The sequence below is a fragment of the Dendropsophus ebraccatus genome, chromosome 8 (genome assembly GCF_027789765.1).
Source record: "Dendropsophus ebraccatus isolate aDenEbr1 chromosome 8, aDenEbr1.pat, whole genome shotgun sequence".
NCBI lineage: Eukaryota > Metazoa > Chordata > Amphibia > Anura > Hylidae > Dendropsophus > Dendropsophus ebraccatus.
The window spans coordinates 26,899,987-26,972,075 of NC_091461.1; the positions used below are offsets into that span (position 1 = coordinate 26,899,987).

Genomic DNA, 72,089 nt, shown 5'->3' on the forward strand with positions numbered 1-72,089 from the left:
TCTAGTGGAAGTGGTGTTACAGCATTGTCAGGTTTGTCTAGTGGAAGTGGTGTTACAGTGTGGGCAGGTTTGTCTAGTGGCGGGGGGTGTTACAGCATTGGCAGGGTTGTCTAGTGGCGGGGGTGTTACAGCATTGGCAGGATTGTCTAGTGGCGGGGGGGTGTTACAGCATTGGCAGGGTTGTCTAGTGGCGGGGGTGTTACAGCATTGGCAGGATTGTCTAGTGGCGGGGGGTGTTACAGCATTGGCAGGTTTGTCTAGTGGCGGGGGGTGTTACAGCATTGGCAGGTTTGTCTAGTGGCGGGGGGTGTTACAGCATTGGCAGGTTTGTCTAGTGGCGGAGGTGTTACAGCATTGGGGCAGGTTTCTCTAGTGGAGGTGGTGTTACAACATTGGCAGGATTGTCTAGTGGCGGGGGTGTTACAACATTGGCAGGATTGTCTAGTGGCGGGGGGGTGTTACAGCATTGGCAGGTTTTTCTAGTGGCGGAGGTGTTACAGCATTGGCAGGATGGTCTAGTGGAGGTGGTGTTACAGTGTGAGCAGGTTTTCTAGTGGCGGGGGTGTTACAGTGTGGGCAGGTTTGTCTAGTGGCGGGGGTGTTACAGTGTGAGCAGGTTTTCTAGTGGAGGTGGTGTTACAGTGTGGGCAGGTTTGTCTAGTGGCGGAGGTGTTACAGCATTGGCAGGATTGTCTAGTGGAGGTGGTGTTACAGTGTGGGCAGGTTTGTCTAGTGGCGGGGGTGTTACAGCATTGGCAGGTTTGTCTAGTGGCGGGGGTGTTACAGCATTGGCAGGTTTGTCTAGTGGTGGGGGTGTTATAGCATTGGCAGGTTTGTCTAGTGGCGGGGGTGTTACAGCATTGGCAGGTTTGTCTAGTGGTGGGGGTGTTACAGCATTGGCAGGTTTGTCTAGTAATGGGGGTGTTATAGCATTGGCAGGTTTGTCTAGTGGCGGAGGTGTTACAGCATTGGCAGGTTTGTCTAGTGGTGGGGGTGTTACAGCATTGGCAGGTTTGTCTAGTGGTGGGGGTGTTACAGCATTGGCAGGTTTGTCTAGTGGTGGGGGTGTTACAGCATTGGCAGGTTTGTCTAGTGGTGGGGGTGTTACAGTGTACAGGGCAGTTGTGTCCGGTGGTGATTTTACAGTGTGGGCAGGTGTGTCGCCGAGGGTAGTGCAGGGGCCGTGTAGGGGCCCTTGTCTATTTAGTGCAGTACTCTGCCGAGATTGTAGTGTAGATACCTGAAAGGAGAACTTCTTGTACTTCTTGTAGGCTTTGCATATATGACTGCCTTCTGCCCCAGCAGCTCCGAGACCACCAGGTAGGGTAGTACGAGTCCTAAGTCTTTGTCTCTGGGTCGAGCTCCCGCTGAAGATTAGTCCAAGTAAACGAACGTTGTCAGATACGTCGGCACTCAGGGCCGGTTTTAGACAAAATGTGGCCCTGGGCAAAGTTGAAGGTGGGGCCCCAAATGCTAAAACATTGTAGCAGCAATTTAAGGTCCCGATACTTTTTTGTCAGCGGTTGGCGCGCTGCTCGAGGTGGGGTGATCTTCTGTGACCTTAAATAAGACCCCTCTGTGCCCTATATAGTAGATAGGTCCCTCTGTGCCTCCATAGTACATATAGTCGGTATCCCTCTGTAGGTAATTCTTCTGGTAGTTACCTCCACCACCCAGTATGTAGTATCCACCAATATAGGAGACATCTCACTGTAGGTTTTACACCTGTTAGCTAGCCCCCTGATAGTTGCCCCCTCAGCAGATAGCAGCTCCCCTGATAGTTACCCCCCCCCCCAGCACATAGCATCTCCCCTGTTCCCCCCCCCCCCAGCACATAGCATCTCCACTGATAGTTGCCCCCTCAGCAGATAGCATCTCCACTGATAGTTAAATGCCCCCCCGCCCCCAGCACATAGCATCTCCTAGGGCTGGGGTGATGTGGGCAAAAAATAAAATCTCGTTTTTTCTTTTCTCGATTTTTTTTATTTATTTTTTGATGGGTGTAGTAGTATAGGCATAGTGGATAAGGGGTGTAGCAATAGTAGAAGCATATAAGATGAGGGGTGTAGTAGTAGATAAGGGGAGTAGCAGTTTTGGGAGTAGTAGTAGTATCAGGAGTGGAGGTAATAATAGCAATGGTAGTAGAGCAGTATTGGGGGTAGTAGTAGAGCAGTATTGGGGGTAGTAGTAGAGCAGTATTAGGGGTAGTAGTAGAGTAGTATTGGGAGTAGTAGTAGTAGAGCAGTATTGGGGGTAGTAGAAGAGCAGTATTGGGGTAGTAGTAGAGCAGTATTAGGAGTAGTATTGGGGGTAGTAGTAGGGCAGTATGGGGGTAGTAGTATAGCAGTATTGGGGGTAGTAGTAGAGCAGTATTGGGGTAGTAGTAGAGCAGTATTAGGAGTAGTATTGGGGGTAGTAGTAGGGCAGTATGGGGGTAGTAGTAGAGCAGTATTGGGGGTAGTAGTAGAGCAGTATTAGGAGTAGTAGTAGGACAGTATTGGGAGTAGTAGTAGAGCAGTATTAGGAGTAGTATTGGGGTAGTAGTAGGGCAGTATTTGTGGTAGTAGTAGAGCAGTATTGGGAGTAGTATTGGGGGTAGTAGTACTGCAGTATTGGGGGTAGTAGAGCAGTATTTGGAGTAGTATTGGGGGTAATAGTAGGGCACTATTGGGGGTAGTAGTAGAGCAGTATTAGGAGTAGTATTGATGGTGGTAGTAGTAGGGCACTATTGGGGGTAATAGTAGGGCAGTATTAGGAGTAGTATTGAGGGTAGTAGTAGAGCAGTATTAGGAGTAGTATTGGGGGTAATAGTAGGGCACTACTGGGGGTAGTAGTAGGGCAGTATTAGGAGTAGTATTGGGGTAGTAGTAAGGCACTATTGGGGGTAGTAGTAGAGCAGTATTAGGAGTAGTATTGATGGTGGTAGTAGTAGGGCACTATTGGGGGTAGTAGAGCAGTATTAGGAGTAGTATTGGGGGTAGTAGTAGGGCAGTATTAGGAGTAGTATTGGGGTAGTAGTAGGGCACTATTGGGGGTAATAGTAGGGCAGTATTAGGAGTAGTATTGGGGGTAATAGTAGGGCACTACTGGGGGTAGTAGTAGGGCAGTATTAGGAGTAGTATTGGGGTAGTAGTAAGGCACTATTGGGGGTAGTAGTAGAGCAGTATTAGCAGTAGTATTGATGTTGGTAGTAGTAGGGCACTATTTTGGGTAGTAGAGCAGTATTAGGAGTAGTATTGGGGGTAGTAGTAGGGCAGTATTAGGAGTAGTATTGGGGTAGTAGTAGGGCACTATTGGGGGTAATAGTAGGGCAGTATTAGGAGTAGTATTGGGGGTAATAGTAGAGCAGTATTAGGAGTAGTATTGGGGGTAGTAGTAGAGCAGAGGAGAGATATGGGGGTACTTTATCATACAGGATACTGTGTGATTCAGCACCCACCTCCATCATGTACTGCTCAGGGCCTGGTGGCCATAGATACAGAGGGAGGAGGGCACTGAACAGTATATGGTGGAAGGGGGGACTGCATCATACAAGATCCCCTGACCCCTTCCTGTATACTGTTCGCTAGGCTAGTATATGGGGAGGGGGTTACTGTTTTATAAAGACACCCGAGGCTCCGCCCACTCGCGTCCGTAAGCACCGCCCCCTGGCCGCAAGTCCCGCCCCCAGTCTCCGTGACCCTCTAACCCCCCCCCCCCCCGCGCCTCCCCAACACCCCCCCCCCTCTATTTCTTTACCTGGGCTTGCCGTTCCTCCTCTTCTGTAGGGCACAGGCAGCTCTGCAGGAGGGGCGCTCCGTCCTCACAGCTCAGCTCCTTCGTTCATTAGTGGAGCAGGGGAGCTGCTTGTGCTGCTCTGCTTCCTGCTCCACTAATGAAGGAAGGAGCTAGGGGGGCCCTGGGGGATGGGGGCCCTGGGCAAGTGCCTACTTTGCCCCCCCCTAACGCCGGCCCTGTCGGCACTTAGCAGCTTTGTCTTACTGGGGATCAGTCCCTCTGCCTTTCCTTTAGGGGGTGACTGTCCTGATGTTCAAGAAGGATCCCAGGCGTAGACAAGGGTTTACCCAGCCCATGGTTACCCCACTTCTAAAGCTTAGCACTGCATACTAGTGGCCTCAGTCTCTCTCAAGGGAAAAACAGGTCCTCTCTCCTGACTGGACCTCCACTGGCTGCACAGGAAACCCCTATCTTCCCTTATATCTGTACAAAAGGTGTGGAGTGTAAAGTGTCTTGCACCTGTGATCTGCTAAACACACACATAGCTAAACCTTAAAGTGACTGTACCACCAGGCCCAGGCTGAAGCACTGGAGGCGGGCCAACCCACCCCCCAGTGGGAAGAAACCCCAGCCCCTCCATGACGTGACTCCATTAGAATCAATGGAACCCTATCATAGAGGGGCTAGGGTTTCCTCCCACTAAGGGTAGCTTCACACGGGCGGGCTCGCAGCGAGATTCTCGCTGCGAGCCCGGCAGGTCCTGGCAGTTCCCATAAACTACATACTTGCTGCGGACCGCAGCGAGTATGTAATTGTTCCGCGCTTAACTCCTTCTACTCCCGGCCGGCTCCCCCGCTGTAAGCAGCATACATTACCTGTCCTTGCTGCTCGGGTCCGGCGTCCTGCTCTCCCGTCCGGCCAATTAGTGTGTTGCCCAGCCGCAGCCACTGATTGGCCGGGCGGGAGAGCAGGACGCCGGACCCGTGCAGCAAGGACAGGTAATGTATGCTGCTTACAGCGGGGGAGCCGGCGGGAGTAGAAGGGGTTAAGCGCGGTACAATTACATACTCGCTGCGGTCCGCAGCAAGTATGTAGTTTATGGAAACTGACAGGACCTGCCGGGCTCGCAGCGAGAATCTCGCAGCGAGCCCGCCCGTGTGAAGCTACCCTAAGGGTGGGTCGGCCCGCCTCCAGTGCTTCAGCCTGGGCCTGGTGGTACAGTCACTTTAACACTGCAGCTGTGCACAGGGGAGAGTGAGACACCTAGTGGCTGTAGCATAAAATCCTCTTGGTAAGGCACCTGAGTTACTTTCAGACGGACGGTAAACAAGTTAGTGATCCCCGTACTGGGACACTACAATAAGACTTTTCAACCGTACGAGACATCATTGTCAAGCTGTAAGTGATGCTCAAGGGCACATGACAAGTTATTGAGACAGTGACATGTTGGCGTATAGCCACCACCGGAGTTGAATGATAAAACACAACTGGAGTGGGAACTTTTTAAAGTGTCACTGTCATTATAACTTTCAAAATCTAAATCACCAGTGGATGTGATATAAAGCAAGTTTGTAATATACAGTACATTCATTATTTTTGTTGTTGTTATCATACTGTAAAACAAAGCTGTACTTACCAGAAATCCAGGTCATCTCCTGAAGGCAGCTATATAACGGCTATACTTACCAGAAATCCAGGTCCAGTCTCCTTAAGAAAGATTTCCTGACTTGTGCGGGTTGATAAAAACAGACTAAGCACAGGAATTCCGGCCAGTACTGAGAGTCGCACCTCAATGTGTCCATCATTCACATGACTGCCTTCTCTCTTAAAGGGGTAGTGCACCCAAAAAATTTTTCTTTCAAATCAACTCCGGCCATGAAGTGCCAGAGATTTGTAATTTACTTCTATTAAAAAATCTCAAGCCTTCCAGTACTTATCAGCTGTTGTATGCCCAGCAGGAAGTGGTATTATTTCCAGTCTGGAGAGCAGGAGAGGTTTTCTATGGGGATTTGCTCCTTCTCTGGACAGTTCCTGACATGGACAGAGGAGGCAACAGAGAGCACTGTGTCAGACAGGAAGGAAAACACCACTTCCTGCTGGACACACAGCAGCTGATAAGTACTGGAAGGCTTGAGATTTTTTAATAGAAGTAAATTACAAATCTCTGGCACTTCATGGCAGCAGTTGATTTGAAAGAATTTTTTTGGTGCACTACCCCTTTAAAGCGACTCTGTACCCACAATCTGACCCCCCCAAACCACTTGTATCTTTGGATAGCTGCTTTTAATCCAAGATCTGTCCTGGGGTCCGTTCGGCAGGTGATGCAGTTATTGTCTTAAAAAACAACTTTGAAACTTTTAAATTAGGAATGCTCCAGGCAGATTGCTTCCTATTCCCCACCTGTGTGTATAATGAACATGGACTGGATTGTTAAGACACCTGTGCAAAGCTCAAACAGCAGTAAATGTTCCTGGATCATTCCTAATGATGAGGAGGGTGGGGAGGAAGGACGGAGAGGTGGTGCCAGTCTAGTGCATATACAAATGTAAGCCCCGGCCGTTAGACACAGCACTGTAGGATTAAAAGTTGTCTTTTAGGACAATAACTGCATCACCTGCTGAACGGACCCCAGGACAGATTTTGGATTAAAAGCAGCTATCCAAAGGTACAAGTGGTTTGGGGGGGACAGATTGTGGGTACAGAGTTGCTTTAAAGTTATAACGACAGGTAAACTTTAAAGAGGATGTACCACCAGGTACATCCTCTTTAATCTGACCCACGTATCGAACTGCGCCGCCACGGGGAAGCCGGTGCCGCGGTCCGAAAAATGTGGCTCCATTAGAATGAATGGAGCCGCATCATAGAGGGGAGAGAATTCCCTCCCACTGGGGGCAGCTCGGGCGGCCTCCAGTGCTTGAGCACCGGCCGACTCCGCTGCATAGAACGGCGCTGTCCGAAAAACGGACCTCGGCACCGGCTTCCCCGTGACGGCGCCGTTCGATCTGTGGGTTCAGATTAAAGAGGATGTACCTGGTGGTACATCCTCTTTAAGTTTTCCAACTAGAGACAGGGATGCAGAGCTACCTAAATCTATGTCATTTACTGGTAGAAACAGGACTGTCTGCGATTCCATAGCAATGCTATCTGTGCATAACTCAGGTAGAGCTAGGGATGTAGTACCATCTGTTCCCACTTAATTTACAGGGAGAATCTGGGGTACTGCAGCGTGGCAGTGTCTCCATTATATGCCGGGAGATTTAGGACCGCAGTACCATCTGTGCCCACATCATTTACACCGATTGTCAGGAAGTTGATCTTGTGTCCTTCCAGGAACTATAAGGGTTCGTTCACATGAACAAATCTGTCACCCCCTGACCGCCTACCAAGCTGCCTGCACCACTGGATATATAGCAGTACTGCCATTTAGAATAAATCTTTGTTACCTGTTTCTGTGTTTTTTCAGAAAAAAATCCTTTATTAGGGAAAGAAAAAGCATCAAGGGGGCGGAGCCTAGGGTTCCCTCACTGTGTTGTATGCCCGCCCCTTCTGCATAATCAGTGACGTTCCCTAATGACATAGGAGCTTAGGCTGGGATCCATTTTTAGATGGTAACTTTTAACATACGCTAGAAAAAAAAAACATGTTTTATTTTTATTATAGAAGTCAATAGAATAATGGATCCAGACAGATGCACACAACTGGATAAGCGGATATGTTAAACGGACTGCAACAACACAGTGTGGACCCAGCCTAATGGTGCGTTTACACAGAGAGATTTATCTGACAGATTTTGGAAGCCAAAGCCAGGAATGAATTTGAAAAGAGGAGAAATCTTAGTCTTCTTAGTAGTTTATGACCTGTGTGGTGGTTGCTTGGCTGGTGATGTTATTTGTTGTAATGCCAGTGCTTGGTCAGGTGCGGTGGTGTGTGTATAGGTGCAGACAGAGGAAGCAGAGTCCTGTGCGTTTTGTATAAAAATATAACAATTTACTGTAGAACTTTGGCAAATAAACAGTACACGCTCTGCAATCTTGACACAGATTCAAGTGCTTTAAAAGAAATAAAGAATAAAGCTTTGGTAGAAGTAGTAGTAGTGCTTTGCAGAGGTAGAGAGGAGTTTGCCAGAGGAGCCCTTGCCCAGTGTAGATCCTGTAGTCCGCCGCAACTGTAGTGTAGATACATAAGTAGTGAAGTAATCCTCATATTCACGCCTTCTGCCCTGCAGTTGTGAGCTACTCGTCCTGCTCAGGTAGTGCGAGTCCTAGTCGTCCGTTATCTGGGTGTAGCAAGGTGCCCAAGTTTTCCCAGTCGTCCTGCACTGCGCAGTAGGATACGTAGACCTTTTAGATACCGGTAGCTTTGTCCTACTGGGGTCAGCATCTCTTGGTTCAAGAGTCTGCCCTGCACTTTTTCAAGAGGTTCCTGGTGTAGGCTAGGGTATTCCTTGGTGGCTGCTCTCCCCTACTGTAGCTTAGCACTGCATAGTAAAAGTAGTGGTTTGCATAGAAGGAATCTCTAACTGAGCTGGTCTCTTACACGTGTCCTCATGGACCTCTAACGACTAACTCTCTGCACTTGCTCACACACGCAGCTAACTCCTTCTATAGGGGGGTGAGTGTTTGTAATATAGAGGGAGAAGAGGATAGTACAGACAAGAAAGAGCACCTGTGAGTGGTCAGTACATAACACATGGTACAAAAACACTTGACCCATGACCTTCAGCTCTGCAGGAGAAATACTACATAAATACACAGTAGCGACACCTAGTGGGGGAATACCATACTTCATCCACCACTAAACCTGAGTGCAAACCTACAGGTGCACAAAAGTAACACCAGTGGTGGGATACCACAACCTATTCTCTGTTTATAGTCTGTACCTGGCTTTGGCTTTCAAAATCTGTCAGATAAATCCCTGTGTGTAAAAGCATCATTACAATCCAAGATGAATGGTGTAAATGATACTCAATCAGGGTCTTAGGGTGCCTTTACACAGAGAGATTTATCTGACATATTTTTGAAGCCAAAGCCGGGAAAGGATTTGAAAAGAGAAGAAATCTCAGTCTTTTCTTTATGGTCTGTTGTCTGTTTATAGTCTCTGTGTAAAGGCAGCCTTAGCAGTAGTGTGGATTTGCAATTCAGTTCCCAGGGGGGAAAAATTTAAGGGGTACTCCGGCAAAAAACAACAACAAATCTTTCAAATCAACTGTTGTCATAAAAATAAAACAGATTTGTAATTTGCTTCTATTTAAAAATCTCATGTCTTCCCATATGTCCTGTATGTTTTTTTTTTAGTCCCATTAGGCAACTTAAAGGGGTACTCCAGAGACATAAAATAGTTTTTAAATCAACTGATGTCAGAAAGTTATACAAATGTGTAAGTTACGTGTATTAAAAAATAAATATTCCAATACTTATCAGCTGCTGTATGTCCTACAGAAGTGGTGTATTCTTTCCAGTCTGACACAGTGCTCTCTGCTGCCACCTCTTTCCATGACAGGAACTGTCTAGAGCAGGAGCAAATCCCCATAGCAAACCTTTACTGCTTTGCAGTTTCTGTCACAGACAGAGAAGGCAGCCGATTTGAAAGAAGGAGTAGCCCTTTAATCTTTTTTCCCCTGAGAACTGAATTGCAAATCCACGCTACTGCTAGGAGCCTGATTGAATATCATTTACACCATTCATCTTGAATCGTAAGGCTGGGTCCACACTGCATTGTTGCTGTTCATTTAACATATCTGTGCTCAGCGATGTGTGACTTTGTAATACAACTTTATTAAAGAAGATGTATTTTTCTTCACTTTTTTAAATTTTCATATTGAATAGGCACAGTATGGGGCAACACAACCCCTCTGCCACCATAGTCTACCTCAGGAACTGCAGGGCTGCTCAAGCCCTGGTCCTGGCAGTTAGGCCTTATTTACACGTTCAGAGATTTTTCAGGTCTGCATTTACTCCGTGATCCGTGACATATGGTCCGTAATTGCCTCTGTATCCGCATAAAATGTTGAACTGGTAAAAAAAAAATGTAACTAGTTTACTTAGATCCATGTTTTTCACAGACATCATGGATGAGACATCATGGATCCCATAGTCTTCTATTAGCTAACTGGTGCTGTGGTCATGACGTTATGACGTTATGAGTTATGACGTCCTATTTTTTCGCGGCACGGCTCCTCTGAATAGACTCATAGGTTGAGATTTATCAAACATGGTGTAAAGTGAAACTGGCTCAGTTGCCCCTAGCAACCAATTAGATTCCACCTTTCATTCCTCACAGCCTCTTTGGAAAATGAAAGGTGGAATCTGATTGGTTGCTAGGGGCAACTGAGCCAGTTTCACTTTACACCATGTTTGATAAAAATCCCCATAGGATTAAATGGCCCTAAAATTAGTCATGGTTGCGGATCTACAATCACGGACAATTTCACGGAACGTGTGACTAAGTCTTTACATATCCTCTTACATACACTGAGCTGCCCTGGTGTCTATTCTAATACCTGTTAGCATGCCTGTATAACTAGCTGTCTACATGACTAGCACCCTAAATGCGCCAATATGCAGCAAAGCGAGCAGGCACAATCACTGCTCACTCTGCTACATGGTACGGTGCGACAATGCTAGTGACACTGGCTGCCTCACCAACTCTCATGTCTGTTCTACTGTTATGTGTTAGAATAGATAATTAGGGAGGTCGGGACCAATGCTTGAGCAGCCCTGCAGTTCCTGATGCAGCCATTGGAGGCAGCGGAGGGGCCTTGTTACCTTGTACTGCTACAGTATAAAGTGACACCTCTAATGCTGCGTTTACATGAAACGATAATTGGCCCGGTCGTACGATTAACGATGTCGGAGTAACGATTTTTTTTTTTTTTCTTAACGATCAGCGTTTAAACGGAACAATATATCGTTTGGAAAATTCATTTTGCGATCGTTTAGCCTATCTCACACATTGGTTAAATCGGTGAACGACTGTTCACACGGAACGATCTGCGAATTTTTTGCGAACGATCAACGACGATTTGAGAACATGTTCAAAGATCAAAATGAACGATTTCTCGCTCGTCGTTTGATCGTTCACTGCGTTTACACCTACGATCATCGTTTGAATTCGATCGTTATTGCGCAAATTTGCACGATAATCGTTACGTGTAAACGCAGCATAAGAAACACCTTTAAGAAATGCAAATTGTCCAGGAAAAAACAAGCGCAGAAATACCCTGGCCTTGCTGGTCCAGCGGCAGCGCTCCGGTCCGGCCTGCCGCCTGTGGTTACTTACCCTGGTGATATGGTTGCCGGTCTGTGACATTACAAAGAATCTTTACTTACAACTATGCAGCACTCAGTCTCTGTTATTCCTTCTGGAATTATAACTTGACAGGTTTACAATATAAAGGAATTTATGTATAAGTTTTACTAAATTTTACAGCTTTTCATTGCTTTACGTTATTCTTGCTGCTTAGACCTGTAAAGCTCAGGTGTCAAACTCACAGCTGTTTAAAAACTACAATTCCCATCATGCCCGGACAGGCAAAGCTAAAGCTTTGGCTGTCCGGGCATGATGGGAATTGTAGTTTTACCTCAGCTGGCGCATCAGCAGTGTCCGCTCCTCTATACACGCACAGCTGATCGGGATCTCTGCGCTCGGCCGCTCAGGTCTGGGCTGCGGAGGAGGCGCGCGCCGCTCGGGCACATGTGATACAGTCAGACGCTTCTAGTGGCGCATCGATAGCTCGGCGCTCCGGTGTCCTGTAGTTCCCGGCAACATGGCGGCGGTGCTAGAAGCCGGCTCTGTGGGGCATTTTGAGGAGCTGTTACAGAAGAGCGATAAGTATGTGTGTGACTGACGGGGGTGCGTTATAGAGAACGCACCGTGTGTATGGCGTGATGCGGCAACCATGCGGTGTCCCCTCCGTGACTGCGGGAGCCGTGACATCCCAGCTGCCGCCTATAGAGGCCCCGGGCAGGGGGTCAGGTGTCTGGAGGGTGTGTGACCATTGACCTCAGTGTGGTGGAGGTCACAGCATAGGTCATCAGTCTGCATCATGTATATAGTGTATGTGATCCTAATATCGGGGTAACCCTGTATACTACTACTGTATACTGCACCTCATATACTGTATACTGCACCTCATATACTGTATACTGCACCTCATATACTGCACCCCATATACTGCGCCCTATACACTGTATACTGCACCCAAAATACTGTATACTGCACCCCATACACTGTATACTGCACCCCATATACTGCGCCCCATACACTGTATACCGCACCCCATACACTGTATACCGCACCCCATATACTTTATACTGCACCTCATATACTGTATACTACTACTGTATACTGCACCCCATATACTGTACCTCATATACTGTATACTGCACCCTATATACTGTATACTGCGCCCCATATACTGTATACTGCACCTCATATACTGTATACTACTACTGTATACTGCACCCCATATACTGTACCTCATATACTGTATACTGCACCCTATATACTGTATACTGCACCCTATATACTGTATACTGCGCCCCATACACTGTATACTGCACCCCATATACTGTATACTGCACCCCATATACTGTATACCGCGCCCCATACACTGTATACTGCACCCCATATACTGTATACTGCACCCCATATACTGTATACCGCACCCCATATACTGTATACCGCATCCCATATACTGTATACTGCACCCCATATACTGCACACCATACTCTGTATACTGCACCCCATACACTGTATACTGCACCCCATACTGTATACTGCACCTCATATACTGTATACTGCACCTCATATGCTGTATACTGCACCCCATACGCTGTATACTGCACTCCATATACTGTATACTGCACCCCATATACTGTATACTGCACCCCATATACTGTATACTGCACCTCATATACTGCACCCCATACTGTATACTGCTTCTCATATACTGTATACTGCACCTCATATACTGCACCCCATATACTGTATACCGCACCCCATACACTGTATACTGCACCCCATATACTGCGCCCTATACACTGTATACTGCACCCAATATACTGTATACTGCACCTCATATACTGTATACTGCACCCCATATACTGCGCCCCATACACTGTATACCGCACCCCATATACTGTATACTGCACCTCATATACTGCACCTCATACACTGTATACCACACCCCATATACTGTATACCGCACCCCATATACTGTATATTGCACCCATATACTGTACCTCATATACTGCACCCCATATACTGTATACTGCACCCCATATACTGTATACTGCACCCCATACTCTGTATACTGCACCCCATACTGTATACTGCACCCCATACTGTATACTGCACCTCATATGCTGTATACTGCGCCCCATACACTGTATACTGCACCCCATACATTGTATACTGCACCCCATACGCTTTATACTGCACCCCATACGCTGTATACAGCACCCCATACGCTGTATACTGCACCCCATATGCTGTATACTGCACCCCATATACTGTATACTGCACCCCATATGCTATATACTGCACCCCATACTGTATATTGTGCCTCACACACTGTATACTGCACCTCATATACTGTATACTACTACTGTATACTGCACCCCAAACTGTATACTGCACCTCATATACTGTATACTGCACCCCATACTGTATACTGCTTCTCATATACTGTATACTACTACTATATACTGCGCCCCATACACTGTATACTGCACCCCATACTGTATACTGCACCTCATATACTGTATACTACTACTGTATACTGCACCCCATATACTGTATACTGCACCTCATATACTGTATACCGCACCCCATACACTGTATGCCGCACCCCATACACTGTATGCCGCACCCCATACACTGTATGCCGCACCCCATACACTGTATGCCGCACCCCATACACTGTATGCCGCACCCCATACACTGTATGCCGCACCCCATACACTGTATGCCGCACCCCATACACTGTATGCCGCACCCCATACACTGTATGCCGCACCCCATACACTGTATGCCGCACCCCATACACTGTATGCCGCACCCCATACACTGTATGCCGCACCCCATACACTGTATCCCATATACTGTATACTGCACCCCACACACTGTATACTGCACCTCATACACTGTGTACTGTGCCCCTATATACCAGGTATAACACCATACTGTATACTGTGCCCCCATATACCAGGTATAACACCATACTGTGTACTCTATCCCTATATACTAGGTATAACACCATACTGTGTACTCTATCCCTATATACTAGGTATAACACCATACTGTGTACTCTATCCCTATATACCAGGTATAACACCATACAGTATACTGTATCCCTATATACCTACCAGGTATAACACCATACTGTATACTGTGCCCCTATATACCAGGTATAACACCATACTGTATACTGTATCCCTATATACCAGGTATAACACCATACAGTATACTGTATCCCTATATACCAGGTATAACACCATACAGTATACTGTATCCTAGGGCTGGGCGATATGGGCAAAAAATAAAATCTCGATTTTTTTAAAATTTTTTGACGATTCTCGATTTAAATCTCGATTTTTTTCCTTTTTTGCTAAATAAACAGAACATTTTCTCCCTGCAGCATCAGATACTATTTTAATATTTTAGACAACAACTGTATTGATTTCCAGTGTAACAGAGGCCCCATATAGTATAGGAAATCATGTTTGTGCCTCCATCTACGTAGGGTGTAGTAGTGGAGGTATAGTGGATAGGGGGTGTAGGAGTGGAGGTATAGTGGATAGGGGGTGTAGGAGTGGAGGTATAGTGGATAAGGGGTGTAGTAGTACAGGTATAGATGAGGGGTGACTGGGGTAAAACTGAAGGGGACTGGGGTGACACTAAAGGGGACTGGGGGACACTAAAGGGGACTGGGGTGACACTGGGGGACACTAAAGGGGACTGGGGTGACCCTGGGGGACTGGAGGGACAATGGGGGACACTAAAGGGGACTGGGGTGACACTGGGGGACACTAAAGGGGACTGGGGTGACACTAAAGGGGACTGGGGTGACACTGGGGGACACTAAAGGGGACTGGGGTGACACTAAAGGGGACTGGGGTGACACTAAAGGGGACTGGGGTGACACTGGGGGACTGGAGGGACAATGGGGGACACTAAAGGGGACTGGGGGACACTAAAGGGGACTGGAGGGACAATGGGGGACACTAAAGGGGACTGGGGGGACACTGAGGGGACTGGGGGGACACTGAGGGGACTGGGGGGGACACTGAGGGAACACTGAGGGGATTGGGGGGGGACACTGAGGGAACAATGAGGGGACTGGGGGGGACACACTGAAGGGGACTGGGGGTTGACACACTGAAGGGGACGGGGGGGGGGACACTGAGGGAACAATGAGGGGACTGGGGGGGACACTGAAGGGGACTGGGGGGGACACTGAAGGGGACTGGGGGGGGGGACACTGAAGGGGACTGGGGGGGGACACTGAGGGAACAATGAGGGGATTGGGGGGACACTGAGGGGACTGGGGGGTGACTGGTGCAGCTGGAGGTGATTGGAGCAGGAGGGCACATACATCTCCTCCTCCTCTCACCATCACACACACGCTCCCCTCCAGGCCAGATATGGAGGTCCCGGGTCTGTGGAGGAGGAGGCCGCAGGGACTACAGTAGGTGGTGATCGCATAGCTGCGGGTCACGGAGCTATACAGCGGGAACGGGGGTCTGCAGCGAGCCCCCCGTTCCCGCTGTATAGCTCCAGGACGAGCAGCGCCGCGATCACCACCTACTGTAGTCCCTGCGGCCTCCTCCTCCACAGACCCGGGACCTCCATATCTGGCCGGGAGGGGAGTGGGACACTCAGTGGAAGGGGCGGGGGCAGATCAGCGGCGGCGCTGTCAGTGGCTGGAGGCCGCCGGCACTGCACCGCCCCTCTCCAGCCTGGCCACCCAGCATCTTCTCCCCGCTCACCCACACCGCCCCTCTACGGCTCTCCCGCCGGCCTGCACCGCAACCCCCCTTCTCTCAGCTCCTCCCCGGCACCGCAGCCCGAAATGATTTTTTGTGAAAATCGAATTTACGATTTTCACAAAAAATCAAATCGATTTCAACGTTCTGGACGATTAATCGAATTAATTCGATTAATCGCCCAGCCCTACTGTATCCCTATATACCAGGTATAACACCATACAGTATACTGTATCCCTATATACCAGGTACAACACCATACAGTATACTGTATCCCTATATACCAGGTACAACACCATACTGTATACTGTGCTCCATATACCAGGTATAACGCCATACTGTATACTGTGCCCCTATATACCAGGTATAACACCATACTGTGTACTCTATCCCTATATACCAGGTATAACACCATACAGTATACTGTATCCCTATATACCTACCAGGTATAACACCATACTGTATACTGTGCCCCTATATACCAGGTATAACACCATACTGTATACTGTATCCCTATATACCAGGTATAACACCATACAGTATATTGTATCCCTATATACCAGGTATAACACCATACAGTATACTGTATCCCTATATACCAGGTACAACACCATACAGTATACTGTATCCCTATATACCAGGTACAACACCATACTGTATACTGTGCTCCATATACCAGGTATAACGCCATACTGTATACTGTGCCCCTATATACCAGGTATAACACCATACTGTGTACTCTATCCCTATATACCAGGTAAAACACCATACAGTATACTGTATCCCTATATACCTACCAGGTATAACACCATACTGTATACTGTGCCCCTATATACCAGGTATAACACCATACTGTATACTGTATCCCTATATACCAGGTATAACACCATACTGTATACTGTATCCCTATATACCAGGTATAACACCATACAGTATACTGTATCCCTATATACCAGGTACAACACCATACTGTATACTGTGCTCCATATACCAGGTATAACACCATACTGTATACTGTGCCCCTATATACCAGGTATGACACCATACTGTATACTGTATCCCTTTATACCAGGTATAACACCATACTGTATAATGTATCCCTATATACCAGGTATAACACCATACTGTGTACTCTATCCCTATATACCAGGTATAACACCATACTGTATACTGTGCCCCTATATACCAGGTATAACACCATACAGTAAATTGTATCCCTATATACCAGGTATAACACCATACAGTATACTGTATCCCTATATACCAGGTACAACACCATACTGTATACTGTGCCCCTATATACCAGGTATAACACCATACAGTATACTGTGCCCCCATATACCAGGTATAACACCATACTGTATACTGTGCCCCCATATACCAGGTATAACACCATACTGTATACTGTGCCCCTATATACCAGGTATAACACCATACAGTATACTGTATCCCTATATACCAGGTATAACACCATACTGTATACTGTGCCCCCATATACCAGGTATAACACCATACTGTATACTGTGCTCCATATACCAGGTATAACACCATACTGTATACTGTGCCCCTATATACCAGGTATAACACCATACTGTATACTGTATCCCTATATACCAGGTATAACACCATACTGTATACTGTGCCCCTATATACCAGGTATAACACCATACTGTATACTGTGCCCCTATATACCAGGTATGACACCATACTGTATACTGTATCCCTTTATACCAGGTATAACACCATACTGTATAATGTATCCCTATATACCAGGTATAACACCATACTGTGTACTCTATCCCTATATACCAGGTATAACACCATACTGTATACTGTGCCCCTATATACCAGGTATAACACCATACAGTAAATTGTATCCCTATATACCAGGTATAACACCATACAGTATACTGTATCCCTATATACCAGGTACAACACCATACTGTATACTGTGCCCCTATATACCAGGTATAACACCATACAGTATACTGTGCCCCCATATACCAGGTATAACACCATACTGTATACTGTGCCCCCATATACCAGGTATAACACCATACTGTATACTGTGCCCCTATATACCAGGTATAACACCATACAGTATACTGTATCCCTATATACCAGGTATAACACCATACTGTATACTGTGCCCCCATATACCAGGTATAACACCATACTGTATACTGTGCTCCATATACCAGGTATAACACCATACTGTATACTGTGCCCCTATATACCAGGTATAACACCATACTGTATACTGTATCCCTATATACCAGGTATAACACCATACTGTATACTGTGCCCCTATATACCAGGTATAACACCATACTGTATACTGTGCCCCTATATACCAGGTATAACACCATACTGTATACTGTGCCCCTATATACCAGGTATAACACCATACTGTATACTGCGCCCTATATTCTAGGTATATCACCATACTGTGGCTGTTGCCTGGCTGTTATATAAAGCATCTTCGCACAAGTTGTATACTCAGTAGTACTCCGACCATTTGCTTTTTTACGCAGCTGATCCTAGAAATACTCATTCCTGATAGGTCTGTTCCTACTTATCAGGTGATGACATGTTCTGTGTGTGTAATAAAATAATTATCAGCCGCCCATGACTCTGTGTGAGCGGTCTTTGCGGTTATTTGAGCCTTGTGAAGGTCCAGTAGACGAGTGCAGATCACTGAGATCGGGGTTCGTGGTCATGACCCCTAGCATCTACTGCGTCTCAGCTCCCATTAAAATAAACAGGAGCTGCATTTAGTACGTTGCATGTAGCATATCAGAGCGACTGTCCTGGACGCCATAGCTGATGCCAGAGATGGGGCTGGATATGGCATCCGGAACACTATTTGCAGCCATTATACTCTATTCACCTGCAAAGCAGCAAACAATCCTCCGCTCTGGATGTGAATGGAATATTCGACTATATAATGTTACTGCAGCACTGTAGGCATAGGCCCCCTGTTGTGACCCCCCATAGTCATAAAGCCCCCTGTTGTGACCCCCCCATAGTAATAATGCCTCCTGCTGTGTACAGACCCCCTAGAAATAATGGCCCCTGTTGTGACCACACCCCCATAGTAATAAAGCCCCCTGCGTGGCTGCAGCTTCTGGGGATGCTGTAATGGGGGCAACTGAGTGGGTCCCTCTCCTTTTCTGAGCCCCCCCGGCTGCATATGCGGTTTGTCCGCTACTGTATCCGCAGGTTAGATATACCGAACGTCTAACGTTTCATTTGGAATCAATGTTATACATATGGCCACTAGGTGTCTACATTTACTGCGCATGTGTACAACTGCTGCACATCCATATTCAGTAGCAGAGAATCCTGGGGGGGGAGGTACTTGCACTGTATGGTCAGCTCTCCTGTCACATAACATCAAAACCTCTGTGACCACACGGTGACATTGTACTGACTGAAATGTTTCATAACAAAGAACATTGTCTCCTAGTAAGCTGCAGAGGTCATAATATAATTAGCAAAAGTTAAAGGGGTTGTCCGGCGAAAAAAAATTATTCACAGAATAACACACATTACAAAGTTATACAACTTTGTAATGTATGTTATGTCTGTGAATGGCCCCCTTCCCCGTGTCCCACCACCCCCACCCGTTTACCCGGAAGTGTGGTGCGCTATACATTACCTGTCGCGTGCCGACCACGGTCTCCGATCGTCAGCAGTGACGTCTTCTTCGGGAGCTTGGCGGATCTTCCCGAGTGCCGGCCGCCCTCTGCAGCGTCATCCGAAGCTCAGCCGCGATTGGCTGAGCATAACTGTGCTCAGCCAATCGCGGCTGAGCAGCTGATGACGTGGCCGCGTCATCAGCCGCTCAGCCGCGATTGGCTGAGCACAGTTATGCTCAGCCAATCGCGGCTGAGCTTCGGATGACGCTGCAGAGGGTGGCCGGCACTCGGGAAGATCCGCCAAGCTCCCGAAGAAGACGTCACTGCTGACGATCGGAGACCGTGGACGACACGACATGCGGTGAGTATAATGCACCACACTTCCGGGTCTAGCGTGGGTGGGGGGAAACACGGGGAAGGGGGCCATTCACAGACATAACATACATTACAAAGTTGTATAACTTTGTAATGTGTGTTATTCTGTGAATAATTTTTTTTCGCCGGACAACCCCTTTAAAGGTGCTGAGAATGAAGAAAGTAAGTTTCTTGCCTTCTTCCTAGGTGCCATTTTCTTGTAGTTATATTCTTAGGCTAATCAGGCAACTTGGAGCACTGTACCGGCTTGATAATAGATTGATCACAATGTGTCCCACTGTGGGGACTCCCATTCATGTGTAATCTGTGCGGAAACCTGGCAGTGAGTGTTCTGTTTCCCTGCAGCGCCACCCCAGGCGATATGAAGTATTACACAGTGTCCATTCAAATTAATAGATGATAATAGATGATGTCTGTGTGATCAGGACTGGTCCTCTAGAACAGTGATTTTCAACCTTTTTTGAGCCGCGGCACACTTTTTATACTTAAAAAATCCCGGGGCACACCACCAACCAAAATGGCACAAAATGACACTAAAACAGTACATATTATACATATAGTTCACGGAGTTCACTCTTGGGGGTTTTAAATCAGCTTCTTATCACCACAAGAGCTGCTTTTTAAGCCCTCAAGAGTGACATATGCCGGGCAGAGATCCTTTCAATAAATTATTCATTTTAAAAAAGTGAAATAAAAAAGGATAACCCCCTCATATATACAATCCCATGTAACCTCATACATACAGTGCCATGTATTCCCATATAACAGTCCCATGAAAACTCATACATACAGTCCCACGTATATGAGCACATAATTATCAGCACCATATACTGTGGTGATGTGCACTGTATAGCCACAGTATATGGTGCTGATAATTATGTGGCTCATATAACTGCAGTATAAAGGGGTACAATGAGACGTACTATGGCCATGAGGCCAGAGTACAAGTGCCCCCTGCTTTGCCCTCATACAGTAATAATGCCCCCTGCAGTATGCCCCATATAATAATAATGCCCCCTGCAGTATGCCCCCATATAATAATAATGCCCCCTGCAGTATGCCCCCATATAATAATAATGCCCTCTGCAGTATGCCCCCATATATTAATAATGCCCTCTGCAGTATGCCCCCATATATTAATAATGCCCTCTGCAGTATGCCCCCATATATTAATGCCCCCTGCAGTATGCCCCATATAATGCCCCCTGCAGTATGCCCCATATAATGCCCCCTGCAGTATGCCCCCATATAATGCCCCCTGCAGTATGCCCCCATATATTAATGCCCCCTGCAGTATGCCCCCATATAATGCCCCCTGCAGTATGCCCCCATATAATGCCCCCTGCAGTATGCCCCCATATATTAATGCCCCCTGCAGTATGCCCCCATATAATGCCCCCTGCAGTATGCCCCCATATATTAATGCCCCCTGCAGTATGCCCCCATATATTAATGCCCCCTGCAGTATGCCCCCATATAATGCCCCCTGCAGTATGCCCCCATATAATGCCCCCTGCAGTATGCCCCCATATATTAATGCCCCCTGCAGTATGCCCCCATATAATGCCCCCTGCAGTATGCCCCCATATATTAATGCCCCCTGCAGTATGCCCCCATATATTAATGTCCCCTGCAGTATGCCCCCATATAATGCCCCTTGCAGTATGCCCCCCATATAATGCCCCCTGCAGTATGCCCCCATATATTAATAATGCCCTCTGCAGTATGCCCCCCATATAATGCCCCCTGCAGTATGCCCCCATATATTAATAATGCCCTCTGCAGTATGCCCCCATATATTAATGTCCCCTGCAGTATGCCCCCATATAATGCCCCCTGCAGTATGCCCCCATATAATGCCCCCTGCAGTATGCCCCCATATATTAATGCCCCCTGCAGTATGCCCCCATATATTAATGTCCCCTGCAGTATGCCCCCATATATTAATGCCCCCTGCAGTATGCCCCCATATAATGCCCCCTGCAGTATGCCCCCATATATTAATGCCCCCTGCAGTATGCCCCCATATATTAATGTCCCCTGCAGTATGCCCCCATATAATGCCCCCTGCAGTATGCCCCCATATAATGCCCCCTGCAGTATGCCCCCATATATTAATGCCCCCTGCAGTATGCCCCCATATATTAATGCCCCCTGCAGTATGCCCCCATATAATGCCCCCTGCAGTATGCCCCCATATAATGCCCCCTGCAGTATGCCCCCATATATTAATGCCCCCTGCAGTATGCCCCCATATATTAATTTCCCCTGCAGTATGCCCCCATATATTAATGCCCCCTGCAGTATGCCCCCATATAATGCCCCCTGCAGTATGCCCCCATATAATGCCCCCTGCAGTATGCCCCCATATATTAATGCCCCCTGCAGTATGCCCCCATATATTAATGCCCCCTGCAGTATGCCCCCATATATTAATGCCCCCTGCAGTATGCCCCCATATAATGCCCCCTGCAGTATGCCCCCATATAATGCCCCCTGCAGTATGCCCCCATATAATGCCCCCTGCAGTATGCCCCCATATATTAATGCCCCCTGCAGTATGCCCCCATATATTAATGTCCCCTGCAGTATGCCCCCATATAATGCCCCTTGCAGTATGCCCCCATATAATGCCCCCTGCAGTATGCCCCCCATATAATGCCCCCTGCAGTATGAGAATATGCACCAATAGTTTAAAAAAAAACAAAACAACAAACCATCATACTCACCTAATCGGCGCTGTGTGTTCTCCCTCCTCTTCAGGCTCCGTCCTGTGAGCCGCGGCGACTGAACCTCCGGCAGGCGTGATGACGTCACATCATCACGCCTGCCGGAGAGGTCACGTCCCGGCCTCCCATAGGCTGCTGGCATGAAGTGCCGCGGCCTATGGGAGTCAATGTCAGAGCAGGACGCTGACAGGTCCTGCTCTGACATTGTGCGCGATTGAATGTTTCGCCCGCTCACTATGTGAGCGGGCGGAACATCAATCCATCGGCATATCCCTAGAAGCTGCGCGGCCGCAGCTTCTAGGGATATTAAAGGGACAGTTTCTAATTTCCGACCGGGATCCCGCGGCACAGCTGGCGGGTTCTCACGGCACACCAGTGTGCCGCGGCACCCCGGTTGGGAAACGCTGCTCTAGAAGGCGAGACGCACACTCTTAGTAACCGCTCTGTACTCTGGCCATGAGTTTAGGATGCTGAGCAGATGATTCCTTCCTAGAAGATATGGGAATAGGCTGGGAAGCATTTATTAGTAAGTCTGCCACGTTGACTTATCTGATCTGTTTCTATTTTCAGATCTTTGCTTGTTGTACATTTCTGGGCGCCATGGGCTCCACAGTGTGCGCAGATGAACGACGTTATGGCCGAACTGGCCAAGGTCCAGCCTGGAGTCACATTCGTAAAGGTATGGGATATTATGCAAACTGGCCTTTATTACGTGGTGGTGGTGGTTCCTTTTTGTCCAGCATCTACATTGGACCCTCATGTCTGGGAACCACAAGATACTAAATTCTTGTCTCTGGACCTGAACCTTTACCTTAAAGCGAATGTACCATCAGGTACATTTGCTTTAAGTGTCGCACATAAATAGAATTGCGCAGACGCGGGAAAGCTGACAGCTTTTTTTGGAACGTGGGAAAGCAGATGCCTTTTTTTTTTTTAACCGCACCCCTATTCCCGAGCATGGCGCCGCTCTATTAGCAAGCACTGGCCTGGGCTGAATCACTGGAGTCGTGCAGTCCCGCCCCTCTATGTTGCAGCTCCGTTGAATCTAATGGCGGGCCAGCTCACCTCCACTCCTTCAGCCCCGGTCATTGCTTGGTAATAGACCAGGGCTGTGTGCGGGAACTGGGCCGCGGTTCAAAAAAAGGATTACTGCACCTGCTTCCCCATGCCTGCGCCTTTCTATTCTTATGCAACAATTAAAAGCGAATGTATCTGATGAGACATTCGCTTTAACTCTTTCCATCCCATGACATAATAGAACATTATGATAAGTGAGTTTTTCCGTTGAGCTATTATGTCATGGTGATAGTGTGGGCATAGAAGATGTGACTGTGTCAGTAGTAGTGTGTGGTGGTACTATGATTAGCAGAGGCCATGGAATCAAATTTGTGGCCACAGTGTGCTTCTTAGTTACCTCTGCCCGCAACAGGATCTGTCCAAAGCAGGAGAGGTTTTTTATGGGGATTTGCTACTGCTCTGGACAGTTCCTGACATGGACAGAGGTGGCAGCAGAGAGCACTGTGTCAGACTGGAAAATTCACCACTTCCTGCAGCAGCTGATAAGTACTGGAAAACTTTTTTTCATAGGCGTAATTTAAAATTTGTATAACTTTCTGACATCAGTTGATTTAAAAATTTTATTTCTCTGGAGTACCCCTTTAAGTTGCGAAATGGGACTAAAAAGAATTAAAAAAAAAATATTGAGACTTAAAAAAAATAAAAAGACCCTCTTTTTCCTCCATATATTCTTTAAATATAAGCTGAAAAAGTTCCATTATTGACAGCTCATTGTGTATATATGTGTATATATATATATATATATATATATATATATATATACACACACACACACACTATATTTATATGTTCATCAGCTAGATCACTGCTTTTAGAGCAGAGCAGTGGTTGGTAACCTAGACAATAAAATGTCAGCAATGGGAGGGAAAGTGCAGCATATCAGGAGGAGAAGACAAGTTTGCAAAAAAATATTTAACCTGATGAGCCGTGCAATATAACTATATTAGTTAAGCTGGGAATACTCCTTTTAACTTGTATGTGCAGTATAACAGCACAGTGGTATATAATACGCTCATTGTATTGCTATATATCAGCTAGTATGTGAGACGTCCTCAAAACAAACCCCTGGTGTATACTTCAGTCGTACCCGTAGGGCTTCATTCACTCCGCTAAGCCCTGACTAGGTTGGGATACAATAGCAGAGTAGTGTGGCAGTCTATGCATGATAGCAGACCAGATTCAGTCACATAAAGACTCTGGTCTGATAAAAAGGAGGACTATGCTGTGGTATACATGTGACTGCCTTATTGCCAGTATTGGGATGTAAGCCCTCAAGATCAGAGTTATGGGGAACATGTATCCTAACTTGTGCAGTGGAACATTTGCTTATAGCAGCCAATCAGATCGCTTCTTTTATATAAAAAAGGCAGCTGGAACATAATAGGTTGCAATGGGCAGATGTTATTCATTCTCCTCCCATTTTTCATCCGGCATTCTCTGGTTTGCATACATTTCTATTTGTTTTATTCATTTTTTTTTAACAAGGTTTTCTTTATGCAATTTTTTTCAAAAAACCAACAGGTACAACAATAGATATAACAGACAAGAAGCCTTTGCAGGCATCAAGTCATACACTAAAAAACCAGGATGCCAATCATATCATATAAATCACAGATTATAATGCAAAGTCCCAAGTATTTTCAGAACTTTCTATAACAAATATGCCATGCATGAACATCCGCTTATGTGGCTGCTGTGTAGATCTCCCGGTGTAGGTCTTCTATGGGGATTTGCTACTACTCTGGATAGTTCTGGACAGTTGCAGAGGGCACTGTGTCAGAATGAAAAGAATACACCACTTCCTGCAGGACATACAGCAGCTGATAAGTACTGGAAGACTTTTTAATAGAAGTAAATTACAAATCTCTGGCACTTTCTGACACCAGCTGATTTGAAAAAAGTTTTTTTTTGCTGGAGTACCCCTTTAAATCTGCATTTACATGGGATGGGTTCACCTGTGTGCATAAAATGTGTATATTAAAAAATAAATAAATAACACAGCTACTTTCTTGCACAAACAGCGCCACCCCTGTCCTCAGGTTGTGTGCGGTATAACAATTCACCTCCATTCACTTTAGTTGAACTGAGCTGCAAAACCCGCACCCAAGATTGGCGCTGTTTTTGGACAAAAAGCAGCCATGTTTTTTTAAGTCTGGATAATCCTTTTAAATTTTTCTCTTGCACATCCATGCCATGTCATTGCCCTTTTCTTTGCCCAACTATCATAGCCCCCCCCCCCATTGTCCGACTGACTCACGTTTAATTATCTGCCACCGTTCGTTTATAAAAAACACTGAACATCATTGCCCATTGCTCTGCCCAGGAACCAGCTGCATACCGGGAAGGGGTTAAGCGTAAAAATGTACCCGACATCAATAGCTTATTGAAGAAATACTCCTTTCCTCTCCTTCCTTTCTCTCTCTTTTTTTTTTTCTTTTGGCTTCATAATTTGCAGAGAGCTGCAAATGTCAGTCTTGATGTACTGCCTCTCGAAATTAGTCAATAGAGCAAACAGCTAGAATTGCTTTGGGCAGAAAATAAGCACTGTAATCATGACATAACTGGGGTCAGTGATTTATGGATTTCAATATAGTAGTAGCTGCATATGATTGAAAATTTACTAGGTCACTAGTGCACCAAAAATTTTATTTGCCGCCTCGGGGCATCTTTTGAAATGTGCAACAAAATAAGAACCCTTGAACCTGTTTTGTCATAGTGCAAGCTCAGTGGATGACAGGGGCAGCCCGGCGAGTCTCATTTAAATGCAAATGACTTGCAAAGTTTTTGCATTCAACTCCATTTTAAACATCCCAAGTATCCCTGCGAGGGTTTTCTAAACACGTGCCATTAAAGGGGGACATGAAAATAAAATTACTTCTACATTGTCGTTTTTTTTTTTTTTTGTTTGTTTTTTTCATCTTTTTTTTTTTTGTTCTTTTTATTTTATTATTTGAAGCTCGAAGCCGAAGCCATTCCTGAAGTGTCGGAAAAGTACGAGATCACCTCTGTGCCAACCTTCTTGTTTTTTAAGGTAAGAAAAGGCGGAAGGACGATGCATAATGTATGTGAGTGCGTGCGGGAATGGGTGTAGGGATAGAATGAGTGTGTTCTTTGTAGGTGCCTATATGTGTTTAGACATATTCGCTCCCGCCATGTAACGTCTTTTTATAAAAATGGGACTATTGCCGGAATAGGAGAGGCGAAGTGTAACCTTTTAAGGACTGGGGCAAATGTGGCCTTAAAGGGGTGTTTTTTTTTTTAGAAACGGATATACAGTGGTACCTCGGTTCTCAAACTTAATTGGTTCCGGAAGGCAGTTTGAGAACCAAGCAGTTTGAAAACCGAGCAGTGTCTTCCGATAGGAAATAATGTAAATGTGATTAATTGGTTCCAGCAGCCACCAACAATTACCTAAAATACTCATTTATTACACTGATAAGTGCTCAGTATAATCACTACAGTACAGTACAGAACAGCACTATACTGTACAGGACATTAAACATAAGAAATGTTCATCAGAACCAGCAATTATAGTACAGGAGTCACCAACTCCTCACCCATCCTTTACTGTATAGCGTCCCCCCATCCAAGCACTGTAATGTATGGGAGATGGTGGTGCACTGCCTGTACTACTACTGCACTGTATATGCACTCCAGCAGTCTTATACAGCACTGTACTGTATGTGAAGCCTCACCACTGCTTAACTGGCCAGGTACAACCCAACATCCACGCTCGCAAAAACGTTCGAAAACCGAGCAAAGTTCGAATTCCAAACACTACTTCTGGGTAAATTTTCGTTCGAATACCAAGCAGTTTGAGTTCCAAAGCGTTCGAAAACCAAGGTATTACTGTATAATGGTGTAGAAAGTGAAAGTAAAGATGGCTATATTGTTTTTTTTTAAACGTTCCAAGCCATATCTAGCCGCAGTGCTCCAATTGGAGATGAGTGAATCTTGCAGAATTTAATTTTGATAGATTCGCTCAAATCAGCCTTCAGATTGTGTGTAAAGTCGACGGCTAGTTCATATTGGTTGGACATCATACACACACCCATCCATTAGCCGTATATTGTATACCACCCTTTGACACGCTTCTGCCCAAAAAATTGGAATTGAGGTTTTCAGAGCAAATCTGATTAGTTTAGAATTGATCTCCTCCCTGTGTATTCCCTGATCTGGCAGCATACTCCCTGCTGTAAGGTCCTCTCTAGGGATGAGCGCAACTCCAGCATCCTCGAGTCCGAACGTTTTGCATTTACAGGAGACAGGAGAAGATAGATGCAGCCCTAGGAATGCTGGGAAAACATGGATACAGCCAAAGGCAATTGGCTGTTTCCATGTTTTCCAGATTCCCTAGAGCTGCATCCTACTTCTCCTGCCTCCTGTAAATGCAAAAAGTTGGGACTCTGGGATGCTGGAGTTGCGCTTATCTACATGACCAGATTATTTATTGTACAGTTAATGATAAGATATGTACTACTGTATATATTTTAGAACCTTATAACCTCTTCAAGTTTTCCCTTTATAAGATCCTTTGCTTATTAAAACTACTCTGTACCCACAATCTGACCCCCATAAACCACTTGTACCTTCGGATAGCTGCTTTTAATCCGAAATCTGTTCTGGGGTCCGTTCGGCAGGTGATGCAGTTATTGTCCTAAAAAACAACTTTTAAACTTGCAGCCCTGTGCCAAACTGCCGTGGCCTAGAGTATCTGTGCCCTAATTTTTAGGACAATAATTGCATCACCTGCCGAACGAACCCCAGGACAGATCTGGGATTAAAAGCAGCTATCCGAAGCGGTTTGGGGGGGGGGGGGGGGTGCAGATTGTGGGTACAGAGTCTCTTTAAGCTACATTGACATCTAGGAAATGTTCTCATTCCTGCACTGTTGTAGATCAGTCTGCAGAAGGTGTGAACAGTCCACATAGAGTAACTACCATCCTTGTGCCAGTCTGTGTATCCTGTGTGTCTATACAGCGTACACTGGGGATCTCAGCTGGTGGGGTGATAGGAAGTTGCAGTACTTTATATAGTAGAAAGTTGTATCCATACAATGTTTTAATGCAAAGTTAGTTAAAATGATTTTGTGTTGTTGTTCGGCTTCAGATCTGGGAGTTTGTGCACATTGTTCTGTGGGTGTAGATCACCCTCTGTTGGCCATGACTGTCTATAACTTTCTACTCTGTTATTCCTGAACGCTGAAAATCACATTTACTTTTATGATCAGGTCTGCAGGTGTAGTGGGCCTACTAGTGGCCGTCACCCAGCTTTCCCAAGAACAGAGAAAGCTAAGAAACATATTCAAGGCCTCAAAAGTTTATGGTCGATTTTCACGTATGACGCCATTCTATTCCCCTACACCGTCCGGGGGTGGAGAGGGGGGCAGGGGTTTCCTCCCACTGGGGGGTCCTTCTCCAGTGCTTCATCCCCTGCCGGTGCCTGGAATAGAACAGCGCCGTGCTCCCTTCTAAGGAACCATAACTTTTCAGTTTTTTGTGGGAATGAATACTTTTATATTGGTAGCCCCCATTTTACCATATGGTATTATTGATTGAATTTTAAAAAATACTCATCTAGTCATGTGGACGGTCCAGAGCACCTAACTAGTCACAGCTGGCGAGACATCTTGCCAGCAATCACGCCTCCCTGGGAGCTCGGTGACGGCTGACGCTGATGGCTCCTGTATGCCGACTGCATGGGCCGTGGAATTGGGAATAACTACAAGGCTGGTTGGGTGCTGATAGCAGCCGACACCCTCTGTGTACAGGAGCTGAGACCATTTCATCCCCCTGGATGGTTACTAAAGATCAATCTCCACATATCCGTCCATGAAAGGGCCCAGCTATGGGGGTGGCTCCTGTAGGGAGACCACCAAAACCACCATATTAAGTGTCCCTTTCAGTCAATATCCAGCTTAATTTACGAGTCTAAGGACCATGACAAGGGAAATACCAAAACCAGGTATCCATCCACAGACAGCTGTTTCGGGGGGGTTGCCCCTCATCAGTGTGAAGTAGCATTCTGGGTAGGTGGGAGCAATGCCTATTGGGTGGCTCCTGGAAGGACCCAGCTATGGGGTGTCCCTTCTAGGAGCCACCCCATAGCTGGGTCCTTTCCTGAAGGTATATCTGGCTAGTCCTGTGTTTTTGAGACTCTTAAGCAACAGCTTACAGTGTTTTCTTTGGCTGGTCTCCCTGAGATCAGTGATCTGTTTAATGTATCACAGCATCACCTCACAGAATCTGGATTTGATGCTCAATAACTTACATTGTCTGTTTTCTGTCCTAGAACTCTCAGAAGATTGACAGGTTAGACGGGGCCCATGCTCCCGAGTTGACCAAACGGGTGCAGCGCCATGCATCAAACGCCTCCTTCCCAGCTACCTCTAACAGTGCGCCTAAGGAAGACCTCAATGTGAGGCTGAAGAAGCTGATCAATGCCGCCCCCTGTATGCTGTTCATGAAAGGTTCTCCTCAGGAGCCCCGATGTGGTATGTAAATGGATGGAGGAGCTGGAAACCTTGTCACATACTCACCAATGTCGGGCGGGGGTTTTGGACATCACACACAGTGGGGGAATAATGAAAAAGTTTTTCTCATTTGCCACATCAGATATTCAGTGTGCACAAAGCTTTCTCTACATTGTCAGCAAGCAAAGAAGTTGAGGAATTGAAACACAAAGTACAGGCCGGGGAATTTTTGCGCAAAACTCTGGGTTGAGCAATAATGTTTTTACTTTTCTCCGGTCTGCGCCATGTACACCAAAGGGAATAGGGATAAATGCAGAAGGGCATGGCCTCCGCATGCTCTTACAATGTACACCTGCATGCCAACATAGCTAAAATCTACGCTAGTTTGGAGCTGGCTAGAACGCAGCACAAGGGCAGCTCAGATGCATCGGCATTTAAAGGGGTATTCCAATCTCATCTAATGTAGGTAAATGTGTAACACTTAAGTGTCACTGTCGATTATTTTTTTTATTTTATTTTTTGTCGAAATCAATAGTACAGGTGATTTTTAAGAAACTTTGTAATTGGGTTTATTAGCCGAAAAATGCATTTTTATCATGAGAAAGCAGTTTGAAGCTCTCCCCCCTGTCTTCATTGTTTTCTATGGAGAGGGGAGGGGTTGAGGGAGTTGAGGCACCAAAACAGGACAACAAAGAGTTAATTTACAGCTATATCAACGGGCTATCTTTTCTTAAGTCAGCACTGACCTCTCTGACCTCTGAATACCGGCTTTCACACAGGTCCTGCTGTGTAATCTTTTGTTCTCTTCTCTCTGCTGGTGACTAATCTCCCTGTGAAGGTAACAAAGTGGTGGTCCCAGCACTCCGTGATTAAAAATCAAAAGCTTTATTGCATATCAAAAAGGATTGACTACCACCATTTTCTTGACTAATCTCCCTCCTCCCCCTCCCCTCTCCGTAGAACAGACAGGACTCCACTGATGTAAAAGAGTCGAGATTTCCTGATAATGAGCAGTGGATATGAGAGAGGGGGAGGGGGGCGACCTGGGGAAAGTCTTTTTGAATGCAGATAATGGTATATTTACTTAATAAACCCAATTACAAACTTTCTTAAAATCGCTTGTACCATTGATTTCTGAAATAATAATAATAATAATAATAATTTAAAATAAAAAATATGACTGACACTTTAAAGGGGTTTCCAAGGTTAAAAAAAACAAGGATGCTTTCTCCCACAAACAGCAGCTCTCCTGTTTGGGCGTGGGGTTTTGCAGCTCAGTTCATTGACGTGGATAGAGCTGAATTTCAATACCACACACACAACCTGAGGACAGGGGTGGTGCTGCTTTTTCTAATCTTGGATGACCATTTTTAATATTTTTGCAAATACAATCATTTAGCAAACTTGTCTACTTCTCCTGATACACTGCTCTTTCCCTCCTGTTGTTGACAGCGTGTTGTCTAGGTAACTGACCACCACTCTGCTCTAAAAGCAGTGGGCTGACTGTGTATAGATAGCTAAAGTATACAATAGACATCTAGAGAGATTGTGTATATATACTGTGTAATATACTGTATGTACTATAGCTGTATATACACCAGCTAGACCACTGCTTTTAGAGCAGAGTTGTGGTCGGTTACCTAGACAACGAGCTTTTAAGAGGGAAAGAGCAGCATATCAAAAGAAGGAGGCAAGTTTGCTATATGAATGCATTTGCACCCATATTTAACTAGATGAGCCTTACAAGTATAACTATATTAGTTGAGATGGGAAGACCCCTTTAAGCTGAGGCATGTATCTCTACATAAATTCAGTGTGCCCCTGCACTGGCGGGGGACTAGTTCAGCCATCTGGTCTTAAACAATCCAATGCAATGTAAAGCATGAGGGATGAACAGAACAGCAGCCTCAGCCTCTGATCAGACAGGAGGTATATTTAAGACTTGCTTACAAAAAATGCTGCTATAAAACTAAGCTGTGATCACTGATCTTTTCTTTCCAGGCTTAGAAAAACATGGCTGCTATCTTTCAGAAACAGCACCACTCTTGTCCTCAGTTTGCATGTGCAGCTCCGTTACATTGAAGTAAATAGAGCTGAGTTTTAATACCACACACACCCTGAGGGCCGGGGTGGCGCTGTTTCTGCATTAAAGTAGCTGCGTTTTTTTCTTATCCCTGATGACCCCTTTAAGTCAGCCAGACAACCGCACTGCTACTTCTCTTAGCTGCTTTATTTCCATGTGACAATGCCATCGGTGTCCGTCTACATCCCACAGATACTGCCGTAAGTCACATTCTCTTGGCATCCGCTATATAACATAATATAACATAAGACTTGAGGAAATTGTGACATTTGTCTCGGTATATAACATTATGGGACATTATTCATCTTAGTTTCAATGCAAAAATAAAATCTGGCTGCAGTTCTATCCCACAGCACAACATTTACACTCTGCCGCATTAACCCTTAAAATTGAAATCCAGGCCATCAATCTTCCCAGTCTTCATGCCGTCGCCTAGAGCCGGCACAAAGCTTTGTGGTGGGGCCCGGTACAGTAAAAATGATTGAATGTATTGGAAAGAGAATAACCAAAAGCAATCAGCCTTCAGCTATTTACTAATGAACTCCCAGATGAATGACACATATCAGGATCGGTGTATTTCTCCGGGCTGTACATGAACTTAACACTTGAGCAGCAACAGAGAATAAATAAAGCCGCGCACATCACACACCTCCACCGCATGCAGATCATGGCAGCACCGCATCAGCGCTGGAAGGGGATAGGAATGGAGGGCAGGCAGAGGCTATTCACATCAGGGAAGACAAAGAGGACTTCATAATGAAGATGGCTGAGGTTGTGTTACACAGGGAATGGCCCGATATTGCATTGTTAGCAGCAATGGTACAAAGACTGAACCATTTGCCACTAGTCACTGGATATTAGATGGTAGGGAACTATTTAATAAAGTTCTAAAACTTTCTAATATATTCAGTTCTTCTCCACTTTCAAGACTTTACTTGCTGTCAATGAATGGAAGCGTGTCCAGCAGACACAGGGAACTAAAATAGAGCTGACCTTCATAGTAATAGGGCCCAATAAAGTCTCTCTTATTTAGTCAGTATGAAGTGCCGTACCTACATGTAAGGCCTCCTTCACACATCCGTGGCTGTTTTTATGGTCAGGAAACACTGATCAATGAAGCCTTTCAGTAGTCCTATAATTCTGGCATGGATCCCCCATAGAAGCCTATGAGGGCATCTAGAATTCCAGATAGCTCTAGATGCGCATCCGGGTGCCGCTGGATGCTGATGCTGGTTTTTTAACTGTATGCGCTCCTAATCAGAAGCTTATGCTGTTAAGTTTGACAGGGGAAGGAGCCTTTGGCTCTCGGCCCTGTTAATCACTCTTCTGCCCTGAGACACCGTTATACCTCTGGCTACAAGAGGCTGCTCCCCCCAGCGTTGCAGCCTGTAGCAGGTGAGTGTTTTTTTTTTTTTCTTTTTTGGTCCTCTGTTTTTATGGTTAGGAAATTCTGATGGTTTCCCGATGTCTGGGCAGGGCGATTTTTTTTTTATTTTATTTTTTATTATTATTATTTTTTTTAAATGCTGGGGAGGGGAAGCTGAAAGAAATTACGTGCTCTTACCTTCCCACCTCCAGCGCTGATGCCGCGACTTGGGACCCAGGTCGTGACGTGTCAGGTCTGGTCAGCCTATCATCAGCTGAGATGGGACCCCTTCATGGCAACTGACTGGCAGAGCGGACCTGAAACATCACCACCCGGGTCCCAACTTGGACCAGGAAGGGACCAGGGACTGGAGTGGCGCTGGAGCTAGGAATGTGTGGGCATGTTCTTTCTTTCAGCCTTCCTCTCCCGACACTTTTACAAAAAATTACGCTGCCCAGACTTCTCCTTTTAAAGGTTTCCTGACCGTTAAAATGGCCTTGGATGTGTGAATGGGGGTTGCCATAAGAGCTGCCTGTATTTTAGTCACAGATGAGCCAAAAGTTTTAATCTGCTGGGGTCCGAGTGTTCCGACCTCAACTCATTACGAGGACGTATCTTCAGCTTGTTCTGTCTAAACACTCGGATAAAAATTTCTTCCTTTTTTTTTCTCCGATGACCTTTGCACATTATCTTATTAGATAAAATGCCTCTGTCTCCATTTACCTGCCCCAAAAACACACATCAGCACATGATTCACTGTGAAAAATGGCTTTTTGTACATGTTTAGAGACAGGGCTTACTAGTTGACTTAGGAATCCGATTACATGCCACCTATAGAACTATGTGGAGAGGAGGAGGAGCTAGGTGCAGAGTGAGACACATTGATCATACAGCAGCTTGTAGTGAGTGGTATAGCTCACTCCATTGCTACTTTCACAGCTTACACTGATCAGTACTGCTCTGTATTGTCCTCCATGCTGCTGCTCTGAGGGTGGGCTGTGGAGATAGAGGGGAACAGGATCCTCTCTTCATCAAAGGGTTTACTCTGCACCCACTAGCTGAGAAAGAACTGGAAATTAGAAATGGAGCCGGCCATAGGGAAAACTGGTGAAAAATGCCGTAATTGCCACAGATAATAATATGCCTCTTGTACACACTCTGGTGTGCAAGCTTCAAAAGTTTGTTTAAAAGTTAGTGATAATGGAAAGCTACATTTTAAAGGGGTACTCAGGTGAAAAAAAATGTTTTCAAATCAACTGGTGTCAGAAAGTTTATATAGATTTGTAAATTACCTCTAAAAATGGCAAGATTTCCAGTACTTATAAGCTGCTGTATGTCCTGCAGCAAGTAATTTCATCTATCCAGTCTGACACAGTGCTCTCTGCTGCCACCTATGTCCATATAAGGAACTGTCCAGAGCAGCAGCAAATCCCCATAGAAAACCTCTCCTGCTCTGGACAGTTCCTGACATGGACAGAGGTGGCAGCAGAGAGCACTGTGTCAGACTGGAAAGAATACACCACTTCCTGCAGGACATACAGCAGCTGATAAGTACTGGGAAGGTTTTCAAATAGAAGTAATTTACAAATCTGTATAACTTTCTGACACCAATTAGTTTGAAAACAATCTGGAGTTACCCTTTAAAGAGGACCCGTGCCGGGGTGACAGGCTCCCGACCCCCCGTTAGAGCCCCCTATACTTACCTCATTGCGCCGTGTCCCACTTCCTGAGCCGGTCGGGTGACTGAGATTTCAGCGCCCGAAGCCCAGCGGCCGCGCTCACAGGAGAGTTCGATGCTCATAGAGAATGACGGAGCATCGGACTCCCCATTCATTCTCTATGAGCATCTGACTCTCCTGTGAGCGCGGCCGCCGGGCTTCTGGCGCTGAAATCTCAGTCACCCGACCGGCTCAGGAAGCGGGACCCGGCGTGATGAGGTTAGTATAGGGGGATCTAACAGGGGGTCGGGAGCCTGTCACATCAGCATCTTTTGCTTGTGTTTGTTGCAGATCAGAAAAGGACGGATGAAATAATTAAACTACCCACTAGAGAAAACACAAGGACTTACACCTCCAGGTCGTGTTTTATTAGAGCGTCTGAATCATCGCCCATCTCTATAAGCCAGAAGGAAGAAGCTTATACAGAGAATAGGTGCAGCAGACACGACCATTAAAAATAATGGATGACCCATAGATATCAGTGGGATGTACAGTAAAGCATTCAGTGTTGCAGTATGAGCATCGGGACCCTCTTTGAGATGAGTTATAAGGGGGTACCCAACAAGAGAGCGAGGGTGGTACAGACATCACAGGCCTTTATAATGTAGGCAAACATGGCTGCAAGAAGACTATCAGTGACAGCTGGATCTAGTGTGCGCTTCTATAGCTCATACAGTATAATCCGCTTTATTTAAGGAATGAAACCACCTCTACTGAGACCGGATTTACTGTCTTGCAGGATTTAGCCGACAAATTCTGGGTATCCTTAACAAGCATAAAGTCCAATTTAGCAACTTTGATATTCTGTCCGATGAGGAGGTGCGGCAGGGACTGAAGACCTTCTCCAACTGGCCCACGTATCCCCAGCTGTACATCAATGGAGAACTAATTGGAGGACTGGACATTGTCAAGGTGAGCTGCGGCATCCGTCCCTGGCACCGAGCGTCATGACACTGCTAGGATACAGCTGTCACGTCTAACCTGTATTCTCATCTCCAGGAGATGGAGGCATCAGGGGAGCTGGAAACAATGTGCCCCAAGGCCCAGAGCCTGGAAGACAGGTAGGAGGCTAGCTGTAATATAGTGCATGGTATATAAGGGAGCACAGTGCTTCAGCTTGTACTGATATCCTAGATATACAGCGGTGCCTGATCCTGCTATGTTATATAGATACTGATTCTCTATATAACTGCAGTATGGAGCAATGTCTGGTGTTCAGACCCCAGGCAGGTAAAGGGGTTACTTGACTTTAAAACACCTATTTAGCCCTACCTTAAAGGGGTTTTCTGGGGAGTAGAAGACATCCCTTTAAATACAGATAAAATATGTGTAAATATGGCACCACGTTATTGAAAAGGCCAGATAATGTAAGTTTATGGGGCTGTCTCGCTGTCATAGTCCACGGCACTATGTCCCCCCCTCCCCAATTCTCCTGATTGGACTCAGTCTGAGGGCTCAAACCCAGCTGATTTAAAAAACCTTTTATGTATCCTTGTGACATGCCAAAAGTTTTCTCTGTGATGGTACGTTTAAACGTGGCCATACAACTTCAATATCTAACAGTGATCGTTCGGCCGTCAGTTATCTCTTCCATTCTCCCCATACAATGGAATGTTCACCACAGTCGAGTGTTACTGTGTTCTCTGTGGGGGAGCGGAGGGTTAAGCCACAGCCAGAAAGCTCTGGCTGCGGCTTATCTCTCCAGAAACAAAGGGGTTGGGTGGTGACTTTCCATCACACCCAACCCCTGTCACCACTGACTGTGGTCAGTTGGGAGAGCCCCTTACACCTTATATTGGGTATGGCTAAAAAAAGTGTAATGTGTATGGGGGGGGGGCCTTAAAAGTTACACTCACCGATATTGACCGTAGTCCTGATGGCTCCGGTTTCCCAGTCTCTGGACATCACACGGTCACACAGCTTGTCCCTAGTGGCCATAACTGTAGCTAAATAATATTTTGCTTTTATTTTTCAGACTTAAGGCCCTTATTAACAGAGCCCCAGTCATCCTATTCATGAAAGGGAACAAACAGGTATTAAAGACAGATATAGGTGTGTGTATTTTTTTTCTCTTGTCAAATGAAAACTTCTAACCCTTATATATTTTTCAGATGGCCAAGTGCGGATTTAGCCGACAGATTCTGGAGATCCTGAACAATGCGAGGTACGTTGTATACACAGAGCTCCTGGCTATCTGGGAAATATGTGATTACATTTTGCTAGTCTGTGTAGGGGCCTGCTTCATTCAGTGACTGAGCAAGCAGGCTGTCACTGCAGAGACAAGTCCATCTTGGATGTTGCGATTAAACGCCCTATTACACAAAGCGATTATTGTCCATGTTCGACCGATAATCGCTTTGTGTGATAGAAGACAACGTTCAGCTGACGTGCATGATGTCAGCTGATCGTTGTCTTTCAACTGGCTGAAACGGCAACGATCAGCCTAGCAACGATCTGCTGCAGTCGTTCCGTTTAACAGGAGCGGTGGCAGCAGACCGCCTCTATCTCCTATGGGCAGCTCCCTGTCCCCCCCCGGCTCTTGCTTGCTGTCGGTGCCGGTGTAATAGCGCCGGCAAGGAGCAAGCCAGCTCTGACAGGTCAGTGCTCGCTTGCTCCAGCTGATCGCCCCATGTAATAGGGGCTTAAAGTGTCAGTCACTTCATTATTTCTTTCTTTCCTTCTTTCTTTCTTTCTTTCTTTCTTTCTTTATATGTATCTATATATTTTTTTTTGGCAGAAATCAATAGTCCAGTCTATTTTAAGAAACTTTTTAATTAGGTTTATTAGGCAAATATGCCATTATCTGCATTCAAAAAGCCTTTTCCCAGGTATCCCGCCCCCTCCCCCCCCCCCCTCTCTCGTTCACTGCTCATTATCAGGAAATATCAACTCTTTTACATCAGTCGTGCCCTGTCTGTTCTATGGAGAGGGGAGGGGGGAAGAGGGAGATTAGTTGCCAGCAGAGAGCAGAGAACAAAGGATTACACAGCAGGAACTGCATGAAAGCCGCTATTCAGAGGTTAGAGAGGTCAGTGCTGACTTCAGAGGAGATAGCCCGGTGATGTAGCTGTAAATTAACTTTTTGTTGTCCTGTTTTAATGCCTCATCTCCCTCCACCCCTCCCCTCTCCATAGAGAACAATGAAGACAGGGGGGAGAGCTTCAAACTGCTTTTTCATGATAAAAATTTTTCGGCTAATAAACCCAATTACAAAGTTCTTGTAATGACAGTGACACTTTAAAGCATTCAGCAGTGGATCCAAAGACTTGCATGCTCAATTTAAGGAGCTTTTAAAGTTCAGCACTTTTCATTTTTTGGCAGTCTCAAGTGAATGAAGCAATAGCCGATTTTCAAAGAATAAACATGTTAGTCCTTTGAGCAGAGAGCGGCAGCAGCGGACAAGCGCGCGCCCTCTCCATTCACTTACAGCAGCACACTGAGCACTGCGGAATTCCGACGATCTTGCTCAGTGTGAACTGGCCCTTACTCAGGGGACCAGTATTTGTAACTGAGCAGCTGATTGATTAATAAGTAAGTGTGTGTGTGTGTGTATATATGTGTATATATATATATATATATATATATATATATATATACACACATCAAATGACTGTGCCTTCATTGCATCATACACACAAAATGATGATGATTCTGCTGCCTCAGACAGGTTTTTTTTCGATGCAATAAAATGCAGTCAGAACACCACCATTTTTGTGTGTATGATTTGGTTTAGAGTGCTGCGGTTTTTACAGCAATATTTAGGAGACTTTGATCCAGACATAGGAGGCATTCACAGGTTTCCCTGAAACACAGTACTCTGCGGCTGTGTCCTGCTTTCGGCACTCCCGTATCATAATGATACATGATGCCGGAAGGTAATTCATTCCATTGCGCATCTTCATAGTCCGTGGTCCCATGTTTTATGGAAACGTGAATGACCCCTTAGACTGGATGCACCCACCTACTACTACCACAGGGTGGTGCTGTTCCTTACCTCTAAGAAAAAATAAAAAAATTGACTAAAAGTTAATCGGTGGGTTGTGTGCATCCTAAAAGGGGCCATTAAAGATATATCTTGGCTTGCTGAAAAACATAAGTGTTTATGAAGCTACATGGATGGAGAATAAAAAGTTTTGAGACTCAGAATTTGCCAATGCAAGTATCTCTTTTCCTGTGGCGGGTGGGGGGAGGGGGGGCGGACTATCTGGTATTAATGTAAACGTGTGAAGCCATAGAATAAGATTATATTGTTACTTAAATTATACAATGAATGGCATAGAAAAATGAAAGTTCATCAGCGACTCAAAAATAATGAAAAAACGGTGGCATTGAAAATGACCTCTCATCCTGACTGAAAAATGTAAAGATCTGGCTCTCAAAGTCTCTGTGTCTGGAATAAGAAACTCTGATATCCAGAGCCATATTTTTTTTTAACTGAATGTACCATCAAGTACTTTCGCTTTAAAGGAGAAGTCTGGTGAAAGTTTTTATTAAAGTATTGTATCGCCCCCCAAAAGTTATACAAATCACCAATATTCACTTATTACTAGAAATGCTTATAAAGTGCTTTTTTCCCTACACTTACTACTGCATCAAGGCTTCACTTCCTGGATAACATGTCACTACCCGACTCCCAGAGCTCTGCGGGCTGTGGCTGCTGGAGAGGATGATGGCAGAGGGATGCTCAGTGTCCCTCCAGTGCCCTGTGTCCCTCAGTGTCCCCCTGCCATCATCCTCTCCAGCAGCCACAGCCCGCACAGCTCTGGGAGTCTGGTAGTGACATCACCATGTTATCCAGGAAGTGACATCACCATGTTATCCAGGAAGTGACATCACCATGTTATCCAGGAAGTGACATCACCATGTTATCCAGGAAGTGAAGCCTTTATGCAGTAGTAAGTGCAGGGAAAAAAGCACTATAAGCATTTTCCGTAATAAGTCTATATTGGTAATTTGTATAACTTTTGGGGGACAATACAATATTTTAATAACAATTTTCACCGGAATTCTCCTTTTAAGTGTTGCATGTGAATAGAACGGCGCTGGTGCCCTGGGAAGCCAGTGCCCCGGACGGGCCATCCCACCTCCATTGGCAGGAATCCCCTTCCCCTCTATGATGCGGCTCCATAAGAATCAATGGAGCCTTGTCATAGAGGGGCAGGGCTTTCCTCCCACTGGGGGTGGGCTTGATCGCCTCCAGTGCTTCAACCTGGGCCGGTGCTCGGTAATAGACCAGTGCTGTGTACGGGAACTGGGCCACGATTCAAAAAAAAGTACTGGGGCACCGGCTTCCCCACTCTATTCATATGCAACACAAATGATACATTCACTTTAAGGCTGAGTTCTTAGTTATTGGGGCACTAGATCTTCTCAGAACCCAGAATATCTTCTAGACATTTCACTCCTTTCAGAAGCCCAATAGAAAAATAAGCTGCTTCGTGATCCTGAATAATAACTACATTTTTTTTTTTTAGTGTGGATTATGACACCTTTGACATCTTGGAGGATGAGGAGGTAAGAATTGTACATTTTGTTTTCAAATTGAATTTTTCATTACTGTAATAGTCATTGATGTGAATTGTTAAAGGGGTTGTCCAGTTTAGAAGACTGTCATATATGCTATCAGGGATTTCTAAAATAAGAAAGTGATCTTCCCTGTCGATGATCCTCATGTCTGGCCATAGTGTAGAACAGGGGTGTCATACTCTGATCCTCCAGCTGTTGCAAAAATACGTTTCATAACATGTCTGGATAGCTTTAGCTTTGTCTGTCCACACAGGATGAGAATTGTAGCTTTGCAACAGCTGGAGGATCACAGTATGACACCCCTGGTGTACTACAATTACACAGAGTGTCTCCCGCAGTGGAGGACCTGGTCTTTTCTGCATTACATGGACAGGTTATTGATTTGAATGGGATTTGTGTATTACTTAATTTCCCCCTGTCGTGGTGCCTCAAACAACGATCAGCTGATGAAATGATCGTCAGCTGATCCTGTCTTTAGGTCTAGACCTAAAATCATGGGCCGCCGACTATGCATCACTACATGTAATAGTGATGCACGGCTGTAATACATTACCTCTACACGCTCCCGGTCCTCTCCTTGCTTCCCAGAGCCACGACGGCAGCTTTAGAGTGGCCTGTCAGCTCAGAGACCGCTCTGAAGCTACAGCCGCATCGCTGTAGAAGACCGGGAGAGTGGAAAGGTAATTTATTACAGTTTAGGGCAAGGGCTGCAAGGACATCACTAACGATGTCCGTGCAGCCCTTGCTTAACTATTATCTAGCCGTGTAATAGGCTCAGTAAACAAGTGTTGATCTAGCAGATTGGCACTCGTTTACATTATTGATTGGGCTCGTGTAATAGGACCCTAAGGGTGGTATTCCTAGGGCCGACCAGGGCCCGATCAACGATGTAAACAAGCGCGGATCTGCTAGACCGGCGCTCGTTTACTGGGCCTATTCTACGGCCCGACAGTCGTTTAGTGAGGGCTGCAGGGACATCGTTACCAATGTCCTTGCAGCCCTTGTTTCATACTTTACCTGCCCAGGCTTCAGGTATTCTCCTTCTCCCCGTCCCGCGCCGCAGCAGCTTCGGTGCGGCCTGTCTGAACTGACAGACTGCTCAGCCAATCACTGGCCGAAGCGGTCCTGGCCAGTCAATGGCTGAGCGGTCTGTCAGCTCAGACAGGCTGCTCCGAAGCTGCTGCGGCGTGGGACTGGGAGAAGAAGACCTGCAGCCTTGACAGGTAAAGTATGATGTTTGTGAAATCGTCTGTTGCCCGCCGCGCCTGCTATTCCACGTAGCGATGCGCGGATGGGAACAGGTGACTTTAGGTTTGAACCTAAATGAACGATCAGCCGATGACACGATCATCGGCTGATCATTCTCTCTATTCCACGGAGAGCGATAATTGGCCGAATCGGGCCAATTTGGCTGGTTATCTCTCCGTGGAATAGGCTCCTAACTGATCGGTTTATCACAGATTACAGCCGATCGCTGGGGACCACTGTGTAATCTGATTACTGTCAAGGGCCGCTTCAAACAACCAGGGATTATTTAAGATGCAGAACCCCTTTAAAACATTTCCAGCTATTTATTTATATAATAATAGTGTAATAAAAGAAGTCCCCATGTTATCTTATTGTTAAATGTGCATTTGTATGTGGACTATAGACTTCATTGCTTTCTGTGAAAAATAGACCACAACCAATATGGCTGAGCGGCATGTCTTCTGGTCACGCTGCATAATTGATTTGCCCTTTAGGGCTCAAAAGATACATTTACAAGTGTCCCATTTGGTGCAGACATTTCTCCGATTGCCCTATATATCTAAGCAGGGATATAGAATCCACCCACATGATGCAGAATCAACTTCATTCGAGTGTAGGGAACAGTATTTTATGTTGGAAAATTTTCAGAAAATTTAGTGGCATACCGACATGGTGGTGTTGGTATCTACTCCAGAGCTATTCCAGAAACAGATTAAGGATCCATTCACACAGGATCTGATGCTGCAGATGTCAATGTAACTAAATGATGGAACACAGTGTCAAATCCACTGCGGATCCTGTATGTGAACGGACTCTTATAGACTGTCCAACTCTGGCCGCGGATTACTTCTAGTTACCAAGGGTTATTTTATTCTCTTCTGATGCAATTCCCTTTAGTAGCCAGTGCAGGGAGTGATTTAGGTGCAGGCTATGGAGCAGGTTCTTATCCTCTACATGTAAAATATTTCTCTATCTTATTGGTTGTATTATCTGTTTTTTTTTTTCTTCTTTCTTGAAGGTTCGGCAAGGATTAAAAACATACTCAAACTGGCCCACTTACCCGCAGCTGTATGTGAAAGGAGAGCTTGTTGGGGGCTTGGACATTGTCAAGGTAACATTTTGACTATAGTTATTAAACATAAAAGGGTTAAAGGGGTTATCCAGCACTACAAAAACATGGCCACTTTCTTTCAGAGACGACACGACTCTTGTCTTCAGTTCAGGTGCAGTTTGCAATGAAGCTCCATTCACTTCAATGGAACTGAGCAGCAAAACCCCGCCCCAAGCTGGAGACAAGAGTGGGGCTGTCTCTGAAAGAAATGGGCCATGTTTTTTTTAAAGGGGTTATCCAGGGCTACAAAAACATGGCCACTTTTGCACCACTCTTGTCTCCAGGTTGGGTGCAGGTTTTGAAACTCTGTTCCATTGAAGTAAATGGAGCTTAATTGCAAAGCACACCTGAACTGGAGACAACAGTGGGGCTGAAGTGGCCATGTTTTTGTAGCGCTGTATAACCCTTTTTAAAGCAACACATGGAGGAACACACAGCTACATCTTGTGCCAAGGTTTGTTAGTGGCAATGAGTAATATAGTGTTGGTTACTGTGAGAATGCAAATGCTGCATGCTGTTGTGTTAGTAGCAGGTGCTGGTTGTAATATACAACTTCCATCCTTCTGCAACAGCCTCAATAGCAATTACTTCCACTTCCAGCTATGTAAAGGAAAACACAGTACCAGGTACCTAGCAGCAGGTTTGTATGTATGAACCTGCTGATAGGTACCTGGAGCTGAGTAGTTGCTGATCCCTCTGCGGGTTGTCTTATGTTGCTCCTCTGCGTCGCTGTCCAGTAATGTCATAAAAATTTGTTCCTCGGCCCCTCAGTCCACCATCCCACCTGACACCTCCTACGTCCTCCTACTTATGCATAAGTAGGGACATCTCTCATTTCTCTGCGGATCTTGCACAGCAGCCCGTCACTACACATGTGCGAGATCTGGAGATGTCACTACTTATGCATATACGAATATGCTTACATAGGAAGACATAGGAGGCAGTGGGTGGGTGGGATGGTGCACTGAGGGGCCGAGCAATGCCCCCAGTGCTCCTGACAGATTCATTTGCATATTTTCTTTTTTATTACGTTACTGAAAAACGGGGTCCATTTACACAGAAAGATTATCCGCCAAAGATTTGAAGCCAAAGCCAGAAACAGACTGAACAGAGATCAGGTCATAAAGGAAAGACTGAGATTTTTCCTCTTTTCAAATCCATTCCTGGCTTTGGCTTCAAATCTTTGGCAGATAATCTGTCAGATAATCTTTCTGTGTAAATGGACCCTAAAGGCCCTATTCCACGGAACGATTATCGTTCGTATTCGGCCGATACGGACGATAATCGTCCGGTGGAATAGAGTGCAACGATCAGCTGACATCGTTCATGTCGGCTGATCGTTGCAGTCGCTTGTTTTTCAACATGTTGAAAAACAAGCGACTGATATAGCATCGATCTGCTGCCGTCGCTCCGTTGAATAGGAGCATCGGCAGCAGACGCTGCTATATCCTATGGGCTGCCCGGACGATCAGCGATCCCCCGGGCAGCCCCCCACATTGAATAGCAGCGAGTGGGGAACGAGGAGCAAACGAGCGCTGAGAGCTGTGGAATAGGGGCATAAGGCTTTTGATGAGGAGAGGGCTCCTGTCTGTCAGCACAACTCGTGAGCACAGAGCAGCTTCCCTCTAAAGGCCCTATTCCACCGGACGATTATCGTTTGCATAATCGTTAACGATCTCAAACGACCGCTATTGCGAAAGACCTGAAAACGTTCACTCATTTCCATGGAACGATAATCGTTACTTATGATCGTAATTGCGATTGTTTCTTCTTCGCTATTTATTCGCTATTGCGTTCGTATCTATTGCAAACGACCGAACGATGTCTTATTCAATGCGAACGATTTGTGAACGTTTTGTGATCGAGCAACGATAAAAATAGGTCCAGGTCTTATGGCCCTATTCCACGGAACGATTATCGTTCGTTTTCGGACGATATCGACCGCTACGGACGATAATCGTTCCGTGGAATAGAGTGCAACGATCAGCCGACATCGTTCATGTCGGCTGATCGTTGCAGTCGCTTGTTTTTCAACATGTTGAAAAACAAGCGACTGATATAGCAGCGATCTGCTGCCGTCGCTCCGTTGAATAGGAGCATCGGCAGCAGACGCTGCTATATCCTATGGGCTGCCCGGACGATCTAGCGATCCCCCGGGCAGCCCCCCCGCAGCTCCCCGTCGCCCCCTCCCGCACTCACCCACTCGCTGCAGCCGTGTTGAATAGCGGCGGCAGCGAGCGGCGAACGAGGAGCAAACGAGCGCTGAGAGCGCTCGTTTGCTCCTCCTACGACCCGTGGAATACGGGCTTTATGAAGTGATCAACGATTTCTCGTTCGGTCGTTAATCGTTAACTGCATTTCTACCGAACGATTATCTTTTAGATTCGAACGATTTAACGATAATCTGAACGATAATTGTCCGGTGGAATAGGGCTCTAACTGTCCATCAAGCTGGGATAAGGATGGAAGGGGGAGTGTTTCCAGCTTGCAACACTGCAGGGGCTTGGGAACGCCTTTATGACACTTGGCACCAGATGCGTTTTTCTCTGTTATGGACAGATATATAAAAGGTCACATGTGTCCCCTTGACTAAATTAAATCAGCCATTTGGATGCTGAATTGCAGCTGAAAGATTCACTTTAAGGCTATGTTCCCACACAGTATTTTTGCAACCAAAACCAGGAGTGGATTGAAGACACAGGAAGGCTATGTTCACACACTGTGGAAATTGAGTGGATGGCCGCCATATAATGATGAATACTGTTATTTTAAAAAATGGCCGTTATTTGCCATTAAATGGTTGCCATCCACTAAATTTTAACATTGTGTGAACATAGCCTTTCTGTGTTTTCAATCCACTCCTGGTTTTGTTTGCAAAATACTGAGCAAAAATACTGTGTGGGAACTTAGCCTAAAGCAGTATTTCTGTTATCCGTGACAGCACTAGTGTGTGTTCCTGATTCACATAAGGGACTTTTATCTGTCACATTTAGTCTCTGGAGTTATAGACTTAAGTTTCCTTGTTGCTGCCCCCTGCTAGGATGTGAGATCTTGAAGTGTACCTGTCATTAGAAAAAACTTTTGACATAAATTTTGGTCGGTTGGGGTCTGAGTGTTTAGACAGTGACCAGTCAGGAGAAAGAGGCATGAGAAGTGGGTGTTCAGCGCATTCTCTCCCATCGCTGTGTCATGTGATCTGAGCGGCCACATAATGTAATTCTATGGGGGAGATACAGAGTGGGAAGAGAAACATATAGCAGCACAGGCTGCTTGTAGCTTATTCTATTGATCGGTCGCTTTCTGAACACTCAGGCCCCAACTAGTCAAAACTTTCGACATGTCTCTGTGACCTATCCATTTTTCTGATGACAGGTACACTTGAACCCTTCGAGTGTTCTGCAGTTAGCGTCTATGTGCTGTACATAAGCATCCATCCCGTTGCCTCCTTTATACAGATATGATAGGATTATGTCTCTTTGCTTTGGTTACATTGATTTCTTAATCCGATGTCATGTTTGCTCTATACAGGAGTTGAAAGAAAGTGGTGAATTGGTGTCCGTGCTGAAGGGTGGCCATTAACGGACAGGGATGGCATAGAGAAGACTGGCTGATATATGAATATATTGCTCCGACCTGGGTCTTTGGCCTCGTCTCCCGGACCTCAGCTACTATATTATTCTGTAATGATTCCTTCCAAGGTCATGGTCTGTACAGGATACAGCTAGTAGGGAATGGAGAAGACAGTGTTCCTGTACATTTATGTGAAATTTACTTCTATTGAACATCGACGCAAATGTTTTAATTTAATAAACATTGTTACAATCAGCTGTCATCTCTTACGTTAGAGGCAATACTAACATTTCACAGAGCACCTCCTGCAGGAGAAACCTGGTACTACATGGTGCCCATTCAGAGGTTCTGGCCAGTACAGCCGTGTTGTCTGAAACCTCTCACTATGATCCATTTTATCCTAGTAGGGCAGAAGGAAAGGGCTCATCTTGTTAGCACAATAATATTTTTAACCTGCTTTGTGACAGGCACACATTGGAGGGATTACAACATTTATTGGGGCTATCCTGGACCATGAAAGGGAGGATCAATTACAAAAAAGACTGTTGTAACAAGAGCAGAACATTTCACCAGATAATTGTGCAGTCATGTATAATTCCTTGCTCATATCTCCAGTGCTTTACTGGTTAAGCTCAGCTGTCCTGCTCTTCCTCCTGTTCTGGGTGTCACTGGTATTGGGGTCATCTCTAAAAACAGCGCCTCTGGTCGTGTGTGATATTACAATTCTGCTCCATTGACATTAGTGCAACTGCGCTGCAGTGCCTCGTGCAAACTGAGGACAAGAATGGCGCTGTTTCTAAAAGAAAGCAGCTATGTTTTTCTAATCCTGGATAACGTCTTAAGATGGGTTGTCCACCTCCCAGCATGCTTCTCTCCTTGCTCTATTTTTACTGATTTACATACAGGACTGGAAGCTAAGATCTGTCAAGCAGGGGAGGGGGGAGGTGTTAGGGTTGCTACTGAAGCTCAGGATCGCCAGTTTGACTCTTAAAGGGAATCTGCCACTAGGTTTATGCGGGCAGCATAAACTAGTGACAGAAATGTTGAACTTACGTCATTTTATTCAGCCATTCTCCTAATATGCAGGAGAATCGGATTCTTGCCACACCCCTCCCCCTGTCCTCCAGCTGCTGATTGACAGGTGACTGTCTATACACAGCATGGATAGATAACTGCCAAAAAGCTGTTGTGGGTAGTTTACTGCTGCTCATGAATATCTGGGACTACTGGGCTCATGCACATAATGGAGAGGACTACTTATTGTCCATGTTATTCAGGAGGATATCTCTGGATCAGCTTCACAGAACAATGTAAGTGATCCATCATTCTGTTCAGCTTCTCTGTCACTAGTTTATGCGACCCTGAGATAGGACACCATAAACCTTCTGACAGAGTCTCTTTAAGCTGCTAACAAATCTAAAGGTATGGTTCCTGGAGCAGTCATTCTCTATGGGCGTTGGACTCGCTTCTGACGGGGATTTCACGGCGGTGGGACGGAATCCGGCACTGGGACTTCGTGGAAGAGGTAAGTATAAGGTGCTCCAGCGGGGGGGGGGGGGGGGGGGGGGGGGGGGGGGGTCGGGCGGCCTTGGCAGCCGGGGTGACAGGTCTCCTTTAAGGGTACATACACAAGTACCGTACCACAGTGGATCTCCTGCTGTAATTTTCGCACTGAAATCCGCTCAACTCTCAGCCATTTTATGGACAGGACCGCCCATTCACAACAGGACAGGGTGTTACAGGGACGGGCATCTCCTTTAGTGAAAATGAAGCACAATGATTAAGTGATCACCCCCTCTAACAACAAATACATTCACAGAATACCATACAGCACATGAGAATCTTTCCATATAAGACAGACCAAGAAGGTTTATAAATCACCAGAAATATAACGCCATCTTGAATGAAGATTAGTTTGAAGATGGATGTTCTTTCATTCTTTTGCCTTATTGCTTCTGTCTTCTTTTCTTTGGCCTTAAAGGGGTTATCCAGCGCTACAAAAACATGGCCACTTTTCCCCCTCTCTTGTCTCCAGTTCAGGTGCGGTTTGCAATTAAGCTCCATTTACTTCAATGGAACTGAGTTTGAAACCCCATCCAATCTGGAGACAAGAGAGGGGGAAAAGTGGCCATGTTTTTGTAGCGCTAGATAACCCCTTTAATAGAACATTCTTCATCCTGTCTGCTTGGGACCCCTGAGATGGTCGGGAAGCTGAGATCAGCTTTTTATGCATCTGCTATTAGGCTAGGTTCACGCAATGTAAATGTACATTATGCATTGTGTGAACATAGCCTTAAATTTAATAGGAGTTACACAATTTGAATAGAACAGCTGACTTGTTTGGTGTCCTGACCACCTCCGGCAGCTGTAAAGGTGGGAATGCCTATTTAACCCCTTAAGAACCGGGCCAATTGTCACTTTTGCGTTTTTTTTCCTCCTCGTCTTCTAAGACCCATAACTTTTATTTTTCCATCTACAGGGCCATGTGAAAGTTTTTTTTTTTCAGGAGCAGATTCACTTTGTAATGGTATTTTTCAATCTGCCATAAAATAAATGACGTAACCCCCAAAATATCATTTATGGGGTAAACTTGGGTCAAAAAATTTTGTGGGGTTCCATGTCTATGTAATGCACTTTACAGTAAAACTGACATTTTTTTCTTTATTTTATAGGTCGGTCTGAACACAGCGATATGCAGGTTTACTAGGTTTTCTAACGTTTTACCATTCTTATTAGCAGTAAAACTTTTTTTATTTGCAAATAGGTGTATTTAAAATGGCTGTATTGTTTCACCTACGGGGTCGTATGGGACATCATTTTTCGCGCCATGATCTCTAGTTTTTAGTATTAAGTCAAACGTATTGATCACTTTTTATTAATTTTATTTATACATAAGATATCATTAAAAAAAGCAATCTCTGCGTTTTTTACCGCTTTTTGTTCATGTCGTTCACCGTGCGGAAATAGTATTGTTTTATTTTAATCGGACGATTACGCACGCTACGGTGTATTATATGTCCATTAACTATTATTTAATGTGTTTTATGTATAAAATAGGAAGGGGGGGGTGATTTTCACTTTTATTGGGGGAATTTTTAAAACACTTTTTTTTACCACTTTTTAAGTCCCCTTAGGGGACTTTTACATCTATGTATTTGACTACATACACTGATCACTGCTATGCCATAGCATAGCAGGGATCAGTGTAATCTGTGATCTTCTGATACAGTCTGCCACAGGCCACAGGCAGGCTCTATCAGCAGACTAAAGACCTGACTGCACGGAGAAAGGTAAGAGACCCCCGGCAGTCAGGCCATGCGGAGATGCTCCGGTCACTTATACTAAAACGCTGCAGCGTTTAAGGGGTTAATGACGGTCGGTCGCGCAATTGCGGTGGCCCTCCATTGAGGGTGTGGGCCTGGCTGCAGATAGCAGCCGTCCCTCACCGGCTATGGAGCGAGCTCAGCTCGTGAGGCCGCTCCATAGCCTGGGACCCTGGCAGGGCGTACATTTATGCCCTCCTGCATTAAGGCACAAGCAGTGGGGGCGTAAATGTACGCCCATGGTCATTAAGGGGTTAAAGGGGTTATCCAGTGCTACAAAAACATGGCCACTTTTGCACCACTCTTGTCTCCAGATTGGGTGGGGTTTGAAACTCAGTTTCATTGAAGTAAATGGAGCTTAAAGTGACTCTGTACCCACAATCTGACCCCCCCCAAACCACTTGTACGTTTAGATAGCTGCTTTTAATCCAAGATCTGTCTCGGGGTCAGTTTGGCTGGGGATGCAGCTATTGTCCTAAAAAGCAACTTTTGAAATTGCAGCCCTGTGCCCAACGGCCATGGCCTAGATTATGTATGCATTAGGCTGGCACACCCTCTCTGTTCCTCCTCCCCACCCTCCTAATCATTAGGAATGCTCCAGGCAGATTGCCTCCTATTCATCAGCTGTGTCAGCACGGCACATGGGCTGGATCGTTAAGGCACCTGTGCAATGTTCAGACAGGAGAAAATGTTCTAGAGGCATTCCTAATGATGAAGAGGGTGGGGAGGAGGGACGGAGGGGTGGTGCCAGCCTAATGCACACACAATCTTGCCCACGGCCGTTGGGCACAGGACTGCAAGTTTAAAAGTAGTTTTTTAGGACAATAACTGCATCACCTGCCGAACGGACCCCAGGAGAGATCTTGGATTAAAAGCAGCTATCCGAAAGTACAAGCGGTTTGGGGGTCAGATTGTGGGTACAGAGTCGCTTTGAATGCAAACTACACCTGACTGGAGACCAGAGTGGAGCAAAAGTGGCCATGTTTTTGAAGCGCTGGATAACCCTTTTAATGCCCAAGCCCATATATCCATGGGAGATCATTCTGTCTTGTTCTCTAATGGTGGGGCTGCATACAACTTCTTCAGGCACTGGTAATCAAATGCTGCATGCTTGGGTTCAACAGTACCTGCGCATGCTCGATAGATCCTATATAAGAACATCACTGTAAACTCTGTGAATATACCAAAGAGGGTCTATTATCTAGCAAAGTATATCCTACAAATGCTGAGCGCGTTCGAATTTTCTAAGTTTGCCTAGAAAAACTTGGCCACTTTCTTATAGAATCAGCACCACTCTTGTCCTCAGTTTGAGTGTTGGTTTTTCAGCTTTGTTGCATTGAAATGAATGGAGCCGGATTATAATTTGTAATTTACTTTTTTTTTTTTATCTCAAAATTTTCCATACTTATCAGCTGCTGTATGTCTTGCAGGAAGTGGTGTATTCTTTCCAGTCTGACACAGTGCTCACTGCTGCCTCTGCTGTCCAGAACAGTAGCAAATCCCCATAGAAAACCTCTCCAGTCACCAGTTCCTGACATGGACAGAGGTGGCAGCAGAGAGCACAGTGTCAGACTGGAAAGAATACTCTACTTCCTGCAGGACATACAGCCAGTGGCGGTCTTTGGCACCAAGCACCCCAAGCGATCGCTTGGGGCCCCCAACATCCAGGGGGGCCCCCAACATCCAGGGGGGCCCCCACGCCCCGCTCTTGTGCTCAAGACTGCTGGACAGGGCCACTGCCGCGCTTGCTGCTGCCATCTGAACTGTAACTATGAGCACTCGTAATGAGCGCTCATAGTTACATGCAGCAGCACTGGCAGGGCGGGAGACATTGGCTCCCTTTCTGTTAATCCTTCTTGTGGCCGCAGGAAGGGTTTTCCCTGCGGTCACAAGTGGCAGCTTTGTCCTTGTGGTGCCGGCGCTCCAGTGACATCACTGGAGCATCGGCGCCAGGACAAGGGGAGTGCGGCCTCTTGTGACCGCAGGGAAAACCCTTCCTGTGGCCACAAGAGTGAAGAGAAGAGGAGACGCCAGGACCAGGGTGAGTATAAGTGTTTGTTTTATTGTGTTATATACTATATGGGAGGGGGAGCACAGAGGGGTCTGTTTAACTGGGGAGCGCACATCGGGGGTCTATATAACTGGGGGGGAGCACACAGGGGGGCTATATAACAGGGGGAGCACACAGGGGGGCTATAGACTACTGGGGACGCACACAGGGGGGCTATAGACTACTAGGGGCAGCACACAGGGGTCTATATACTACTTGTGGCAGCAGAATGGGGTCTATATACAACTTGGAGAGCACACAGGAGGTCTATATCCAAGTGGGAGAGCACACAGGGGGGGCTATATACTACTGGGGGAGCACACAGGGGTCTATATACTACTGGTGGGGCACACAGGGGGTCTATATACTACTGGGGGAACATACAGGGGGTCTATATACTACTTGTGAGACACACAGGTGGTCTATATATAACTGGTGGAGCACACAGGGGTCTGTATACAACTGGGGCAGCACACAAGGGGTCTATATAATACTGGTGGGGCACACAGGGGGTCTATATACTACTGGGGGAACCACACAGGGGGTTTATATACTACTGGAGGAGCACACAGGGGTCTATATCCAAGTGGGGGAGCACACAGTAGGTCTATATCCGAGTGGGGGAGCACACAGGGGGGCTAAATACCCCTTAGGGAGCACACAGGGGGCCTATATACTAGTGGGGGAGCACACAGGGGGGGATAAATACCCCTGAGGGAGCACACAGGGGGCCTATATACTAGTGGGGGAGCACACAGGGGTATATACAACAGGGGGCAGCACACAGGGGGTCTATATGCAACTGGGGCAGCACACAGGAGGTCTATATACTTCTGGGGGAAGCACACAGAGGGGCTATATATAACTGGGGGAACACACAGGGGTCTATATACTACTGGGGGAAGCAAACAAGGGGTATATACTATTGGGGGCAACACACAGCGGTCTATTGTTTTGGAACGAGTGTCGAGGGGGGGGGGGCCCAGACATAACTTCGCTTGGGGCCCCAGAAATGCCAAGACCGCCCCTGCATACAGCAGCTGATTAGTAGGGGAAAACTTGAGATCTTTAAAAGAAATCTGTCAGCACCTGTTCTGGTGCTGACAGTGTGATGAAGGTGTGTCTCTTATGCTGCCTTTACATGAAACGATAATTGGCCCGATCGTACGGTTAATGATGTCGGAGTAACAATTTTTTTCCCCTAACAATCAGCGTTTAGACGGTACGATATATCGTACGGAAAATTCGTTTTGCGATAGTTTTGAGATCGCTTAAGCCTATTTCACACATTGGTTAAATCGGCGAACGACTGTTCACACAGAACGATCTGCAAATTTTTTGCGAACGATCAAGGACGATTTGAGAACATGTTCAAAGATCAAAATGAACGATTTCTCGCTCGTCGTTTGATCGTTCGCTGCTTTTACACGTACGATTATCGTTCGAATTCGCACGATAATCGTTCCGTGTAAACGCAGCATTAGTGCGGTGTGTTACCTTTATTTTTCAGATGGTTGCTGTACTTTGTCCCCAATCTGTGCCGTAACTTTCTCCACAACTGTCAAAGAGGGGGAGTGGTGACGCGTTCGTGCTGCACTTCGGCCCGCCTCACCACTACTTCCTCCCAGCTTCTCTTAAATATTCATGCGCCCGTCCTCCTGGCGACGTCATCTTTAGCTGCCTGGTTCTGTGCATTGTCCGCACTCCCGCGGCCTGATTTGCGCATGTGCCGTAGTGCGTTGGAGCGCCACTGATTAACGCCATTCAGTGCATAGGCTTCGGCCCTCAGTGCACCTGCGCCACTCCGACACACTACGGCGCATGCGCGAATCAGGTCGCCGGAGCTAAAGATGACGTCGCCAGAAGGCCTGAGGATGGGCGAAATGAACATTTAGGAGAAGCTGGGAGGAGGTAGTGGTGAGGCGGGCCGAAGTGCGGCACGAACGTATCACCACTTCCCCTCTTTGACAGTTGTGGAGAAAGTTACGGCACAGACTGGGGACAAAGTACAGCACCGATCTGAAAAATAAAGGTAACACACCGCACTAAGAGACACACACACCTTCATCACACTGTCACCACCTCAGAACCAGAACAGGTGCTGACAGATTCCCTTTAAAGAGAAGTAAATTATGCAATAGCCTTGTATTGTAAGTGTATTCCTAGTCCATGGTGCTTCTGGTAGTTCTGTGCACATCTGAAGGAGCAGACCATGAACCTGCCAGGGTTTGAGGTGGTGTCCTGCTGCATGAGCAAAACTATAAGATTGCTTCCCAGGGAGGTCAGTGCACTATTGATTCTTCTATCCTTTGGCCTTAATGGCTACGGAACGTGTCTTAACCTTTTATTTGTAGAAGAGCGCCGACCGTCCATGCAAGAAGCTCTGGGATTTACGAGAGCTTTATAACGATTAAAGAGGCACTCCGTGTTTTCAGATCATGCACACTCCCCACTACTATTCTTACAGCGCCATCTGCTTCATTCCAGCTCTGCTGCATCCATATATATAATTACTTTAGCTGGGATCATGAGAAATATAGGAGGCACTAAAAAATAGTAATATTAGTAATGATAAAAGCCTGTGCTGCACTAAATTGCCAGCTCCTCTATGTTGCCAATTGCAGATAAGGCTGGGTTCACACTACGTTTTTGCAATCCATTTAAAAAAATAAAAATAAATAATAATAATGGATGTGATTGTGTGCGTTTTGTGTCCGCTTTTTTTTTTTTATAATGGAAAAACGGATCAAAATGGATGCACACAGTTGCATGTTTTTTTCATCCGTTTTTTTTTTTTTTTTTGCTAAAAAACGGATAAAAACAAAATGTAGTGTGAACCCAGCCTAAGCAGTGATCACCATTAGAGATAAGAGAACCTCAAGCCTATGGCTGAATCCATGTTTTCCAGGACTCCTTAGTGTTGCATCCAGCTTCTTAAGCCACTTTAAATCTAATGCCGCACACTCGGGCTCGGACGGACCAGAGCATGCTTGAGGATCGCTCATCTCTAATCACCACCCAATGGTGCAGAGTAGCCACTTCTTTGGACCACTTTGGCTTGTATAAAAACCCCAACCTGGCAGTGTAATGAAGGAGTAGTGCTCACTCATCTCCAAACTCCTGAAATGCCTGGTCTGGGCACTGTATACATATGGCGCCCCCTTCAGGTGGCTGATACTACATTTTTTATTTGTCTTGACATAGATTCAGGAGCTACGCTTATACTTATGGCCTGTGTGTGTGAGACAACTGATACAGTGGCTGCGTTGGCCAAAATCGGGCATTTAGGCCATTACATGCCAAAATCAATTGCGACTGTGACATCTGAATGATTAGACAGAATAAGGGGGCTCCCCCTGTCACCCCATCGGTCTTGTTTGAAACATGATCACAGAATGCCAGTGGGTGGTCACTGCAGCAGGGGCCTTAATAGGATGCCAGGCAGCATCCTTTTAAGCAGTAGTAGTAGTATTTTTATTTTTTTATTTTATTTCCCCCCAATATATTCAATATGACTTCATCTGCAAGAACCAGAGCTAGGACATGATCATAAATGCAGTAAACATGGTTAAAGAAGACCAAAAAGTCATATTTACCCCAGAATGGTACCAACAGAATTATCAGCTCAACCTGCAAAAAATAAACCCTCACACAGCTTCATTATTTAAAAAAAAAAAAAAAAAAAAAAAAAAGTGATGTTCTGCAAAGCTTTGGCTGATGGGAACTGTAGTTACAACTGGCCACAGGTTTGGCATCACCGTACTACATTATTGTAAGTATGAATATATGAACCTCTATCTGAGAAAACTATTAGAAAATCGTGATTAGAGTATTTCCATAACATTCATCGTTTAGGCATACAGTAGATCAGCATGCTTAATGGAGAAAATAGGATTTGATCCAAAAACCAGAGAATGCACTTTAGGCTTTTAACTAAATACATTTTTTTTCTAGGTCCCATTGTGTACGGTTTATACAATAAGGTCATTTAGTGATAAAGAATATAATTTTAATTTTCTGATTTCATAATTTCCTGCAGTTTTGGGAATTTCCACAAGATGGCAGCAGAGAACAAGCTAAAACATTTGTATCATGTAATTTATCCTTTGAACACTAGATGGCAGAACAGCACAAAAAATAACTACATCCGCAGGGATGTGAAATCATAATCTCCGAAATGTCTTCAGGTTAGATATACCGTTCATAATTCACATGATTTTTATGTTTATTACAGATTAAAATTTCCTCCAGCTCAGTGCACCGATAAAGTATATGTAAACATTAAAGTGCCAAGGCTGTGACCATGTGGTGCCGACTAATCAGGCCAAGAGGGACTTTAATCTGCACACAGCATGCACTTTAAATTGGGTTCATTAGCAAGTGCGGCTATGATCTACCACCCTGACATTTACAGCTGCGCACCACTTCCGAGGATCTTTCAGTTTAAAGGACCCTCTGATTAAAAATGTTCATTTGGATCCTTGTCTTGCAGAGACATATACATAGTGAGGGTCTTTTTTCCCAGGGTTCCTTACTTTGTCCTGAGTCAGGGATTTCTTGGTGCTCTTTCTTTGGAAGTTTGAAAAAGGTTACTTGGATTAACAAAGGGCTTGGATTCCCCTTAGGCCCCTGTAGCCTAGATCACTATCTTCCTGTCTAACATAGATATATATATATGTTACAGTGAAATGATAGAATCCAGGGATTTGATCAAATCCTGGGAAGTGATTGAATAAACGCGCCGTTCCATCATTTCCTTAGGAATTTGATCAAATGCCTGACCCCTTTTAGGAAAAGGATGGAATGAATGATCAAGGAGTCGCCCGGCTCTACGTTTAGTGGCGGAGGCGGACGGGGGAGCAGAGTGGCACACCTCCCCAGCAGGCATATAGAAGCGGGGGGCGGGGGGGGGGGGGGCGGATGAGGTGTGATTACATCATGCTGCCTTGTGATGACTGATGCCAAAGAAAATACAGACAGGGAAGGCACACAGCAAGTGCTGCAACCTCATTACTCCAATGGTCTGCAGTGAAATGAGATGTTCTGCCACAGCTTTGGGTGGGGAACCGGCATGAATGCTGTGGGAGGGGAGAAGGTACGATGGGAGGACTGTGATGAAGAGCTGAGGAAAAAAAATCAACTCTCTTCTAATGGTGTGCTTTGTTGTAGTCCATTGGAAACCTTTCCTTGTTGCTCTGGACATACAAAGGAAAAAAAAAATCTGCAGATAAATCTGTATATATATAAATATATATATATATATATATACATTCCTGCTGTGAAGGGTTTTAATGTGTGCAGGGCTGCTTCAATGTGAGCAGCTCTGCACACATTACTGTCCCAGGAGCAGGGGTGGGGGGTATAATACTTTCCTCCATTATTACAAATATAATGTATACGAATTAAGGGAGAACTCCGGCCAAAATTAATTTTTGATATGTTGTTACTGATGAAAAGTTATACAAATTTCTAATGTACATTAATTATGGGAAATGCACATATAGGGCTATTTCCCTTAATTTAGTAGATCAGGAAGTGTTAGAATTCTCTCAGATACAGTGACGTCACGACGAAGGGTGTAATTCCTATGGAGTGTCCAGCAGGGGGCGCTCTATATGTAGAAGTCTATGGGACTTTATTGTTTCTATAGATGTCTATGTAAAGTAATGTAGTGTAGTGTAGTGTACAGTATGCTTTATTGAATGAATACATCTATGGAATACTATGGGGAACAAGTGTCCTTGCTCCGCAAAGTATTGCATAAATGTATTCATTCAGTACATTAGGATATCACAGTAAGCCCACCGATCCGAACTATATACATTGAACTACAGCTCCCATCATCTGCTCATAGTATGAGCAAGTGATGGGAGCTGTAGCTGGGTTATGGATATGACTTGCCTGCCGCCGCTGATGCCACTGCTTATGCCACCGGGTGCAGGGGGGAGCCGCTCAGTACACAGGAGCGCTCCTCCTCCTTCCGGGATCCTGGGAACCTCCCCTGGCTGTCGCTCTCCCCCCACACATACCGGCTCCCGATGCATCAGTGCAGACACCAGGAAGCATCGGGAGTCGGTATGTGTGCGGAGAGACCGACGGCCAGGCGTGGAGTCAGCATAGGGGGAGGTTCCCAGGATCCCGGAAGGAGGAGGAGGGGGGAGCGCTCCTGTGTACTGGGCGGCTCCCCCCTGTGCCCGGCGGCAGGCAAGTCATATCCAAAACCCAGCTACAGCTCCACATACTATGAGCAGATGATGGGAGCTGTAGTTCAGTGTATATAGTGCGGATCGGCAGGCGTGCAGCAGATCGGCGGGCTTACTGTGATATCCTAATGTACTGAATGAATACATTTATGCAATACTTTGGGGAGCAAGGACACTTGTTCCTCATAGTATTCCATAGATGTATTCATTAAATAAAGCATACTGTACGCTACACTACATTACTTTACATAGCCATCTATAGAAACAATAAAGTCCCATAGACTTCTACATATAGAGCGCCCTCTGCTGGAATTACACCTTTCGTCGTGACGTCACTATATCTGAGAGAATTCTAATGGTGCATTTACACAGACAGATTTATCTGACAGATCTTAGAAGCCAAAACCAGGAACAGACTATAAACAAGTATCAGGTCATAAAGGAAAGACTGTGATCTATCCTCTTTTCAAATCCATTCCTGGCTTTGGCTTCCAAAATCTGTCAGATAATCTTTCTGTGTAAACACACCATTACACTTCCTGATCTACTAAATTAAGGGAAATAGCCCTATATGTGCATTTCCCATAATTAATGTACATTAGAAATTTGTATAACTTTTCATCAGTAACAACATATCAAAAATTAATTTTGGCCGGACTTCTCCTTTAAACTAATAAAAATATGTAAAAAAAAAACCATATTTAGTATTGTAGCATGTGGAATTGTCCAATTTATTAATATATCACAATATTGTTATAAGATGAATCAAAAATGTTCTTTTACACCAGTATCATATTAATAAAAACGATAGATCATGGCGCAAAAAATTATACCCCCTACCAGCCCTGTAGGTGGAAAAATAAAAGCGAGGCAAGGTGGAACATTGGTTCATTGTGAACTGGACATCTGTGCATCAATGACCTTTGGTTTTGAAGGGGTTAATTAGCATCTTCTTTATTCGGCCTTTTAGTGTTAATTTCAAATAAAAAAAAAAACTGTAAAAATTTGTCCCTACAGCGTAAAAACAAAACAAAAAAAACTGATTTCTTAAATTTATACAAAATTAGCCAATTTTTTAATAGCAATAGAAAGAAAAACCCAAAAAATTGATTTTTTTTTTTTTAATGTGTGAACATGGCTCTATAGCAGGGATAGGGAACTTGAGACCCCTCAGCTGTCTCAAAACTACAATTCCCATTGTGCCTGGATGTACAAAGCTAAGCTTTTGGCTGTCCAGACATGATGGGAGTTGTAGTTTTGCAGCAGCTGGATGGCCGTAGGTCCCTAGCCCTGATTTATTATGACTAGGACTGTCCATTGTTACAGAAGCCATTGTACTACATGAGATACAAGTGTGATTAGTAACCCTGTAGGCGTCTTATCTGGTGGTATCATCAGCAGCTGCTGCTATTAGAATCCACAATGAGCTGATCAGGGCTCATTCTCCCAGTAATTACCATGATTTGTGATAAGAACGGCTCCAATTAATTCCTCATTATTGATCCCTTCCGCCCGGCGTTACATAACTCCATCTGACATCATCCAGACCTCACCGACACCAGCGCCTTCTCCTAGTTCATTTGTATCGTGTTGGGAAAATAATAATGATGGAGAAGGAGGGACGGGTCTGAGCCCAAGAGCTTACAGTCTAATGGAGATCACAGACACAAGATATAATAATACTGCATGAGCCCAGGGCTCCCTCCAGCACAGGGTCAGCCATTTAAAGGGATCCCATAAATATAGATTTTTTTTTTTTTACTGATTAGAGAGATACTGATTATTTTTTGTTTTCATACATTATGGGGACAGCCATCTTGCCTGATCTTGACGCACATAGTTTACAGATATTTGGGGACATTTATTAAGGATGCAGCTAGGGCGACGCCAGTGAGAAGGTACAGATTTGCCCCTTCTCCCTGGTGTACATCTGGGGGGGCAAGACGGACACATTTACCATGATTTACACCTGCTCAAGAAGATTTCTGCACCCAACGTTCGACAGGTGCAGGTCAGGCCGGATTCACTAAGAAGTGTGCGCCTCTTCATGAATACAGCAGGATTATAGGGGGATGGGGCCAATTTAAGACTTCAAAAATGTCTTCAGAAATGTCCCCCTTTGAGTCATAGACATGAAAAGAAACTGACCCATTGACTTCTATGGGACAGTTTTCTAGGCATGCTCTGTGGCCTGTGCACAGGTCATTGTGTATGTAGGAAAGGGCTGAGATATGACCAGTAGAGACAATCAAACCTTGAGCATGCCACAAACACAAACTCTCTGCCTTTGATTATGGGGGGCTTACTGCAGAGGAAAGAGGTATACAGAAGGGGGAGCAACTACAGAGGAGATAGGGAGGTATGCGGTATGGGGACTATCTGGAGAGGGGGAGGTGTACAGTATGGGGAAACAACTACAGAGGAGAGAGGGAAGTATACAGTATGGGGACTAGCTGCAGAGGGGGAAGTATACAGTATAGGGGGGGGGGTCTTACTGAACAGAGGGGATGTATACAGTATGGGGGAAAAATTACAGAGGGGAGAGGGAGGTATACAGTATGGGGGGCTTACTGTAGAGGAAAGAGGTATACAGAAGGGGGAGCAACTACAGAGGGGATAGGGAAGTATGCAGTATGGGGACTATCTGGAGAGGGGGAGATGTACAGTATGGGGGGTGGGGGTCTTACTGAACAGAGGGGATGTATACAGTATGGGGGAACAACTACATAGGGGAAGGTAGATATAAAATATGGGGGGAGGAAGGTATACAGTTTGGGGGGGGCCTTATTGCAGAGGGGGGTTTATACAGTATGCAGAAACAACTACAGAGGTTGAGGGAGGGAGGTATACAGTTATGGGACCTACAGTATGGCAGCTAACTACTGTACAGAGTGGGGCTACAGTGTAGGGGCATATTGTGTTTCTTTGAAAATAGGACCTACCCAGAAAATATACCCGAGTCCCTTTTTCAGAGAAAAAAAAAAAAAAGACCTTGTCTTATTTTTGCAGAAACATGGTACAGAATTAACCAGAATCTACCGGAGATGAGAGGTCACTTCTCCAAGATGCTGGGGGCAACCAACCAACCGATTCCATAGAACACTGTGCTACATTGTATCCTGATGATTAACTGAAACTATTTTAAATGAAAAGATTGGTCACCCCAAATATCGATTTACTTTTTTTTTTTTTTTTACTGTTTCTAAGTTTTAAAACTTTTTTTTTTAAAGCAATGACCATACAGAAATTCTGGGAGGTGTATGAAGGTGGCGATCCTTATGTTTACATACACACCGATTTCCCCATTCATCACATATGAACTCATAACCATGAAGTAACCTTGTTATTTCAGAGTCGGTTTTGGGCCGTCATTTGCATAAATCAAGTTAACAGAGCGTTCCCGCCGCTACACGGAGAATAAAGCTATTCGGTTAGAGAAAATGTGTCATCACAATAAATAATACAGCGATATTTCAGTGTGACCGTGATTAATCCCTGCAATTATTTCTCCATTTTCTCTTTAGCAACTCCAAGTCATTGGGTTTCTTTGAATGTAAACTTTTCTTTTGAATATTTCTGACTTTCGTGTCCTTCCTAAACTTTGTACATGAACCACAGCAGGGGTGCATTTTGAAAAACACACCAAAAAATGGTAAATCTTGTTATTTTATCACTTTTATGCTATTTAATAGGGGGCTGTCATTTAAAAATAATTAAAAAAAAACTTTTGATATGTTGTAGAGACATATAAAAAGTTTTGTCATTTGGGGTCTGAATGCTTAGTCCCCAGTGTATCAAGCAGCAGGAACACTTTAAGTGTCTATTGACTTGTACAGGCAGCATGTAACTGATATCTCAGTGAACCTGCTAAGCTTAATGAAAACTAGGATAATGAAACTACAACCACATAGGAAACAATTACTTGTTGTTCATCAATATTTTAGTAGAAGTGTGTATATAATAATACACATAATATACAGTTGTGCTCAAAAGTTTACATACCCCAGCAGAAATGTTGATTTCTTGTCCTTTTTTCAGAGAATATGAATGATAACACAAAAACATTTTTCCCACTCATGGTTAGTGGTTGGGTGAAGCCATTTATTGCCAAACTACTGTGTTTTCTCTTTTTAAATCATAATGACAACTAAAAACATTCAAATGACCCTGATCAAAAGTTTACATACCCCCTGTGTATTGCCCCCTCTAACATCAATGACAGCTAGAAGTCTATTAATATTAAAATATAAAAAAATATTTTCGCATGGTGAATGGTGTAGATAAAAAAAACACCAGGATTGCTGATTTTTTTTTTAATTATATATCAGAAAAAAATTAATAAAAAGCGATCAAAAATTTTTTTTTTATACCAATATGATAGTAATAAAAACTAGAGATCATGGCGCTAAAAATGACCCAACCAGCCCTGTAGGTGGAAAAATAAAAGTGTTGTGGCTCTTAGAATGCAGTTAGGAACATTTTATTGATTTGACCCAGACATCCGTGCATAAATGACCCGGTCATGAAGGGGTTATTTCTAAGAAATCCACAAAAGTCTCTACAGCAAATTCACTACAAATCTGAACTAAGATTACGATTGTTGCTGATTTTCCTGCTTTTTGGTGTTTTTGTGGCAGTTTTCCTGCTGTTTTTTTTAGTGAAAATTACTTTTGGCATTTTATCCCCTGCGCTTTTTTTTTTTTGTGATTCCAGGTTTTCTATTAAAGAACTGGGAAAAATAACCCACAAATTTGCTGATAGACATATAATTCTTCCCTCCTATGGCAAAACAACAAATGATTTCACAAAAACGAAACATCAGAGAAGAAAAATAACCTATGGGTCATCTGTTTGCTGCGTTTTTGTGTCCCCCCCCCCCCAAAATGCCATCTGCCATATTTCTGAAAAACGTCCAGCCATATAGTACATGAGAACATATCCCTCTCCCAAAGTTATTCACAGGATAAGGGATAACAAGTCCCACATAGAATTAATGGAGCACCGTTCCCCTCTGTTTATTTAAGGGGGACACGTTCCCCTCACTCTCGTGACCACTGCGACCCCCATCAATGACCTTGCTATCCCCTATCCTATGGATTTTAGGGGGGGGGCAGCTACCTAGGCCACACCTGGATGTATATATGGGGGTGCAATACTTTGCCTTGCCCTTGATGTTGCCCACACACAGAAGAGCCACTGGGTTGTGGATATGATGATGTATATTTATGCTGGTGTCCATGTTGCCATGATATGCTATGATTGGTGTGACCCTGTCACTTGAAAAACCCTTTTGACAAACCTTACAGATGTAGGTATAAACCTTGCAGCTTCATGACTCTGTAATATGTAATGAACCCCCAACTCCCAAGAATAATAGGTTAAATAAAAGCACGCAAAATAAAGACACAACACATTGTAATCAGGTGTCAAAGGGGCCCAATTTTATTTAAAATTACATGACACCGAAAATGGCAGACCCCCGACTCACGAAGAGTCACCCTCCAGCACTCAGGCGAGGAAAAACCCCCTGTGGGGGAAACCTCGGGGGAGCCATGGCTGGAGAGTTGCCCCTCCCCTGGGCTTAGAGGGTAATACCATAGTATAACTATCATAAACTGGATGGGAGAGAGATGAGGCTGCAATATCTGTCACCTTACTGATGGCTAGGCGGATGCATCTATTCTCCCTCACGGATCCAGGTCCACTTCTCAAGAAGGTGGAGACTCGATGAAGGGGTAGTCTAAAGCAGACCACCCCTTTTCCACTGCTAGAACCTCCAAATTCCATCTAGGGTCGGGGGCAGTAAAGTAGTCAAGCTCAAGGTCCTCTGGCACATCCAAGATGGCACTGATCAGGGCTCGGTGCATTGCTTTATGGAATTATCTTTAATGACATAAGCGCTTGTCATCACAGTGCACGGTTGCCACGGTTACTGCAGGTAAACACATCTGAAGCATTAACCCATTAATGACTGGCGATGCGCTTTACTGCAGAGGTCACTAAACACCCTTGTGAACAAGCAAGTGCCTTATGGGCAAAGAGAACACAAAATGTGGCCCATAGCAACCAATCACAGCGCAGCTTTCGTATCTCAAATTACTCAGGTAAAATAAAAACTGAATTGTGATTGGTTGCCATGCACAACTTAAACAGTCTAACTGGCCCATAGCAACCAATCAAAGCTCAGCTTTAATATTATAAGAGCTTGTTAAAATATGAAAGCTGAGCTGTGATTGGTTGCTAGGGGCAAATCAAACCATGGTTTGTCTTTAGAAATCCAGGGTAAAAAAGTTCATGGCACTCCAATTCCCAAAATAATGATCCTTTATTTCATAGCAAGCAGGAATAAATCCACATAAAAAACAAAGCGTGCACAGCAACGCGTTTCGACGTCTCCGTCTTTATCACAGCTTATGCATCATACAATTAAAAGCCACTTTATATACAAAATGTTTGCAAGTAAAATCAAGAAGGAAATGAACCTCTCACCTATCCTTGGCGTCCGCTCAACTCCACTGCGCATGCGTCAATTAGCTTGATTTTGCAGAGGCTGATGAGAGAGCGGTGCAAAGGAAATAGGTGGTGTTCACACCAGTGGAAAAAGACAAGGCATAATACTAATACTGATAAACATGATAACATTATATCAAAAAAATTTTTATATGAAAAAGATCATGAAAACATGCTATCTTAATTTAATTTATATACATATAACCTTACTCTACAAAAAACTATTTATATATATACATCAAATCTGTTCTATAATTTAGTCCTTTAGGGAAACGGGTGTCCATGTTCAAAATCCAAAAGGCTTCACGATTTAAAACCTTCTGTGACCAGTTCCCTCCTCTACAATCTTTATGGACCTTTTCCAAACCAAAAAAACAAAAATATTTTAAATCACCATCATGAGTAGATATAAAGTGTTTAGCTGCTCCAGACACATTTTCTCCCCTCCGTCCAATGTCGTAAATATGTTCTGCAATACGGGTTTTTAATTTTCTTGTGGTGCACCCTATGTAGGTTTTATCACAAGCAGAGCAAAAAATAGCATATATTAGATGATCACTATTGCAATTCATAAAAGTTTTAATCTGATGTGTTTTGGTTTTGTTAGTATCCATGAATGAAATAGTTTTTTTAGTGTACTTACAGACATTGCAACGTACTCCACCACAGGGAAAGAACCCTTTCTGTGATAGCCACACTTTTCCTCTATTCTGGCTGTGCTTGGGCACTGTGGGGGAGATCAAGTTACCAATGGTTACACCTCTTCTCGCCACAAATTTACAACCTCCCTCTATAATCCTATTTAGTTTTTCATCCTGACCTAGAATGGGTAAATGTTTTTTGAGGATATTTTTAATGTCATTGAATTGCATACTATATGAGGTGCTGAAAACTACTCCCTTATTCTTGTTCTCCTCCTCATAAGAGGGAGAAAACAAAAGAGATTTACGATCTCTATGTGCCAAAGAATTCTTTGCTCTATTAAGCATCCAGGGGCGGTAATTCCTTTTGGACAATCTCCTATCTATCTCTCTTGTTTGTGCTGTGGAGAGAGATCTCAAGTCCTTACACGACCATGCCCCCAAAAAAACGGCATTACATAATATGTCAAAAGTTTTGTCTGAATTAACATCTAATAACTTAATAGTTAAGAATGCCGACAAGGGGGGAGCTGTGGTCGTGATGGACTTGGGTCTCTATTTGCAGCAGGCACACACCATTTTGGGAGATAACAATACCTATAGGAAAGTTCGGGACAATCCTGAGTCAGTGTGTAAAGCCCGTTTGCATAGCCTGCTCGAGGAGGGCAGGGGTCTGGGGGTTCTCACAGAGAGGGATTGTGGCTATCTCATGGTGGAGAACCCTGTGACCCCTGTCTTCCACGGCTTGCCTAAAGTGCACAAGTCTGTCTTTCCCCCTCCTCTCAGACCTGTAATATCTAGCATAGGATCACTGTCCGAGAAAGTCAGTATTTGGGTGGATGATCTATTGCAACCCATTGTGAAAAATTGTGTGGGTCATCTTAAGGACAGCAAAGAAGTATTGAAGTCATTGTATGACTTCAAGTGGAATGAATCTTACAGATGGTTCTCATGTGACGTAATAGGTCTTTATTCATGTATACCACACCATCTAGCGATAAAGTCACTACAATACCATCTATGTAGAACCAGATTATATTCAGATGAAATTAATCAATTTATTCTAATGTCAGTAGAATTCTTACTTAAAAATAATTTTTTTCTGTTTGAGGGTGAATTTTTCTTTCAGATTACTGGAGCCCCGATGGGGTCTTGCTTCTCCCCCACCCTGGCAAATTTGTACATGGCATGGTGGGAGGATACTTTCCTCTTTTCCTCGTATAATCCTTTTGTGGATTGCATAGTGTGGTATGGGCGGTACATCGACGACCTCTTGTTTATTTGGGGTCGCGATGTACCGCCCATACAAGATTTTATCACCTACATTAATGACAACCCTTACAACATTAGATTCACTAATACAGATCTCACTGAATCCATTGACTTTCTAGATTTGTCATTGAAGGGAGACGCTATCTCGGGCTGTGTGGTCACATCTCTTTATAGAAAGCCGATAACTTGTAATAATATTCTAGAGGCCACCAGCTGTCACCCCAAGCACACGATCACGGCTATTCCCAAGGGTGAATATCTCAGAACCAAAAGAGCATGTTCCCGTGAGCAAGATTATGAGAAACAAACAAGAGAGATAGATAGGAGATTGTCCAAAAGGAATTACCGCCCCTGGATGCTTAATAGAGCAAAGAATTCTTTGGCACATAGAGATCGTAAATCTCTTTTGTTTTCTCCCTCTTATGAGGAGGAGAACAAGAATAAGGGAGTAGTTTTCAGCACCTCATATAGTATGCAATTCAATGACATTAAAAATATCCTCAAAAAACATTTACCCATTCTAGGTCAGGATGAAAAACTAAATAGGATTATAGAGGGAGGTTGTAAATTTGTGGCGAGAAGAGGTGTAACCATTGGTAACTTGATCTCCCCCACAGTGCCCAAGCACAGCCAGAATAGAGGAAAAGTGTGGCTATCACAGAAAGGGTTCTTTCCCTGTGGTGGAGTACGTTGCAATGTCTGTAAGTACACTAAAAAAACTATTTCATTCATGGATACTAACAAAACCAAAACACATCAGATTAAAACTTTTATGAATTGCAATAGTGATCATCTAATATATGCTATTTTTTGCTCTGCTTGTGATAAAACCTACATAGGGTGCACCACAAGAAAATTAAAAACCCGTATTGCAGAACATATTTACGACATTGGACGGAGGGGAGAAAATGTGTCTGGAGCAGCTAAACACTTTATATCTACTCATGATGGTGATTTAAAATATTTTTGTTTTTTTGGTTTGGAAAAGGTCCATAAAGATTGTAGAGGAGGGAACTGGTCACAGAAGGTTTTAAATCGTGAAGCCTTTTGGATTTTGAACATGGACACCCGTTTCCCTAAAGGACTAAATTATAGAACAGATTTGATGTATATATATAAATAGTTTTTTGTAGAGTAAGGTTATATGTATATAAATTAAATTAAGATAGCATGTTTTCATGATCTTTTTCATATAAAAATTTTTTTGATATAATGTTATCATGTTTATCAGTATTAGTATTATGCCTTGTCTTTTTCCACTGGTGTGAACACCACCTATTTCCTTTGCACCGCTCTCTCATCAGCCTCTGCAAAATCAAGCTAATTGACGCATGCGCAGTGGAGTTGAGCGGACGCCAAGGATAGGTGAGAGGTTCATTTCCTTCTTGATTTTACTTGCAAACATTTTGTATATAAAGTGGCTTTTAATTGTATGATGCATAAGCTGTGATAAAGACGGAGACGTCGAAACGCGTTGCTGTGCACGCTTTGTTTTTTATGTGGATTTATTCCTGCTTGCTATGAAATAAAGGATCATTATTTTGGGAATTGGAGTGCCATGAACTTTTTTACCCTGGATTTCTACATGCACGCCCAGTGAGCTCCTGGGCTTCTAACGGCACCCGCCCTAGATCCGAACACATCGGGACATAGGTACTGACCACTACCAAATGCTGGCAATATTGTGGTTTGAGCGGTAAACCTACTCAAGTTGTTCATGGTTTGTCTTTGGCAGGTTGAAAAAGCCGCTCCATTGCTGTAAAGCTTAGGATGATGATGATGATGATGACTGAAAACACACGACATCAAGCTTCCCCATAATGCTTTGCAGTCAGCCCTTCCTCCATACCTCCCAACTTGTGGTTCACAGACATTTGTATACACTACAATTCCCAGAATTCCCTGTCACTCAGTTTAGAAAGGGGTTGTCTATTTGGTTAAAAGCAAAATAGTGCACAGTATTAAAGGGGTACTCCAGCAAATGGGGTACTCCAGCTTAACTGGTGCCAGAAAACTGTAATTTACTTCTATTAAAAAATCTCCAATCTCCCAGTACTTATCAGCTGCTGTATGTCCTGCAGGTGTGGTGTATTCTTTTCAGTCACACAGTGATTTCTGCTGCCACCTCTGTCCGTGACAGGAACTTTCCAGAGCAGGGGCTGCTCTGGACAGAGGTGGCAGCAGAGAGCACTTCCTCACTTCCTGCAGGACATACAGCAGCTGATAAGTACTGGAAGACTTGAGGGTTCTTAATAGAAGTAAACTACAAATCTATAACACTTTCTGACACATGTTGATTTGAAAGAACCCCCCCCCCCCCGCAGGAGTACCCCTTTAAGGTTTAAAGGAGTTCTCTACAAAAAAAGTAAATTCTGAAATATTACTCACCAAAATATGCGCTTAAAAAAATGTATTTAATGTCTTCAGTCCACGCCATAGTTCACACTGTATTTTTATATACATGATATAAGTAAGCTGAAATGTCACATATTTCAAGCGTAATGCTAAGGAGTAGTGCTGAGCGGATCTGTCAAAGTGTTTTTGTTCAGCAACGTTATCGGAACCCAAACGTTCAGCGTCTGACTCCCTGCGGCTACATGATGAGACTTGGCAGCTTTCGGCTGGGTTCACACTGTGCGGTTTGGTTGGTGAACTCCCAAGTCTCTGAATAAGGGCTCATTCACACAATCCGTGCCACGATCCGAAGGAGGATTGCGGCACGAATCCCTTAGCTGGAGCCCACCGCCCCCTGACACAGATCCCCCTGGCAGCAGTGATGACAGGAGAACATGATGTGCGCTCCTGTCATTGCATCTACTACTGACTTATTCCCCTATGCAGACCTGCTAGACACGCTCACCGGAAGTGGCCTAGACTATCCTGCCGGGAGAAGAAGGCAACGTAGTCCAGGCCACTTCTGGTGAACATTTAGCCGGTCAGCCTGGGGAATAGGTCAGTAGTAGATGTGATGACAGTAGCGCACATCATGCTCTCCTGTCATCTCTGCTGCCGGGCGGTGGAGGGGGGGGGGGGGGGTGTTGTGTCTGTGCTGCGATCCGCACTAGGACATGTCCTATTATTTTGCGGTGCAGGTCGCGCCAGGGATCATGTGAATGGCTGCATTCACTTTAATGGTCCCTAAAATTGTCCCTGCTCGCAGATCCGCGAACACAGACAATTTCATGGGACAAGTGAATGCAGCCTTAGTTCACCAATCAAAATGCATGTTAAAAAAGGCAACAGATATACGCATTGTGTGAACACAGCCTTCTCCCCAAAACAGCTCCACTCCTGTCTATAGGGTTGTATTTGCTATTGCAGCCGACTCCAATAAAATGAATAGGACTTCACCAGCAGCTTGTGGACAGGTGTGACGCTGTATTTGCAAGAAGGCAGCCAGGTTGTTCTGAACCTAGACCCTCTTCACGCCTTCCTATGTACATAAATGTTGGTTATGTGATAACATATGGCTATTTGGTTCTTTTTTTGGATTAAACACCTTTTCCCTTGATGAATCTGTATAAAACAGACGGAAACACGTTGGGCTTGTATATAAAGTGTTGTATATATGGTGTTTTTATATGAAATATTTTGTTTGTTCACTTTATGGTCACTATTTAGTATTTTTTTCCTGCACTTCACATTGGGAAATGACTGTCTCCGTAGTTAGTGCCACCCTATTAAGGAGAAGGGCACCCACTAAAGGCGGAAATAGAGTTTTTTCCCATACAGATATCAGAGTGCACTCCTACCCTGGTCCTTGTTCACCTTCCTTATGGGGGACATTATAGATGCTAAGTCAGTGTTTGTATCCTCAAATGGGGCCCCCTTTTCTTTTGGGTGTCTTGTCTTTTTTATGTTATGACTAGTCTTTTAATATTTATAATAATATGGTTTTATGACCTTTTCCGTCAGAGTCATTATGACTCTTTGAGACACCATCGGGCATGAGATATTTGTAAGGAAGTGGACACCCTGATAATGAGTCTTGTGGTGGTCTTGTGTATTTAGACCAATTTGACATAATATGATGCATTAAAGTCACTACTTTTGTCAAGCCAAACCCCCTATATCTAAGTCACACCCCCTATATCTAAGTCACACCCCCTATATCTAAGTCACATCCTTTATATCTTAATCACACCTTCTATATCTAAGTCACACTCCCTATATCTTAGTCACACCCATGTCCCAAGGGTGCTATAAAAGAGATCATTTGGCTCCTATCTGCGCAGTTGTAGGCTTATTCAGCCCAGGAGAGGCCATTGCTAGTCACACCCTCTATATCTAAGTAACACCCTTTGTATCTAAGTCACACCCTCTATATCTAAGTAACACCCTTTGTATCTAAGTCACATCCTCTATATCACGTTTCGGCCCTTTAAAACATACTGAGCCTTTCTCAAGAAGTGAGAAAGGCTCAGTATGTTTTAAAGGGCCGAAACGTTGTTCATTTTTTTGTACGCATATGGCAAAATAAAAGAAGAAACTTTTTTGATACTTTAAGAGACGCTGTCTCTAAGTCACATCCTCTATATCTAAGTCACACCCCTATATCTAAGTCACATCCTCTATATCTAAGTCACACCCCTATATCTAAGTCACACCCTCTATATCTAAGTCACACCCCTATATCTAAGTCACATCCTCTATATCTAAGTCACACCCTCTATATCTAAGTTACACCCCTATATCTAAGTCACACCCACCATATCTAAGTCACACCCACTATATCTAAGTAACACCCTTTATATCTAAGTCACACCCTCTATATCTAAGTCACATCCTCTTTATCTAAGTCACACCCTCTATATCTAAGTCACACCCTCTATATCTAAGTAACACCCTTTATATCTAAGTCACACCCTCTATATCTAAGTCACACCTTCTATATCTAAGTCACACCCACTATATCTAAGTCACACCCTCTATATCTAAGTCACATCCTCTATATCTAAGTCACATCCTCTATATCTAAGTCACATCCTCTATATCTAAGTCACATCCTCTATATCTAAGTCACACCCTTTATATCTAAGTCACACCCTCTATATCTAAGTCACATCCTCTATATCTAAGTCACACCCCCTATATCTAAGTTACACCCCTATATCTAAGTCACACCCTTTATATCTAAGTCACACCTTTTATATCTAAGTCACACCCACTATATCTATGTCACACCCTCTATATCTAAGTCACATCCTCTATATCTAAGTCACACCCTCTATATCTAAGTCACACCTTCTATATCTAAGTCACACCCACTATATCTAAGTCACACCCACTATATCTAAGTCACACCCTCTATATCTAAGTCATCCTCTATATCTAAGTCACATCCTCTATATCTAAGTCACACCCCTATATCTAAGTCACACCCCTATATCTAAGTCACATCCTCTATACCTAAGTCACACCCCCTATATCTAAATCACACCCCTATATCTACGTCACATCCTCTATATCT

The 72,089-nt window shown here is 44.7% G+C and overlaps 1 protein-coding gene across 1 annotated transcript; it reads left to right on the forward strand.

The window, feature by feature from the left end:
- Nucleotides 1-11,406: 11,406 nt before the first annotated feature.
- Nucleotides 11,407-46,875, forward strand: GLRX3 (glutaredoxin 3). Its single transcript, XM_069978938.1, has 11 exons — nt 11,407-11,547; nt 23,020-23,128; nt 26,483-26,557; nt 29,818-30,019; nt 35,905-36,077; nt 36,165-36,226; nt 37,141-37,198; nt 37,277-37,329; nt 40,640-40,679; nt 42,958-43,050; nt 46,579-46,875. The coding sequence occupies exons 1-11, from the start codon at nt 11,483-11,485 to the stop codon at nt 46,627-46,629; spliced, it is 981 nt and encodes a 326-aa protein (XP_069835039.1). The 5' UTR covers nt 11,407-11,482; the 3' UTR covers nt 46,630-46,875.
- Nucleotides 46,876-72,089: the final 25,214 nt, after the last annotated feature.

Excerpts from the sequence above, each read along its gene's own strand:
- GLRX3 (XM_069978938.1), top strand. The coding sequence starts at position 11,483 with ATGGCGGCGGTGCTAGAAGCCGGCTCTGTGGGGCATTTTGAGGAGCTG. Across the intron at positions 11,548-23,019 it reads CTGTTACAGAAGAGCGATAA|ATCTTTGCTTGTTGTACATT; the intron begins GTATGTGTGTGA and ends TTCTATTTTCAG. Across the intron at positions 26,558-29,817 it reads CAACCTTCTTGTTTTTTAAG|AACTCTCAGAAGATTGACAG; the intron begins GTAAGAAAAGGC and ends TTTCTGTCCTAG.